This window comes from Euprymna scolopes, chromosome 43, assembly GCF_053919585.1.
Source record: "Euprymna scolopes isolate OS-2025 chromosome 43, ASM5391958v1, whole genome shotgun sequence".
Classification (NCBI taxonomy): Eukaryota; Metazoa; Mollusca; class Cephalopoda; order Sepiida; family Sepiolidae; genus Euprymna; species Euprymna scolopes.
In genome coordinates, this window is record NC_136524.1 from 50,531,860 (window position 1) to 50,603,948 (window position 72,089).

Sequence of the window (72,089 nt, forward strand, 5' to 3'; positions counted from 1 at the left end):
ATAAATTGATCAAGCACTTTTAATATAAGAAAATCATTTTTAAGTGATTAATGCCAATTTGTACAAATTAATATTAAGTGATTAATACAAATTTGTAGCCATTACAACAAAAATCTTGCAAGTTTGAACTATTGTTGAGTTATCTCTTTGTTTCTTGTCATTTTTTTTTTTCAAAATAGCAGGTGAGTCATTCCTCAGATACTGATAGAATTTTCTTTTCTTGTATGAAAATAAAATTATTTGATCAATTTACTTTAATTGAATTGTTGTTGTTTTATCACTGGTACGTACATCATACAGAATTTTCTTTCTTTTTTAAAGAGGGGGGGGGTATATAGTCTGGACAAGAACCAAAATTTGATGGTCATAATGATATCGATCAAGTGAAAGTAACAAAACAAATTTTGAAATAACAAAACTTAGTTTCAGAAGTTTAAAACTATACAGATCGATAAAAAAAAAAAATCAATTCTTTTTTCTATCGTTTGAGAAGTTATTTTGGTGCTTAGTTGTTTGCTTGTTTGTTTGTTTGCTTCCATTCTTTTTTGTTTTTAACTGTAGTACACTTTTGCTGCATTTTTTTTTTTTTAAGAGAAAAAAAAGATAAAGGTTTGGTCATATATAGTAAGGTATGGTGTCCAGCAAATTTGTCTACAACAACTCATCTAGAAATACAATTCATGTACCTATAAAATTATATAAAAAGGTAGATTTTTGAATAATTATGGTGGCTGTTTGGATTAATGCACAAGTGAAATATGGTGGTTTAAAATAAAATAACAGGAAAACTATTTGTATGCACTAAAAACTATAGGAAGTTATCAAATATAATTTTAACAAAAACTAAAAGTATTTCTCTGTTCATAGGCAACAAACTCCTTCATATTAGAAAAAGGTAGGTAAATCTATGACCCGCTGCCTTAAAGATGCTGAATAATGGAAATATAAGAAATGAACTTTATTACTAAAATTCTACTCTATAATTTTTTGTAAATATGTGGGTATATAAAACTTTTTGACCCCCACCCCATAAGAAAAAAAAGAAAAGAAAAAAAGGAAATAAATTTATCAGCAGAACAAAGGTATAGGAAGTTGTTCACCAAGGAACACAAGAGAAAACTAAAATAGGATTGTTAATCAAGGTGTGGTAGATAACTGGAATAAAGGACCGGAGATAGAGGTTAATGGGGTTTGCGACAGTTTACGGATAACGTCTAGTTGAGGAGTGGCAAGTTGCCCCACCTCTCCAACTATAAGGAAATACAAAAGAGGAAAATAAGTTGATCAGCAGAGCAAAGCTATAGAAATTTGTTCACCAAGGAGCACAAAAGAGAACTAAAATAGGATTGTTAATCAAGGTCCAGTGGCCAAAAGACTGGATAGAAAAGGTAAATATATTTAGAGTTTACAAACAGTTTTAGGAGTGGCAATGAGTTTTTGGATAGTTTACGGAGAGTCTTGGATTTTGAGACGGTTGAGGACAATTTTCCAGTTTTAGACGGTCAAATGCAAGTTGTAGCCTAGAGCAGAGTGAGACAAGCTGACATTAATTGACGAACACGGCCTCGATAGAATCTGTAGATGTGGAGGATTGTTTCGTGCAATGGTGCCACATATGCACCAACTGATACAAAATGTGTTTTCTATGTTTTCTTTTCAGTTGTTTCCCTTTTTCTATATACTTGTGGAGTTACTGTGCACCCTTCGGCAGCTGTCAATGCGAGAGACGGCAACATGGCAAGAAGAGAAGACCATGGAAACAGCGTTGGGGGTTGATGCACGTTGTCGAGTGAGGGAGGAGTACGTGTGGTCTCACAGGTGTACACAAATAGTTTTTTGTCTGATACGTAAGTATATCAAATAGTTTTTTGTCTGATACGTAAGTATATCAAATAGTTTTTTGTCTGATACGTAAGTATATCAAATAGTTTTTTGTCTGATACGTAAGTATATCAAATAGTTTTTTGTCTGATACGTAAGTATATCAAATAGTTTTTTGTCTGATACGTAAGTATATCAAATAGTTTTTTGTCTGATACGTAAGTATATCAAATAGTTTTTGTCTGATACGTAAGTATATCAAATAGTTTTTGTCTGATACGTAAGTATATCAAATAGTTTTTGTCTGATACGTAAGTATATCAAATAGTTTTTGTCTGATACGTAAGTATATCAAATAGTTTTTGTCTGATACGTAAGTATATCAAATAGTTTTTGTCTGATACGTAAGTATATCAAATAGTTTTTGTCTGATACGTAAGTATATCAAATAGTTTTTGTCTGATACGTAAGTATATCAAATAGTTTTTGTCTGATACGTAAGTATATCAAATAGTTTTTGCCTGATACGTAAGTATATCAAATAGTTTTTGCCTGATACGTAAGTATATCAAATAGTTTTTGTCTGATACGTAAGTATATCAAATAGTTTTTGTCTGATACGTAAGTATATCAAATAGTTTGTCTGATACGTAAGTATATCAAATAGTTTTCTTGTTGATTTATTTTAAATGAGCAAATTACACTTGTATATCAATCGAAACAACCACCAAAATTATATTTCCGAAACATAAACTACAAGTCTACTTTGACAAAAAAAATGCTGACGGTCATGAAGTCAGAATGAAAAGGATCAAACAAATTCTTACAAGAAGAGTGGGAACTCTCTCGATTGAAAAGTAGGTAAATATTTAGAATTACACTCATTACAAAAAAAAAAAAAAATACAGGAAGAATTTTTATAATGTACATACTCGTCATGAAACAAAGATGTTATATTCCAAAAATCACAAACTGATCAAGTAGCATTTAATTTTTTTCAGAAAATCAAATTTTACGATTTTTAGCAATTAATAATAAATTTGTAAATCTCAGTAGTCGAATGGAGTTGTTGGCTTTTGAATTTTAACACATTCTAAAAAGAAAGAAAAAAGAATTTTTCTTTTAAAATGACATCTTCCAGGCCCCTCTTGCTTCCTCATTAAAATTTAATTCTCTTAGTGAAAAAAAGAAAACAAAGAAAACTACTTTAACTATTGAAGTGATTTTTGGAATATGACATCTTCATTTCATGACGAGTACAAACACAATAAAGACTTTTTTATCTTTTTTGTTTTGTAAAATAGGCATAATTCTAAATAAGAACCAGAAAGTACAATTTATATTTACTCAGACGACTAATCTTAGTCATTATATTTATGACGCCTTATCTCATGTAATCTCCAATCTTCTCCATGTGCATCTTTTTTAAAGTTGAAACCTTTTGACGACTAGAACCGATATTGAACTGTCCTCCTTGTGCTAGCCATGACCAGGCCGTACATTGAACAAAAGGTTCAGTTCAAAACTCTGTACAAGTTACCCAGAGTTCAACATATAGATTTCTAAGTTTGGAAAGATGTATACGTGGATTGCCAAAGCTGATATTGGTCAAAGTATTGTGAACCCGACAACCAAGATGGGAACTGTAATCTGGAGTAATCCAAATGATTAATCCCAATCTTGACATTACTGGAACAAAACAGTTTTTGTAAAAAAAAAAAAAAAAAAAAAGTTTTCCAGAATTCCCCCAATATTAAAAATCAAAAATACTGAAAAATCTTTATGATGTATGTACCCATTGATGGAAAGAAAATATCATATTCCAAAAAGTCGCGTATATTGATCAAGTAGTTGTTTTGTTGCTATACGCCCGTCACCCTAGGTGGGTTGAACCGGCTTCCTCCAGAGGGGGGAGTGTCAAGGGAATATAAATTCACAGATGGTTTCCCATCGCTTGTAAAGTTTGGTGTGTTTTTGGTCAGGAAGCTAATATCTTCAGAAAGCCTGGTCTGGTAGCACCAGATGCCCTAACATGTATTACCACTCTGGGCCAAAGGGTGGACCTGGGAGCAATGGTACCTAAGGGGTAATACCACATTCACCGTAACCCCCAAATTTGGCCTCACCATTGGATGTCTTTTAAACGTCATAACCGGGGTCCAAGCATTTTTTTTTTTTTAATAAAGACAATAATTTTTATTAAAGTAATTTATGCCAAACCATAGGCATTATAAGACTGATCTTGCAAGTTTTAATTATTGAGTTATCTCTCTTTGTTTCCTTCAAGATACCGATGCAAGAGTCTCTCTTTGATTATTTATAAAATTTGATTTTCTTAGTTAAAAATAAAACTTGTTAATCAATTTAAGTGATTTTTGGAGTGTAACTTTTTTTCAGTCATGGTTATATAAATGAAACAGATTAAAAAAAAAAATTTGTTTTTTTTATATAAAGAGAATTCTGGACAAGAATTAATTTTTTTTTTTTTTAAATAAATTCTATGCAAAAAAAAAAAAAAGAAGTTTTCTATAAATTATTTTAGATATACTGACATAGTTGAATTGTATTTGTAGACAATTTCTTATAGATGAATTTACCAAAGTATGGTTATCAAGAAGAAACAAGTGACTCATATATAAAAATTAAACTAAATCATGAGACAATATTTTCTTTTCTTTGTTTGAAAGCCACAACCAATATTCTAATCATCCCAATCATACGTAACTTGTATCAAGTCAGAATTTAGATCCGTGCGGGACGGATATACAACGCGCAGTGAACTGTCCTGGTTTATTACTTTTATTTGTTGAATTGTGAGTTTATATTTGGCGTCTTCATTCAGTTCCTCAGCATCACTTTTAGGTATTTTCTCATCAATAATTCTTTCCCCGACTTTCAAATTCAACATCTCAAGAAGCAAAGAATCCATGACCTCTTTGCAGATATGCAAACTCCGTGAACTCGTAATTTCAATCAGCAGTGAAGTAGTATCTTTAGAAATCTAAAATAAAACAGAAACGAAAAATTAAAGATTTTTAAAAAATTTTTTTATGGCAATTATTATTTCCAGGGGGTTACGTAAAAAGGGACAGACCCCAGTAATTAAATAGATAAGTTTGAAAATAATATTTGAAAAAGGTTAGAATCGAACCCAGTAAAAAAAGTTAAAAGAAGAATACATATTGAAATTCTAGGAATGTAAAAAAGATTGTGATTGTTCTTGCAAATAACTAAATATTAGTCATGTCAGAGATAGATATTTAATCTTAGGAATGCAGTTGATTGTTCATTCTTTTATAAACAACTGGATATTAAATATGTCAGTTAAAAGAATGGACAATACGAGTTTAGAAATAATGATTAACGAAATAGGTTAAAAACGATACAATTCAATTTAGGAATTTCTTTGTTTACCAGAGGCGTGTAGATGTATGTGCAAGCGCACGTGTATTTGAAACGTGAGGGTGTCACATTGTTCACCACACCTCTGACGTCATCAAGAAAGGAGATTCTCAATATACTGAGACAGGGTTCAAAGTTAGAAGATAGTCGGTCACAGACAGTCATAGTCAAATTGCCCACACTGGAAGCTGACACCCTCTTGGAGGCGAGAGAGGTGGAAGAGGAGACAATGTAATCGTAAAAGCTTGAATCCCTGACAATCATCAATCATCCAGCTGGTATGAATAAACGTGTAATTTGAAATGTGAGGGAGTCACATTGTTTCACCACGCCTCTGGCATCATCAAGAAAGGAGATTTCCAATATATTGAGACAGGGTTTGAAGTTAGTGACCGTCACAGTCAGAGAGAGAGAGAGAGAGAGAGAGAGTTGAACGGGGGTGGGGGGGGAGATACAACAATGTAATCATAAACGCTTGAATCTCTGACCATCACCAGCTGGTATGAATAAAGAATCGTCTATATTTGTAAACTGTTGTTTTTGTTTGTCGTCATTCCACCAAAAAGAAAAAATAAATGTGTTTTGTCTATTATTTTGTGAACAAACTTTGTATAACCACTTTCCAAGTAATCTGTCCCGTCCACCATCATTAAGCAATGACTCTCCCCTCCTCTGAGGAGTTAAAAGTCCTGTATAAATGCCTCTCTCAGCTCTGTATTATAATATGATAAAAGAATTATCATCGCAGTCGTCATGATGTAAATAGTATATAAATGTCATTATCATCTTCTGTATTATGTGTCTCTCCGATATGAATCTTCTGTATTATGTGTCTCTCCGATATGAATCCCCAACTACGTAACACAGGTTTCCTACATATTTTCAATGTTTATTTTCAAGAACTTGTCAAGGACTCCAGACAAAATTAAAGTTTTCAAAACAAAATTTGACATATAAAGAATGATATAATAAACTAATATTGTAATTGATATTTAAAAATATTTAAATAGTATTTATTTTGATTTTGAATTTCACTTTGGCTACGTCCGTAAAGTTTTATGGATAACATCGGGTAGTTTCGTGATAAAGGGACGTAACTCTTGTATTGACGATGCCGGAAATAATATGATGCAATTTCAGAAGAATGTATTTATTTTGATTTCATTTTTAATATTTAAAAAAATATTTTAATATTTCAATGTTATTTTTAATATTTACAAAATGTTTTAATAGTATTTATTTCAATTTTATTTTTAAATAAATGACAAATTTTTACTAAAGATAAAGAATACAACCCAAGCTTTTTTCAAGATATTCCCCATATTTTCAAGACCTTTTCAAGGTAATAGAAATAAGGCCTTTTCAAAGTCATAAAACTAAGGCCTTTTCAAAGCTAAGTTCAAAATTCAAGGCCTTTTCAAGCCTATGTGCAAACCCGGATTTCAAGAGTTTTAAAAATCGAAAAAAAAAAAAAAAAAAAAAAAAAAAATTCATCTTTGAAAAATATTTATGAAAACATGCATATAGTAAAACGAAAAATGACAGGAATAGAACATAATAAAAATGGAACAGAAAGAAAGGAAAAGAGAAGAAAAAAAAAAGGAATCATAGAAACAAAAAGGCTTTTTGAAAAAATTTACAAAATAAAAAAAATTAATAAGAATTAAAACAGAATGATAATTAAATTGGAGTGAGAATTGAACCAGAATTAGAAGGGGTACAGAAACAAAATAAAAATTAAAAAAAAACCTTTGTCTTATCACTGTTTGTGATTGGTGGAAAAGAGATCACATGTTCATCATTGTCTAATAAGCAAGGATATTCGGGCTTCTCATGAAGAAGATCCAGATATCTGAAAAAAAACAAAAAAACAAAAAAAAAAACAAACAAATGTTAATATAAAAATCATGAAGAGAATCAAAGTTTTCATTTAATTAAATCAGAAAAAAAAAAATCTTTTTCTATTATATAAAGAGCAAATGTCTGTGTTCGTATGTCCGCTAAAACTTGTCATCCACATCATACAGGCACGAACACAGCATCGTTAGAAAGAGCGATCTCTCTGACAAAAAATCATTGATTATTTGTGTAGTAATGTCATTTTGTTTGAAGGGGAGGGAGGGGGGGGTCAGATAACATTATGCTTTTGACACGGTTTACAGACATCCACCTTTATTTTATATATATATATATATATATATATATATATATATATATATATATATATTAAGTAATGTGATTTATAATTTAAAAGTTTTAAAATTTTTTAAATTTAACAATCAAAATTTAATTAAATTAAAAATCAGTTTCATAAGAAGGAACAACAACAAAGTCAATTATCTGTACGATCGTTTCGGAAATCCGTGCTTTTTATTTGTGGTATACATGAAGTCACGTAGAATAATTATACATAGTTTTTTTGGTAAGCACGGTCTCCTCATCAGCAAATTTAGCCATGACAATTATCTCCCCTTAAAAACTTGCAAAAAAAAAAAAAAAAAAAAAAAAAACTCTCTCTCTATAGATATTAACTGTAGCGTCTCTAAATCTAAATACGCTAACGGAAACAATTTACTGCACGAGCGTCGCCCTTTTAAAATTCATCATTCAATAAAATAAAAAGCTATAGCAAACATCTAAATGACTACTTTAAATACAGTTCCTGATTTCAAAAAAAGAAAAACCAAAAGGTAATTATATATCTATATATTTTTAAATCAAATTTATTATGTAAATTCAAAAATATATATATTGTTTCTACTCATTTCTATCTCTAACCTATACAAATTTTCTTATTAATTTTCTTATAAATTTTATATCCAAACCTTTTACTTCAATTTTTCAGATTCATCTGCCTTACTTTTAATGCTAGGTTTATTTTTGGTGTCTTTTCAATTCAATAGAAATCCTCCTAAATTTGCTGATGAGGAGACCGTGCTTACCAAAAAAACTATGTATAATTATTCTACGTGACTTCATGTATACCACAAATAAAAAGCACGGATTTCCGAAACGATCGTACAGATAATTGACTTTGTTGTTGTTCCTTCTTATGAAACTGATTTTTAATTTAATTAAATTTTGATTGTTAAATTTAAAAAATTTTAAAACTTTAAAATTATAAATCACATTACTTAATATTGAATTAGCTCTAGGACATTTAACTATCGAGCTTATTATATATCTAAATTACAACGAGCATTTCCTGTATTTTAATTAAACTAGTAATTTCACTATTACATTAAAATACACTTAGCTCTTTAGACTATTATTCTAATCTCCTTTAAATTATATATATATATATATATATTACTAGCAAACATACCCGGGCTTCGTGTGTGCACCATCCCTAGGTGGAGGAGTTTATGCAAAACTATATCAAATATGACCTTAATTTTGAAAAATGGTGTGCACCATCCCTAAATCGAAGACCATGATCAAGTAAGGTTTGGACATGATCGGTCCAGTGGTGTGGCTATAGGAGAGTATATATACATAGGCTATGACCTTGATCTTTGACTTTTACTTTGTAAAAAGGTGTGCACCATCTCTACGTGACCATCATGCCAGGTTTGGTCATGATCGGTCCAGTGGTGTGTAGGCTGTAGAAGAGTGGTACACACAGACACACAAACTAACGCTAGTATTTATTTTATATATAGATGCCTCTTGTGTGTACAAAAATAACTTGTCTCTATAATGCTTTCTGTGATTGTTCTCTTTAAATAAACCTTTCATTCTTGTTTTGAATTCCCACATAAAAAAAAAAATCTGTATGATGTACATACCCAAGCCAAAACAATATCATATTCCAAAAATCATGTAAATTGACCAGATAGTTTTATTTTTATAACAAAAATTATTTTTAAGTGATCAATGGGAATTCATCTCTAAAAAAATGTGAATTATTGTTGAGTTATCTCCCTGCGTTTCTTGAATTTTTTTTTTTTTTTCCAAAGTGGTGGGTCAGATAGTTACACCTCAGATACTCATAAAATTTGATTTTTGTATGTAAAAATAAAACTACTAAATCAATTTATATGAGTTTTGGAATATGAAGTTTTTATTTTGTCATAGGTAACTTTTATCCTGGGCTGGTCTCCGGGTATTGATAAGTGGTGAAACTATAATATATATATATGTATAAAGAAAAAAAATCAGATTTTTGCTTCATTTTTTTTTTTTTTATGGGGAAATTCTGTACAGGAACGAAATCAACATTGGCATCCAAATGGTTTTTATATCAACAGACAAGCAGAATACTTGGTTAGCCGACACGGGTATATAAGTGTCTATCTACACATCGGTTAGCCAAATAACATTTGGTGTTCTGCCGATAAGAGAAAGTATAACAATGTTATTCTCAGTGTTTCGGCTGGTGTAACCTCAGACCTTCTCTAGGTGCATCTTATCAGAATTCGAAATCTGTATGGAATTTCGTATTAAACTGTTTATTTAATTCATGGGTTTAGTATTGCTCGGGTAGAAGTTTTAATTCATAATTCTAAATGATAGTTCTCTGGAGGTTGAGGTTCAAACGTCAGTGTGGGCGATATTAAAACTACAATTACGAATTAATTAAAACTTCTGTCTAGTTATGGCCGCTGGAATGGGAGCAAGGTACCCTGATACATATAGGTGTATATTTATTTGATACATCTCTGGTTTTCCTTTCAACTTTATTCTTAATGACACCAAATCATGTCCAAAATATTGCTATATTTATCAAATAAATGACAAATTCTTTTTACTATAAAAAAACAGTCGCGATTTCTTTGGCACATGGATGATTCCCGAGTTCAACAACATACACCTGAAGGTCAGAGGTTGCATCAACTGAAACATTGTGAGAATAACACAAGATGAGACTAGTAGTCCAAAGAATCCGACTAGTACAGAACATTGTTAGAGATATTAATTTTCTTTTTTTTTTTTTAAATATTAAGCGTGATACTTACTTGTGAATGCCACTTGGTTTATTTCTCTTCTTTTCTTTACGGATTTCATCAGCTTCTTTCCTTAGATTAGAAACTAGTGTTTGGGCAGTCAGTTCTTCTCTTCCAAACAATGGGATAATCTGAACAGGCAAAGCAAATACAGAAATTATAATTCTACAGGGTGTTGTTTTTAGAGGTGGCAAACATTGAATTTAAATAAATCACAGATAAATATTTTTATTTATACAAATATATAATTTATTCCAAAGATCAATTTTTGGGGCATTTATAATTTAGATACAATTTTGGCCATGTCCCCCCCCCCACCTCCTCTCAACTTGCACATATATGGCGTAAGCTAGAAGTTAAAGAATAATAATAATAAAAAAAAAAAATTAAAAAAAAAAAAAAAAACAAGCCACATATGCATGGTCCCTATCTGGTGCTGCATGTGAGATGATGCCACAAAAAATAGTGAAGAAGTGATGAATGTGAGAAGTGTGAAGGGCCAACGTTCGAGTTAGTGGTAAAGTAAGTGTACATATTCAGGGATGTGAAGCAGAATTTTTCCAGGGTCAGCGATACTGAATTTATATGAAAAACAATTGCCTTCACATTTTTGCCAAGTTTCAAAAAAATCTAATGGATGGAGCAAAAGTTATGAGGTAAGAAGTGTTTTTTTTGCAATTTTGGGGTATTTGTGACCCGTTTTGAGCTCATGAGAATGCCAAATCCCAGTGAAAATGGACAAACGGTTCAGTTTCACGCCTTAAGACATGTATATTTGAATTCAGCAGCATGGAAAACCACTATATAGAAATACATATCTTTTGAGTAATATGAAAAAAGAGCTCCAAAAATGTATGTTTTTGTTAGCCCTAAAAGTCCCAGAAGAATGCAAACCAGAATTTTGCCAGAATCACCCATACTGGATTTATATTAAGAACAATGGGCGCCACATTTTGGCCAAGTTTCAGAAAAATCTAATGGATGTATCAAAAGCTATGGCGCAAAAATGTGTAATTTTTGGCCATTTTTGATCTCTTGAGCCCCTGGGGACGCAACGGGAATTTTTGCAAAAATATTTTCTTTTTACTGTGCACATTTATTTAATGAAATACAATTTGTGGCTAAATTTCAGAAAAAACTAATGGGCGATTATCTGGCAATCATCTGGAATAATGGATGCACGGACGCCACTGAAAACATAGTTCCCTCTCCGATAAATCAGGGGACCAATATATATATATATATATATATATATATATATATATATATATATATATACACATACACACACACACATATATACACACACTACGTTGTATTAGTTAAAATAACAGTGAACCATTTTGATGTGAGTGATGATATTTATATTCCTCCCACATTGGGAAGATTAGACACAAGGGTCAGAAAAGTGGGATTGAAAAGCCAGCACCCCCAAGGAGGAGCACTCAGATCTACAAAAAAGAATGCCTGGACAGCCCTGTCAGCATTCCCTGATAGCAATAAACTACTCCCTTCTCAAGGAGAGAAAGTAAAATCTGGGAGGATGGATCTCCTAGAAATGCACAGGACCAGCATCATACCTCAATTAACAGGGAAGAAGTCATTACAAGAATGATTTAGACTGTAGATTTTGATGCCGAGGTAAAAATCTCGGCAGCACAGAGGTGCAAAGTTCACATTTATTTATCTAGATTTAAATTTTATCCTACACAGAAGAGTGTGGAAAGAGTAGCTATGAGACCCATCACTCCACAAAATTATCCCAGCCTAACTTGGTTTATCAAATTAAAATAGAAAATATGTCAGACTTACTTTAAAAGTTGAAGGAACTTTTGCATTATAAACCAGAGGAAATTTGACGAGCTTCATATCATGGGTTGCTATCGTTGCAGCCTGTCTTTTATCACAAATAGTATCATGAAGTTTGGTCTACAAAATAAGAAAAATGATCATGAAGTTAGGTTTGATTAGAGAAAAACAAACAAAAATCATTTGAGTTTAAAAACAAAACACAAAAACAAACAAACAACATTTTATGGCTCTAAATTTTGGAGACAAAGATCGATAATTCGTATTATTTGGACTTTTTGGACTACTGTTCTCATCATGTGTTATTTTCACAACATTTTGCTTGATATTAATTTTTTTTTTTTTTTCTTCGGGGCCCGTGGCGCAGTTGATAGAGACGTTGAATCTCTACGGTTCCAGATGAACATTGTCTGAAGATAGCGGTTTCAATCCCACCCAAAGCATGCCAGAGGTTAATTGGTCAAAATGTGGTGAGACGACAACAACTACGGATGGCAGTGATGGCTGAGAATGCAGTTAGGAGATTCGAAATTCCTATCCGTCGCGGTTACCACCTGACGAAGGCCAAAGGAAGTTGGCCGAAACGTTGTGAACCAATAAAAAGATCCAAAAACAATAACTAATAAAGATGAGACTAATAGTCCGAAATAAAAATAAAAATTAATATATAATGCTATGAATTCCAATTAAGGAATAATATATATACATTTTGCTTGATGTCTGCAAGAATTCATGGCATACTAGATATAGTACTTGGTAAAATTCAGTTTGTAAAATTTACACTTTTGAAAGTTGAATGTTCACGCTTCAGTGCGGGCATTACTCCAAATACAATTGTGAATTTATCTTGGACTTCTATCCAGTCATGGCTGACGGAACGAGAGCGTGCTACCCTGTAGATTAAATAAAGGGTTCCGTTCGTAATTCTGTGCAAATTTCAGAGTTTGACAGGATACACCTAAAGAAGGTCAGAGGTTACATTGACCAAAATATTGTGAAAATAACACTCCAGATCAGAACAGTAGTTGGAAGAAGTCATATAATACGAAAGATGTAGTTTGCTTGAAGCATTATGCATACACAATATGTAAGGAGTTGTGTTTTGAAGGCTATGACAATGCAGTTTTGGTATCAAAACGCTGTTGGATATGAGAAGAGGTAAACAGAATAAATGACAATATTGAAAGATTTAATTAATTTTTAATTATAAATTATTTAACAACATAATGTGTCAAACCAGGATAGTATCATGGTGCTACGTTCTTTGAATTTTCAAGGTAAATCTCATCATCAGAAAGACTAAAAAATATATTCACAACCACTTAGTGAAGGTGTGTTTATGCTAGGAGCCGAAAGTTAAGGCCAACACAGTCTTTTATCTTGATATATAAAGCATTTGTGACGTATGTGTATCTATAAACAGTTTAAAAATGCATTAATGGAGATGCCATTCAGAGAGCTCTTCCTTGTTCTCAAAATATAAAACTGACTTTGCAAACCAATGGGCGATCTTTCTTTGCTACAGCCTCTTCCTCACAGAAAAGATGTTGCCAGTTCGCATCTATTCTTATTTACATGTAAGGTGCTCAATGTGCTTAACTACTGAGCTACAATCTTGGGTACCTCCTTATTCACAGCAAGTGTGGCAATATTACAGATCCCAGTCAAAGTCGACCGACCCTGCTGGTGAATTCTTACAGATTATTATGGAAACAGGCAATGGTCTGGTTCCCAGCACTGGCGTGAAAAGATCAGTTAATAAGGAGGGGGGGGGGATGAAGCTCACTTAAGGTAGAGCTTTTCAACCTTTTTGCTGGAACGGAACCCCATGGAAACATTCCACTGGCTCATGGAACTCCTATGCAATAATGTAGTTGTCTTATGCAACAAAAAAACAGCATTTAAAAAATAAAATGAAGCAAAAATACTTTTATGATTTTTAGTGCGATTTTGGCGTTGACTGTATAAGAATATATAAAAAACGAACCTAATAATAGCAAGACAAATTAATTTTTTAAAATGTAGTGAGTTTAATTATGTCAAATTTAGTAGATTTAAACAACAATTTTTTTCAAATGCACATATAATAATGAAATAGATTTTCAAAATCGAATTTAACATTCTGTTTACTTGTTTCTTGTTCTAATTCAGAAATTGTGGAACCCCTGGATTGTACTGGCAGAAGCCTAAGGTTCAGCGGAACTTTGGTCGAAAACCACTGACCTAAGGTGTTTCTGACGGATTAATAACAAATAGGTTTCACAAGTAAACCTGGCATTCTTTATTACATGGGAGATGTTGATTTGGCAGAGAGAAAAGAGAGAGAAATGAAACTGGTAAACAACTCTTTCTGTTTTGGAGAGGAGAAAGGAAAGTTATCAAATTAGATATATTAATGTCAATGAGAAAGGGGAGCGAATGATGGCTTAATAAAAGAAAAGGTTTTTTTTTTTTGATAAATGAGGAATCCTTGTTACTGACGGAGGAATCCACAATAGTTTTGGGATGCAAGCGGCCAAAATTGTGCCCCCCCCAAAAAAAAAATCACCAACTCCAGTGCACTCAGACGAACTCAGCAAAAAAAAAAAAAAAAAAAAAAAAAAAAATATGTTAAATTGTAGACAGACACTATAGCCACCCAAAATGCATTTCTTAAATCAGAAAGAATTACCCATTTTAATTTTCTTTGTACATGGACTATATATGATGATTGCGACGTCTTGTCAGACGAGTGCCATTCCCTCAGACACTGAGAGTTCATGAGCCCGAAAATGACATTTAGTCTTGCCGGCGAATTCACATCCTCAAGCAGACATGACACTAAAGATGGTCATTGGTATACATACATATATATACACACGCACACACACATACATACACATACATATCACACAAACACACAGTTGTGCAAACATATACAAGACAGTCATTGGCATACATACATATAAATATATACACGCATACATACATAGATATCTATAAACATACGCTCATATATACCTATATACATACACAATGCATAATACATATACATACCCACATGCATACATATACATCCACATATACAAATACATACACACATACTTACACATACGTACACATATGCACATACATACACTTACCTACATATGCATTCATACACAAACACATATGCATGCAAACATAAATGTATATATATACACACAAACATATACACACATATACATATACACAGATATAAATACATATACACACACATATACATATAATATACATACACATATATATATAGATACTTATAATGATGGCAGATCAATTGTTACATGCATCCAGCATTTCAGTCCTACACACGTCACAGCTTTTTTATTGCCACATGACTATTTTTTTTATAGACAAATGCCTGAGGGAGTATCTATACAAAGATGATGTTACAGAGTTTTAGCTTTGTACAACAGCTAAATCTCTGTCTCTGTTCAAAATGTTGACATCCAGCAACAAGCAAGAGCAAGATAGCCAGCAACAAGTCAAACTGTAGACCAGCTTAATGCAGGTACTGGTCTCCCGCTTTGTGTTTTTTTTTTAAATCAGAGATTTGCTTTTCCTAGAGGGGTTGCCTTCACCACGGCTTACGGGAGCCTTCTCCACCCCACACACACATGGAAATAAACACATGCATACATACAGATATATGCCAACATACATATGCATTTGCACACACATGCAAACATACACACGTAGAAGCACACATATACGCATATACATACGTACACATAATACACATGAAGGAACATTCCAAAAGTCCTAAATACCCAATGATCAGGATGATGATGATGGTGATGGGCACAATTAAATGAGATTGACAAAAAAAAAAAAAAAGGCACGAATTTACATCTTGTTATTTTTACAAAAAAAGTTTGTCTATAAGACTAACACTTCTGCAGTAGACAATGATGATGTGCACAATTTCACACATTATTTCACAAATAAAATCGACGACCGAATCAAACGTAAACACAATCCAACTGTCATGTATTAAAGATGCGTAGACTTTTTTTTTTTTTTTTAAATAAAAAGTTTGGTTGAGACTATATATACATACATACTATTTTAATATTTAATCAAATAATGTTTGTTTTTTTATAAAAAAAAGCAATTACCAATGAGCTGTTAATCATTTTTTTGCCTTTTTCGTGTTTTGAAAGTGATTTTTTTTCCTTTTCTCAGACATCAACAAATTTAGTTGAAAATTACATTCTTCTGGAGGTTGACGTTCAATCCTTGGTGTGGACAACACTCAAAATATAATTGGGAATTAATTAGGACTTCTACCCAGTCATGGCTGATGGAAAAAGAGCATGCAACACTTGTAGATTAAATAAAGGGTTCCTATATAAAATTCTGTGCATATTCCAGAGTTCAACAAGATACATTTGAGGAAGGTCAGCAATTACATCAACCGAAACGTTGTGTGAAAAGAAAAGTTTAGTTCCAACTAAAACAGGCAATCACAAACAAAACAAAGATAGTTGTAATTTCATATAAGGGAGATAACACATTTTTTTTACATGAATGTCGAAATAAGAATTACCTCCCCTCACATGATCGTTTTTTCTTTTTTCTATCTCATAGGATTAGCAAATCTCTCGACGGAGGCAACCTTTCTAGGGCAATTGCTCTTGACATATCTAAGGCCTTTGATAGGATATGGCATAAAGGTTTACTTCATAAGATCTCTAGCTATGGTATAGCTGGAAATGTCTTCTCAATTATTAAATCATTTCTTTCTGATAGGTTCATAAGAGTAGTAGTTGAGGGGTAAAAATCAGAAGCTCACAGTATTAATGCTGGAGTCCCTCAGGGGTCTATCCTGGGCCCAACTCTTTTGCTGATCTACATTAATGATCTTCCAAATCACATTCTTATATCATTTGTAGACATCTATGCTGATGACATTACTATCTATGGTAGCACATCTAAGACCGTAAACGACCAAGTTCTCTCTGATTCTCCCTCCTCTGATCTTGAGCAAGTGGTACAATGGGGAAAGAGATGCATTTAAAACCAAGCTTTTATCTTTACATCATGAACTCTCTGATCCACATCTGGCATCAATTGAAATGAATGGCTCTTGTCTTGAGGCTTCAAGTTTTGACAAGCTTCTGGGCTGGACCTTTACTCCGGATCTTAAATGGAACACGTACATCAAATCTGTTGCCAAGGCCGCTGGAAAAATGGTGGGATCTTTCTATCGATCCAGTAGATATCTCACTGCTGATGCAATTCTCTATCTATATAAGAGCCAGGTACGTCCAAGGATGGAATACTGTTGCCACATTTGGGCAGGAGCTGCTAGAAAGGACTTGTCCTGCATTGATAGAGTTCAAAATAGACTTCGTAGCCTTGTAGGAGATTGCCTTTTCTCTTCCTTGCAACCTCTATCTCACAGAAGAGATGTTGCGAGTTTGTCTCTGCTGTATTGTTATTTTCATGGAAAGTGTTCGACTGAGCTTCAGTCTATGGTCACCCCTCGCCAAACTTTCACAAGAAACACTCGTTTAGCTGAAAACACTATTAATAATTCCCCCCACTCTTTATCTGTGCCTAAACCTAGATTCCATGAACAAAGCTTCTTTCTTAGAACTGCTTTACAATATGGTTGAAGACAACCATATTGTAGTCAGCTTTCCAGCTGACTACAATATGGTTGTCCTCAAGTTTAACATAAACAAGTTCTTGATGAGCCATTCCACTTGTTAACAAATTTACCGAATTTCCATTACTAACGATTACTATATTGTCCAATTTCTACTGTACACTCTTTTACCCTTATCCTCGAGTGGCCTTTTGGCCTTGATAATGTGGTGATGCCTATGTAAAAAAAAAAATCTGGATAAGTTTTTGTGTATGTGTATAAACTTATTTTAAAGCATTTATGTAATTCAAAACACAAACAGTGCCGAGTTGCTAAATTAGAATGACAATCAGATGATGGTCATTTTTGGAGTTTCAATAACACTGGTCAACACATTTTTTGGTGACCAAGACTTCTAAGTTGATTTAGACTAATTTGGGAGTAATCATTCTGAAATAATTTTTTTTCTAATTAGGTTAAATTGTTGAGATATTTGCTATTTCATACCCTTTTTTACCTTAAAATTAGGTGTCCTGCCTCCCTTTTTTTGAACCCATTATCTCCCTTTTAAGTTACTCTTTGTTAAAAAGTTACTTTCTTCCTGATTTCCTCTTCCGATTAGTCTTTACTTCTTTTTTGCAACCACTGGCGACACAGCAGACTTTTTTTTCATTTATCCGTTCCCCGGCATCAACGGTATGTTTTACTCATTTCATTTTCTGAACAATGTGTTTGTTTACTTTGTCATGCAACGTGATATTTCATATTCCATTTCTTTACAAACGTATTCAGTTTTTCGATTTCTTTAACTCCTTCATTTTTATACCCTCATTTTTTACTGTTTTTACTTTCTCATATCCGTCATTTTTTTTCTTTCAGTTTTTACTTTATTCTTTAAATAAATATACCTATACTATATTATGTACTAGTCTTCAAAGTCGTTATGTTTTAGAATAGTTTATCTGACTGAAGTGTAGGTACGTGTGACGACAGTACATTAGGCGTGTTTCTATATACACTCTAGCTTCATAATTTCAAATGTAGGTTGTTATTGTAATGTATGTTAATTGATTATGACTACGGCTATGACAAGAGAATATTCTTATCATTATTTTGACTCTCAAGTATATATCATAATATCTTATGTTTTTATATAGAGTGATGTGATTCTCGATTAACTATGTCTGCGTCGGATATATACTCGAGTCAAAACAATGATAAGAATTTTCTCTTGTCATAACCCTAGTGATGATATCACGAACCTTAAAGTAAACGTCAAATTTGCTATACAAAAAGGTATGTAGTGGGTAAGAAGTGGACACTGAGTAGTAAATAGGCCTACCGATTGTAGTATGTTTTTGTTGATTTCTGGGTCAAAGTAAAGTTTATTCTCTTAATGTTAAGAATCCATTTATAAGTCAGACAGGAAATAATTAAACTTCATTAATTTACCTTCATTGCAGATTTTTGGAGCAAAAACTAAACATGGCTACGTCATCTCCTAGGCGGCATTGTTTAAAACAATGCAAATGTGTTTTTCTATATTTGTGGGGAATATACGTTGCAATCAAACAGGAAAAGGATCAATGGATTTGTGAAGTGTTTATCTTATTTAATTCAAAATAATGCTGGGTGATCAAGATAAGACATTGGTCTTCCATATTGCATGCAAGCAATAAGCTGATCATCTTCGACTGTGAACAAAAAAGGATAGAAAATCACTGCTTTGATATTCCAATGGCCTGGCATGAATCAAAAAAACATTTCGATGACTGCTATATCTGTGTGGTTAAAACAAAGGGAATCAACAGGAAGAACAGCAATTCATTGGTTTATCCAAACCTCAAGTCTACAATTAGGCCAATTCCACACTGCAATGAAATTCCTGTTCCAGTGGTTAAAGGCTTGCTCAAATTAGAATTGAATGGTTCTGAAGAAGAGCGAGCCTCTGTTTTGTCAACTGATAATAGTGAAGCCATTGTTTCAGATGTCGGTTTTCCTCCTTCTTCACTGCCACAACTTTTTTCTCAAGAACAATTCAATGATCTGACTAGAGATCTCAACCGTTCCAAAGAATCTTCTGAACTCTTAGCTTCAAGACTCAAAGAAAAAAATCTACTTTAGTTTGGAACTCTCATAACCTATACAAAATGCCATATTGAATTCACGCAGGAAAACAACAGCATATTGCAACAATGTTGCTGGCCTGCTGCGGCAACTGGATGTCAAACAGTATTATTCTCAAAATTAGTGTTTTTTTATAGACAGAAAAGAAGTTTAAAATTTTTTTCTTCTTCACAATATTAACTTATATGAATTAATTCCTCTAGGCCATTCAACGACCCTCAGAGAAAAATATGAAATCAAATTTGTTCTGGAAAAGATTTCATACAGACAACACCGATGGAGCCTATGTGTCAATTTAAAAATGGTTGGGTTTCTCTTCGGGCTTCTTGTGTTTGTCAGATAACAGGGCAAGAACAGAGCACTACATAAAAAAGATTGGCTTGTGTGTAGTGAACTGATTCCTGGCTCTCTCAATGTTCTGGCTACTCCCTGGAGAGAGTGTTAAAAAATTGTGTTTCCTCCTTTTCGCAAAGCTTGGAATCATAAAATAGTTTGTGAAGGCTCTTGAGAAAGATGGCGACTGTTTCAAATATGTAATTTCCAGGCCTAACTATAGAAAAATTAAAAGCTGGAATTTTTGATGGACCCCAGATTTGAGATTTAATGAAGGACACAAATTTCTGTAATTTTATGAATCCTGCAAACTTGAGTGCCTGGACAGCGTTTACGAATGCAGTAAAATTCTTCTTGGGGAAAAACAAAGGTGCCCAACTACAAAAAGTTTATTGAAACATTATTCGTAAGTCTTCATCAACTAGGTGCAAATATGAGCATTAAGTTACATTTTTTGCACAACTATCTTGCCCGTTCTTCAGAAAATGTGATGTGAGCGACGAGAAAGGAGAACACTTCCATCAAGACATCAGCAACATGGAAGTTTGCTATCTAAGTCATTGAGATGCCACCATGCTTGCTATTTGTCTATCAAGCGCGATGTCGGAGCTCCCATTCTAGAAAATCAATAAAACGTCAATTTATGGATGATGTTCATGCTTAGCATTTTTTACAACTTCAAACTTCAATTGGAAAAATTTTGGTGTGATTTCATGAATATGTGTCTTAAAATTACACAAAAATATTATTTCTTCAATTTGCCCATCTTTATTGTAGCTATCGGCTTCCTACACAGTTGGGTGTGGAGATACCATAGCAGAAAAACTAGACCTGATAGAAAAAAAAAAGTGACAGCATTTCTGAAATCAGTACCCCCAAATTAGGTAAAAACAGTTGTAACATCTTGACAATTTTTTTTGTTGGCTAGTGTAATAGGTGCTTATTCAGATTGGCACTTATGATGGCAATTAAAAGTAAAGAAAAAAATGGAAAAGTTTATGATGTATGCTAGGGATTTTCATGTAAAATCACCAACATTTTACGCACTATCAGCCACGTCAACATTTTGTGTTTATCATATAATTGTGCATACTTTTTATTGAAGCCGATAGACACTTTAATTGAATCGGGGAATCAACATTCTTTTTTTTTTTTGCTATAGCTTATGTTAATTTTATTATTTAGAGACCTCCGTGCATTTTTTTTTAACATGAGCTTTAAAATAAAGTTGACCCCCCCCTAGAAATAAACATCTTTGAACAATAAAAAATAATTTCAAGTTGTAACTGAATTTGCTATTTTATAATTGCCAATATTCTTTATATTATAGGAAAATATATTTTTTTTTAAATTGGAAAACCTTACTCAAAAATCTATGTTTAAAACTTTATATCGTGGAATATCAGAATTTTATTCCATTTAAATCTTTTAAAAATTAATCATTTTTTTTTTAAGAGTTGCTTTTGTTGTAATTTAACTAATTATAATCTATATTATTGAGAAAAAAAAAAAAACGTTGACTGTTTTAAAACAATTTTGATTTTATGTCCATTTTTCATTAACAGCTTCACTTATTTACCGCTTACAAGGTAAGTGCAATAAATGAGTTTTTATATAACTATCTTTAAATTATTTAAACTTCTCAGCTTTAAAATATGTTGCAAGTTTTATGAACCTAAATTTATTTTGTTTAGTTTTCGTAAAATGAAATATGGGGGTGTGGACTGAGGGTTAGAACACCTAAAAAAAAAAAAAAAAAAAATCCCCCCCTCCTCACATATTTAACGAAAACTGCTTTTAAAATAGAAGTTAATTTAAAATTGAATACGCATTGAAAATTTCACAAAAATCTGACCATAAGTTGATTTTTGCTAGATTTTTTAAACATGGGTGTGTTTACGACTTCAAAATGATCACTATATTGAAACATTGTTTGCTAATGTAAACATGATTTTGGTCTCATATTTTCATATGCTGTAAATTTTTTTTTTTTAATATTCGTTTATTTGAAGCTTCTTTTAAATGGTACAAAAGTTATATTAAATTACAGTTACATCGTGTTATGTATAGAAGTAAATCTGTGTCTAGTGTCGGAGGTACCTAATGTACATATCAGTCACAGAACAAAGATGAAATATTCCAAAAATCATAATTTGATCAGGTAGGTTTTTTTTTTATTCAAGAAAAAGTTTTACGCCTAAACGAGTCATAGTGTTTTTGCCAGCCATGATTAAAGCGAATGAAATAAAGGGGAGACAACTTGAATCGAAAGTGAGAGGTGAAAGCTCAGCCTTACATCAAATGAAGTTTAGTAGTAAAAAATCACTAAAAAAAAAAAATAAATAAATAAATAAAAAATACTTGATCGATGCATGTGATTTTTTGGAATATGGCATCTTCGTTCTACAATGATCATACAGACTTTTCTGTATTTTCTTTATTTTTAATTGTCGTCATAAGTGCCGATCTGAATAAGCACCCAGTAATTGCTCACAAACAAAACACTGACAGAAATCAACCTATCACCCTGACATTTGTTGGCTTGATTTCTAATCAATATTTTATTTCATCACTTTTTATTTTAGAAAAAAATAAATTATTTTTCTACTCTATTGCCAGCACATTTTAGGTTGCTTACGTGTTCTGTCGAGAGTAGTATAAATTTAAAAAACAAAATAATCCCGTAGAAAAACAATTACTAGTAAAAATAGAATTTATCAAATTATCGAGTCTTATTGTATGTTACATAATGTGGAAGAGTTGTGCAACCAATCCAGTATGATAAACTTACTTACTCCAACTTAAGTAAGGGTCCACAATTTTTGAACGGAAAATAATGGAACATAATTGCGGATGATTTTTTTTGTGAAAAATACATCTAATACATCTGCTGGATCATTTTGTATACTTGTGAAATGTAAGTATGTAATGTTTTCACCTGAAATGTGTTGGTTTCAAAATGCATTATTCTACACAAGCACCCTGCTCAGTCCTAGGAGATATATCCTTAGTTCGTTTTCGCCTGTGTCCACAACCAGTGTGCCCCACCTTCTTTCACCATTTTCCAGGTTTTTGTCAAATCTTGCTGCTACGGAAGCAAGTAAATATCACCGACCTTGATTTAATGTATTAGTCTTTGGCAATCCTAACTTTTTTTAAAAAACTAATTTTTATTTATTGATTTTTACAAACTTTGGTCCTTTTCATACGAAAAAAAGAACAAAAAAAAAAATTATATATATATATATATATATATATATATATATATTTTTTTTTTTTATTACCGTTTTATCTGCTTAGTTACACAGGTTTCCGTTACCGAATCATATCAATGATCCAGTAACTTCAGACTTTACAGAAATGGTTATCATGATTAGAAAAACGATATTAGGGGCGGCACTCCCAAAAGCGGGGGTGGGGATGGGGGGAATTTCAATTAGAATTCGACAACATTTAAGTTTTAAGATTTAATAAACATTGGAAGGGGCGAAATATTCAACCAGGCACGGATAGGAATAGAAGATAGTGGGGGGGAGAGAGAGAGAGAGAGAGAGAAATGGTGGAAAAGAAGGCTGTAACAAATAAATATTACCAAAGGCAAGATAAGTTATTCTTCTACCTATATGAAAAAGTTTTCGGCGCTTAAACTTATTTTAAAGCATTTATCAAATTTGAAACAAGTAGTGTTGTTGAGTTGCTTAAGTTAAAACAACAAGATGGCGAAGATGAGGCTGTTAGCTTTATAGTCTCGAGAATAGCTCACAACTCGAAAATAAAACAAAACAAAATACTGAAAGAATCCATCCAATAAATATCACTGATTTATTTATTAGGTGAATTTCTATCAGTATCACTTTGTTACAAACAAAGAAAAAAAAGTCCGAAATTGACCTTCCCCCCCCCTCTCTAAATTCGACAATTTAAATTTTTTTATTTTCCTTTTTCACGTTAATCTCATCGATTACAAACTTAACTTTCAGATTTAAAAAAAAAAATTGAAAAAAATAAATAAGTAAAAAATTTTATGACTTGTCGGGAATCAGTTTTCAATTATAACGTACTACTAAATTGAACAAGTACTTTTGTGACCATCATCGTGCGACTGACACGTGATCGGTGTTTATTCCCGTTTAAAAACAAACGGGTTAGAGTAAACTTATTTTCTTTCCAACTCGATGACGACTTTTAAAGGTTTTCGAGTATGATGTAAGTGAATATCTCAATAATGTCATATTTTAGTGTCGGAAAAAAAATTCCAAAAATATTCAATTCAAACGAGATTGAATACAAAGTTTAATTGTATTAAAAAAAAATTCAAATTAAAAAAATAATAATAAAACACGTTTTAGAGTTATAAGTAACAATTTAGACAGCAGTGGGTCATGTTTCTATGACCAAACCGAGAAAATCGGGTATTTGCAACGTATCCCCGACCGGTCGGCTAGAACCTTAGAAATGGCCATTATGGAATGCGTAGACCCGGAGTGAAGTTACGGACGGCTTGCACAATTGGGCTATCAGCATGGGGCCGTAACTTACAAAATTTTGTGGACCCAGTGACTGGGGTCTGTCTGTAAAAACAATATATAAGCCTACTGGTCTCGAATCAAACCAATAAAATATGTTTCGGGATCAGTTAGGTAACATGAAATGGTCCCACGTTGATGGAGGAATTTAGGAAAACTCGTCCCTTTTGGCTAGGTAGGAAAACTGGTTCCTTATTGAATAAAAATATCGATTGAAAACACATTTTATGACCGTTCTTGGAGATGGTGTTTTTTTTAAAAAGAGACTATACCCCCCATAATATATATATTTTTTTTATTATTATCAAATATTTTTACTTATTTACTGTTGCTTTTAAAAAATAAAATCGATTTTTTAAGTGTCCGTTTTCTACCTAACTGGCTAAGTTGTTAGTGGTTTCACTTATTTTAAAGCGTTTATTCTGTTTAAAAACGATACTACAGACCGCATAAACGGACCAGTTTTCCTACCTAGCCAAAAGAGACGGGGTTTCCGGATACGAGTTTTCCGAGCAGAGCACCTAATGGAACCATAAACGGTAAATTTTCAGATTAGGTCCACCTCAAAAATTTTCTTTTAAATGACAACTTTTCTCGGTTTTCGCCTATGCTGAATACGAAAATGGCATTGAAATTTTGCAGAAATAAGTAGTCATCGAGATATAAAAAGTTGTATTATGCATTGTATTCTTTGGCGGCCATTTTTACGCGCGTGCGCGCGCCATAAACAAATCTACTCATATGACTGATACTGCACGCCGCACGCGCGTAAAAAAGATGGCCGCCAAAAATACAATGCATAATCTAACTTTTTATATCTCGATAACTAATTATTTCTACAAAATTTCAATGCAATTTTCGTATTCAGCATAGTCGAAAACCTATAAAGTTGTTATTTAAAAGAAAATTGTTGAGGTGGACCTAATCTAAAAAAAATACATTATTATATTATTTATTCTTGAAAAAGGCTTATTTCACATATTATTTACATATTGCTTGCATAGTAACATTACGGTGATTAGGGGAATTTGGTTCCTTTTATGCGTCTTCAAGGAATATGCTGGATTGCTGTAATGCCAATAAGTTCCTACTCGATGAATTTTCTTAATTTTGGGATATTACTATTTTCGACATGACAATTAAGTACTGTTGCTTAAAAACACAAAAAAAAAAAAAAAATCGATCCGTAACAAACATAAAAAAAATTAAATAAAACGCATAAGTGAAGAAAAAAAATATCTTACTTGCAGAGCAATGAACTTCTTTAAGGCATTATTGTCATTGAAATTCAGTTTTTTCACTAAGCAGCAGACGATATAAGGCCTTATATTAAGGACAGCTGGCGTGACAACGACTGACAAGGAGTTATCTTCATCAAAGCGTGACACACTGATTTTACACTTAAGTAATTCATCGACGAGTTCGTCATTTTCCGGTACGGGTCGAGATTTCTTCTTGTTCTTCCCGGACCGATTTCCACGTGAGGATCCCTCGGACTTTCGTTTCTTTTCCAAGATGTTAGCAAGAAAGTCGAAGATGCTCTTCTTTGACGACTGCTCCAATAGCTTATGAAGTTTTCTCTCCGGGACGCGATTCCCTTTCAGATTCAATTCTTTGAGTCGGGAACATTGGCAGAGTTCGGGCGGTATATCGACCATTCGGTTCTCAGACATGTCTAACACGTTCAAATGGGGCAGGTTAAACATTTCTGCCGGCATCTCTTCGATGCAGTTATTGTTAGCAAGAATATGACTCAGGTGGACTAATTTGGGGCTGCATATTCCATCGGGCAACCGTTTTAACCTGTTGTAAGATAGGTTGAACTTGTGTAGCTTCACAAGCCCTGAAATGTCAGGAATATGTTCTAGCGCATTTTTGTTGATGTTAAAAACTTCTAGACTCACAAGTGAGCAGATTTCTTCTGGTAGGGCAACAAGGGCGTTATTAGAAAGGTCTAAAACTTTAAGTTTGGTTAATTTGCCCAGAGATTTTGGCATGGATTCTAGCTTATTACTACACAGTATGAGACTAGTGAGATTCTCGAGATTACCTAGGTTGCCAACGTTGATGTTATTTAAACAGGTAGAGGAAATCTCCAGATGGTTTAAACCGGTAAGTGAGAATATCTCAGGAGGTAGCCCATCTTTTAACCTAGAACTTATCTCAGCACCTTGTAAAGAAAGTTCATGTCGATTTTCTTTCTTAACCATTTCAATCTCAGGCCATGAGGACTCCATTTTCGTTCGATCTGGAAGGCAAGGGAGAGACAAAATTCTAAGCCTTAGTTTCGTATCTCAACACATACATATATCTAATTTAATTTTTATACATATACACACACACACACACACACACATATATATATATATATATATATATATATATATATATATATATATATATACAATTATAAGAAAATATATACTATTGGATTTAGAATTGTAACAAATATCTATCAAGCTCAATGAACGTGAATTTTTACTTTATACACACACACACACACGATATGTATATTTGTGTGTGTATGTGTGTGATACAACAACAAAAATAAAATAAATAAAAACTAATGGATGTGAATTAAATGCTTATTTTGGTTTAGCAATTCCAAACAGCGAAAAAATTTGGAAGATATATATATATATATATATATATATATATATATATATATATATATATATATATATATATATATATCAGAGAGAGAGAGAGAGAGAGAGAGATGGGGGAGGGAGAACGTCCGAATAAAAAAATGAGCAAACCAGATTATTACAAAGCAAACAAACAAACAAAACAAAAAGACTGAGACAGCCAAGCAAGAAATTAATTTTCCTTAAATGTCCTATCCATTAATATTCATTAAACTATTTAAGCAAAATTAGTAAATACGAAACTATCCCCGTTGTGTAATAAGATTAAATGTTATATAATATTATTTAATAAATAATATTTATTTAATAAATATGAATAAATTTGTGCAAGGGGCACCGATAAAAATTGACGAAGGAATAATGCATGTAATTACGAAAAAAAAAAAAATAATAATATATATATATATATATATATATATCTTGGATAGTTTTATATGTAAAAATTGTTGAATTAAAAAGAAAAGGTCTATATAATGACGGCGAATGAGGTGAGGCCGGTTGGATAACAACAACAATAACAACCGACCAACATGGAACGATTCTCGATAAGAAGAAGGTCGCCAGCAAAAGAGGTAAGAATGTAGTTATTTAATTGTAAATTATTTTAAGCAAATTATTTATCTGTGATTTTTTTTTTGTGTTTGAATATATATATATTGTTTAAATAGCACGGAGTTGAGAATATAACTTTTGTCTAATTTTATAATGCCTGTTTGAACTCCCAAAGTTTTTCGCTGTTTGAAATTACGCGCGTAAAAGCATAAAAATGTATTAGTAAAAATATGTAAAAAATTACAAATATCTATATATATATATATATATATATATATATAATATATATATATATATATATATTTAATAAGTTCAATTAAATTTAGTTGTGAAGAAAGTTGGCAAAATCACTAAACTAAGGCGTGAGTTGATTAAGAGAGAAGAAAATGTAGGCAATAAAAAATTTTTTTATATTTAATTATTACATGGGGAATCATTTCGAGTTAAAATCTATTGAAAATTACACATTTTGTATTAAACAAAAAAACACACGCTTTGAATATGTAAACATTAGGTAAAGAATAACAAGTTATCCAATATGGCCATCTCATTTGGATAATTTGTAATTCTTCAACTAATGTTTTACATATTTAAAGTTTATTATATCTCAATTTTAATTCGAAATGATTCCTCAGCATTTGCTTGTTAAGATAGTCGACAGATCGATTTTTTCTAAATATGTCGTTTTAACCAAAAACAATATTACGTACTGGGTACTTGTACAGTTTAGTCAAGACGGGTTTGTATTACTGTACACATAGATTCGAAAAAGTTGTAAAAAAAAACAAATATATAACAAATAAATGTTATCAAAGGCAAGATAAGTTACTTTTCTACCAAACTGGATATATTTTTCGTGTTTTTATTCAATGTAACATATTTATTCAGCTCGAAAAACATACAGTGTTTATCGATGTATTCGAAAATTTAAGATGGCGTCTCACACCCTCTTTAACACCGTAAGTATGGAAAAAAGTGTTATAAATAAAAAACTATACAAAATACTATTAAAAACCCGCCGAATATATGTCAACCTATGTCACGGTAACATATATTGAGCGAGTTTTTAACAGTATTTTATCCGGTTTTTTATTTATAACATCTTTTCCCACACTTACCGTGTTAAAGAGAGAATAAGACGCCATCTTGAATGTTCCAATACATCGTTAACCACTGTATGGTTTTCGAGCTGAATAAACATATTACATTGAATAAAAAAACACGAAAAATATATCCAGTTTGGTAGAAAAGTAACTTATCTTGCCTTTGATAACATTTATTTTTCATATATTTGTTTTTTGACAACTTTTTCGAATCTATGTGTGTACAGCAATACAAACCCAAAAATTCACTTAATTTCATCAAGTAGTTTTTTTTGTTTTTTTTACAGCGGAAAAACACGTTTTTATGAGAGCGCGTTGAAGGCAGCCATCTTGGATTAAAAAAAATTGTTTGAATTTTAGAAATGCCAAAGGGAGATAACTCCAGTTAAAGCGCTGACATCCCTTCCCTTCCCATCTCTAATACTAACTTTTCTTCCTAAAAGTCGAACATTTTGCTCGGTATCATAACAAATTGTTTTTTCGCTGTAAAAAAAAAAAAAAAAAAAAAAAAAAAAAAAAAAACTACTTGATGAAATAAAGTGAAATTTTTTTTCCGGAGAACTTCGTTCCATAACGGATACATACAATTGAAACTTTTTTCAATATTTTCATTTTTTAATGTCTTGACTAAACTGTACAAGTACCACGTACTTAATTGTCATGTCGAAAATAGTAATATATCCAAGAATTACGAAAATAAATCTAGTAGAACAACTGCTATTGTGTTTTTAATAATAATAATGATGATGCCTATCAAGGCTAAAATTAGGTATGACACTAATTTTCGGCACCCACAACAAAAAGTACAAGTAAAATGAAATTAATTCATCTTAATTTTTACTCTATATTTTAGAAGGATCAGGGTTTAAATCTGTTACGGACCAGGATATAATAATACCCTAACTCGCTACAAGAAAATCATGAAACGAATGGAATTAAAGGAAAAAAAGAACTCAATTGATGGATAAGATAAATGTCATTTATTTACTGTTGAAAGAATGAATGTTTTAGATATAACATGTGTTCATGTCCGCGCGGGTGTACCATCGTTTGTTGCGGGACTGGTGGTGTAGAAAGAAAAGGTAAATGTGTGTTCATCTCGCGTTTGGGTCACTATCGTTTGTTCGCGCGTGGGAAGAGAAGTGAATGATGTAATGGAATGAGAAATGGCAGTCCATCGTGTAAACAAAGAAAAGGATAGAGGGTTGACATCAGTTAGCAGTCAGCTACGCGAAGGTATTCACAGGGACCAGTTGTATATATATATATAGATAGAGAAAGAGTGAGAAGTGTACGTACTGTCTGTTGGCTTTTTGTCCCACATAGTAGCAAATGGCGTGAGGTACGCGCATGCGCACGCCTGCCGAATCGGCGGCGGCTAGTGCGGCGACCAATCACCTCGGGAGGCTAGTCTGAAAAAGGCTTGGAAACAGTTTGTCTCTTCCTTTTATAGGTGTTTCCGGTGGTCTTTTGCGCATGTGTGGATTTCCATTGAAAGGAAGTGACATCGTCCATCTGTGTGTGTACGTGAATGTGAGTGTATGTACGCGAACGTGAATATATGTACGTGTGTGGACGTGGGCGCGTATGTTTGTGTGCGCTTATGTATGCGACAAGTAATATAGCTTGAAATGTGAATGCATGTTTTTGTGAGACTAGGAAAGGCTCGCGCAAATCGCATAAACATTGTTTATTTAACACTACATAAAACCGGCGATATTTGATTTTAACATCGCAAAATGACAAAACCTTAAAAGTGACAAAATATAACAATGGCGGCAAGTTTTTCCAGAAACAGCCAAATTAAACATAAAAAATATAGGGGGGGGGGAAGTCAGTACAAATATACGTTATACCTTGTTAAAGTTTTGGTTTAATCATTAGTCAAGTGACATATAACAGTAAAAGTCTTACCTTTAGCTTGAAATATTATGAAAAGGACATATAGTTGTGTGAGCAGACAACATCTAAAACAATTAATTTCCGGTATCTATGGACACCGGTAAGGTACAAATTTTGGGTTTGTATTACTGTACACATAGATTCGAAAAAGTTGTCAAAAAACAAATATATAACAAATAAATGTTATCAAAGGCAAGATAAATTACTTTTCTACCAAACTGGATATATTTTTCGTGTTTTTATTCAATGTAACATGTTTATTCAGCTCGAAAACCATACAGTGTTTTACCGATTGTATTGGAAAATTCAAGATGGCGCCTGACTCTCTTTAACACGGTAAGTTGTGGAAAAGGTATTATAAATAAAAAACTAGACAAAATACTATTAAAAACCCGCTCAATATATGTTACCGTGATATAGGTTGACATATATTCGGTGTGTTTTTAATAATATTTTGTCTAGTTTTTTATTTATAACACCTTTTCCACAACTTACCGTGTTAAAGAGTCAGGCGCCATCTTGAATTTTCCAATACATCGGTAAACACTGTATGGTTTTCGAGTTGAATAAAAACACGAAAAATATATCCAATTAGGTAGAAAAGTAACTTATCTTGCCTTTGATAACATTTATTTGTTATATACTTAGATTTGAAAAAGTTGTCAAAAAATATGTGTACAGTAATACAAACCCCAAATTTTCCTTGTTATCAGATAAAAAGTTAATAATTTTCAATATGGTCATTTTTAGCCCAAAATAATATTTAGATTATTTTTATTAAATTCCTCTTTATTCTAGAAAATATTAATTTTTAATTTCTAAAACTAAGCATTTTTTAAATTTTAACAAAATCTGAAACTTATTTTCTATTACAAAATTTTTGTGTGGAATTATAAAGTAAGTCTTTTTTTCTTTTTTCAAATTTCATAACATTTTTTTAAATTATTTTTGTTAACAATGTTAGAAATTTGACAATTACATCATGCCTTACATTGTATTTGTATTGGACTAATCAGAATGGTCGGTTTTATTTACTGCGTAGCGTTTCGCTTTCGCAGGTTTTTTGTATTTGCATGTTTCTTTTTTCAGTTTGAACCAGCAGCTCGTGCAAGAAGGATGTTCAAACTCACCCTTCATGTGAAGCAAAATGAAGCCTCCAACTTTTGTTACTTTTTTTTTTATTCAAGCCTAAACAATTAGGCGCATAATTATTTAAGTCTGCTAGGTCTGGTCTGGATTGCTGCCCTGACATGAACATTTCTCATGAACTTCTGCACTATCCTCACTGTACGAGGACTGAATCTTTTTACATCAGATGGCATCAGATTGACCCCTTTGACAGCTACCAACTCTTATCTTCAAAGACCGATGAACCAGCAACTAGTTCATGTTGAAGAATCAAAGACTATTACCTTTTGAGGTTGTTACCAGCTCTGTTTACAGAGGAAAAAAAAAAGTAGGCATTTCTTTTTGGCAACCGAGGATCTAATAAAATTTGTTGAATTTTAAAAGTAAGCTTTTGTTGTGTTTGTCTTATTTTGCCACTGTCTTTGGAGCAAAAAGCAGTTAGATATAAAATAACCAATAACAATGGAGTAACTAGTAATATAGGTTATGCAATGATTTTTATTAATGAGATGCAAATATGAATAAATTGGTCTTCCATAGAAAAAAATATTCACGTTTGATTTCTTAACATTCTTTATTTGCTCACTGACAAAAAAACAGCATCGATTTAAAAAAAAAAAAAAAAAAATTATTAGCAAGTTTTGAGAATCAATCTTACACATTTTTTTTATTTATTTTTTATTTATTTATTTTTTATTTTTTTTTTTCAGAGTCTGAAACCTTCAATCATTAAAAAATAAAATATTATTTGGGAAATATTTTGAAATTTCGCAGGCATAATAAAAAAAATTATTTTTAATAATTTTATTACATTTTCGAACTTCTTTTTCCGAAAAATCATAAATCATTTAATATCTTAAAAAACTATGATGTCAATCCCCCTAAAAAAAATAAGATCACGTTGGGCAGTAGGGGGGGCAAAATATGAGTTGTTTTATTTATTTATTTATTTATTTTTTTTTTTTGTATAATATTTTATTTCAGTTTATATATAGTTAAGCTTCTTTTCTTTTTTTTTTTTTAATAAATTTGTAAAAAAAAATTAACAAAATTAATCAATGATTTGATTTTTGGGAAAATTTTAAAAATTGTGTTTTGATTTTTAAGATCAAAATATACAAATATTTTTCCTGTTTTTTTAGCTTTTTGTGGAATATTTTGAAAATTCACCAGTTTTTTTATAATCTTTCTGCTTGAGAATACAGTAAAAATTATGATGAATCAATTTTATTTTACAAGTTTTTATTGTTATTATTTGCTATGAGGGTAGAAAATTTTGCCTTTATTATGGTCATAACTAAACTAAAACGTTAGTCCCCATTAAAATGTAATCTAAATTTTGTATTTTGAAGTTATGTCCCCTGTGTGTGAACTTTTCATCGTGAAGTCCTACTCTTCCCAACACAAGTCTGATCAGACCAGACAGAAAGAACAATCGAAAGACAATTGACTAAAGTATTAGCCAAAATCTTTAACCTTGTATTTGGCATTAATAAGGATGGAAAATTCTTGATCCTACTCTCACTATCTTTGCCCTAGCATAAGTTTCATAATCCACTTGGTAAAATATTGAGAAAAAAAGAGACTCGTTTCTAAAGTAAAAGTTATTTATAACTATCAGCAAGGGTACAAAAAATGTTCAACAGTCTCAAATACACATCGTAGGACAAGAAATCAATTTCCGTAAACTTGTTTAGGGCTTCTAAAAATTCTCCGTAATGCAACCTTTAAAACAAAGGAGACTTTCTTGGTTCAATCACCTTGCGTACCGCAAAACAAGAGAGTTCATTCACAAAGCAATAGTTCCAGAACCACTCCAATATTTGCAAAACTCCCTGGAGGTCAGCTGAAACTGCTTACACACCTCAAAGCTCCCCATTGAACCTATCCCTGGTCCAAGGGTTTATCGTGCTCGCCACAGATCCCAGAAATAACATTGTTTAATATCCATATAAACGCAACCTCGAGAAACTACATGCGCACTCGCATGTACCAACATGACCACCAGCAATAATATAAGAAATAACATTACTTAGTATCTGGAAAACTACTTATTTGTGGAAAATTTAAATGCTATATTTGTTTTCAGCATTCGTCTTTTTAAAGGAAATATATATATATATATATTTGTAATGATATAGGTAGAGAGGGGAAAAGAAACAAAAGAAAGGAATGATATAAATAAATGAATATCTGCGAGTAGCGACCCCTCCCTCTCCTCATTCTCCAAATCAAATGTAGACCCCTACCAAACCCCCTCCTTCACATGACATCGCTAACAAGTTCTACCAAGCCCGTTCCCTCACACGCAACAGCACTAACAAGAACTCCACGACCACCTTTAACACCCTGCCTTTTTCTTCCCCTTCGTTCACCCCTCTCTCTCACTGTGTAAAACTCGATGCGACAGGAAGTAGTAGCAGCGCTATATAAAAAGGAAGAAAGAGGAGAAAAATCTCTAAGCAGGAGAAACAAAAAAAACCCTGTCTTTTTGGGTCGAGACCACAAGGGGAGCAGATGGAGGAACCAGTGACCAGATATGATAGACGAATCATCTCCGTACTGTTCCGAGGATAAAATGAAGGACTTTCTTTTGCTGGCTAACTCAAACACCCATAAAAAGAAACTTCATATTCAATTAACAGAAAAAAAAAAAAATTTGTTGGAACGATTACATCGCGTACAAGTTTTGAGTCGACGAATTGGAAAAAGACCACAGAAGGCAATATATCTGTGTTTACAGACTTTTAAAAAATAATTAAAAAAAAGCAATATATATATTTTATCGGCAGTTAAGTACCCCATTTCTAATACCCTATCTCTCAGACTTAGCCCCTGCCTCCATCCATGTTTATTTCTTTCTCTGGACTGTTATTCCAGAGCGACATTCATGACAATTTTTTTTTTTTTTTTTTTTTTTTTTTTTTTTTATTTCATTATTTTCGTTAATGCTTGTTTTCTCGTTTGCTCGACCTCACCCCGACCCATTGAGGTGTTACATTAAATTTCAATCATGTTTAATAAAGCCCTTATAATATTTTATCCACATGTGTCATTCTTGCTTTGCGCTCAAATCATTCAAGGTTAAATCTTAGACAACGTGTCATTCCATGGTATAAATCTGCACCTGACGCACTTTAAACCTTTTTCTTTTATTTTTGTTCTGTGTTACAAGAAACGTAGGGTGAAGCGCTATTTCAGAGTCGAAGATTCTAGCCAGGGGTGATCGCCTTGATTTAGCTTCTCCCAGCCCGTAACAATATATATATATATATATATATATGTGTATATAATAATGTAATTTAATATAGTGTTTATTTTATTGCTTAATTCAAAATGTCAGTCTATAATATTCTTCAAGTTCTATTAATATAAAGTTTCTTAAAGTAGATACATTTAAACCCCTATGCCAGTAAGTAATTATGTCAATTAGTATAAAGTTTTGGTGAAGTTCACATTAGTACATGTCTGGCAAATCGAAATAGACTCAATTGTAGGTGGCATGATTGGAGCTGCTTCTTATATAAATGCATTAAATTTTGGGGCCTGCATTAGAATCTAATCAACTTCTCTGAATTAAATGTACATAATTCATATTAATTCTAGCTTCCCTTTTTTTGTTCTTTAGTTCTCACATGCTATGATTTTTTTTTTTTTTTCTGAAAAATGAGTGGAAAAAAATTGCCGTTTTTTTATAGATTAGAATATATCCATCTAACACTTATCATTGTGAATTTATTTTTATTTGTAGTAGTATTATTTAGTTCCTTACATTAAATAGCTTTATTCCTTATCTGGAGTGATTTCCATAAATATATGTAAAATGGAAACGTTTTTATTTAATTTTTTTTTTTTTTTTTTTTTTGTTAATTACAGTTTACTTCTAATGTCCGGAAACTTTTGCATTTGACGTCAGATAAAACAATGAGTAAGTGACTTTGCAGGTTTATACATTTTTGTTTGAAAACTTTTGGTAATTACGTATTTTTGGTACTGCACTGAAATAATGTTAGTTTTTGGAAAGCCATTCTTAGTATAGGGTGTTTTGTAACTATTCTGTGCTTCCCACCTAACAATTTAAAAAAGAAGAAAAAAAAAATCATGAAACTTGAATTTAACCTGAAAAAACTATCTAAAAATACATAAGTACCAGATTTTTTTTTTGTCTGTTTTATTTAATTTTTATTTGATATTTTTTACTCATCTGCTATTAGGTTATTGTATACACGGCATAATCACGGTGACACATTGGTTCTCATCAGATTATCACAGTTAAGCAACGGTTCATAAAATAAATTCTATTCAAATGTATTATATTATGGATAACAGTGTTACAACAACAATTGGAAACAAAGTTTGATTTGGTAACTTAAAGCCTGTTTGTGTTTCACTTTGGAAATTCGACAACATAACTTTGTTAGATGATTACTATTTATTTTTATTTTTTCAGCTAAGACATCAGGAATCTTAATACAAAATTTAATGACAGTTTATTTGAAAGGTAAGTTATAAAGTTACGTGTGTGTGTGTGTGCGTTTGTTTCTGAATTTTTGAGATAAGAATTAATTGTTCATATTATTTGCATTATCTGGACTACTGTTCTCATCTTGAGTGTTAATTTCACCACATTTCGGTTGATGTAAGCTGTATTTTGTTGATCTCGGAAATCCTGCTGTTAAACTCAATAATTTGCACGGAATTTCAAATGGATGCATGCTCTCCTTTCTGGGTAGAAGTAAATCCTAAATAATTCTGCTATTGTATTTTTTGAATGTCGCTTGCACTGAGGATTGAACCTTCAACCTCCAGCAGAATGTAAATTTAAAACTGAATTTAACAAAGTATTTTCTCCACTACACCTACAGGTTCACACTTGCAAATTATTTAAAGTCATAGCTGATGCAACAAGAGCGTGCTATCACTATGGATTAAATAAAGGGTTCTGTTTGAAATCCTGTGCAAGTTTCCGAGTTTGACACAAAGATTCCTGCGTTTTATAAGATACTCCTGAAAAATGTTGGAAGTTACATCAACCGAAATGTTATGCAAAAAAAACACTTAAGATTAGAACAGTAGCCCGAAGAATCTAAATAATACAAATTTGTGTGCTTCTTTATTTCTTTGTTATTAACTTTAATAGACTTCCATAGAATACATGATTCTCTTGAGTATATAATCTGCTTGGATTAGATCTGCTGTCTACTTGCTGGAATGTAACAGTTGCTTCTGTTGCTTACAGATTATTTCATGGTTCTTGCCCCACCACAATGCTTAAATACCACCCTGTGCTGCGGCTGAACAGACCAAATCTACAATATACATTTACATTAAACCTTCTGCATAATCAAACCGGTGTTGGTTCAAAAATGTACCGGCAATCTCCTTTCGTATTGTGTTCTGCAGTCCTGAACGTGCTGTCTCAGAATTGTGTGAATGAACATGTATCACTGTTACATTTTCAGAGTTCTGTATTGTCTAACCGTCGTGATGTTACTAAGTTTTATTCATTCCCTAATTAGTTTAATAACTTCTTCAGCAGAAGAATATAACTGGAATTTCCATAGGTCTCGCTAGTAAATTATTAGAGTAAGATTTCTTTCATCTAAAGTTTGACCTTTTGTGATATAAAGATGTTGGGTGGAACGAAGATGCTTTAGGCAGAGTGTATGCTCATCTAGTCACACTGAGTCATATTAAAACCAAACATATACAGAGTAGAATAAGTGTCGCCCTAAAGAAAACAACACTGCAGTTTTATTCCAAAACTTTTATTGAAAAAATCAATTGATTATGTAGTAGAGCTGACATCTATTCAATGTAGCTGCCTTCAGCCTCAATCACTGCCTAAATACAGGTCCGGAATTGGGAATATACCTTTTCTACAAGCAAAGACGTGCTGGCAGCTGCTCCTTGTTCCAGACACTCAAGATACGACAATCGCGCTGGCTTGGATACCTGTGCAGAATGCCCGATGGCCATCTCTCTAAGGATATCCTCTGCAGCGAACTGGCAAGAAGAGAAGGATACAAAATTGTAACACTCCTTCTGGGTTTCTTTGGATTTGTGAACCGGCACCAAGTCCTGCTGCCACACCCAGGGTCTGGCAGCGGCCACCTGATTGCACCAGGGAATCACTACACTCTTCAGCACATCCAGGTACATTTTGGTGTTGACTTTGAAGCCAACTTCGAAAATGTGAGGTGGCATGATGTGGACCTCACTTGAAACCACACCAAAGACCAAAACTGTGGCCGGAAACTTTGAGCTGTGCCCTCAAGCGTTGAACTGTCTGGATTAGCATTGTGAGGGTGCTGGCAATGTTCCTGTTGTCATAACTTGGATCAGTAGAGAGCATGAGTTGTACAGTGGCGCATCTCCGATCTCGCTTGTTTTGCATTGTCACTTTCAGACATGATAGAAGACTCCTATTGCTCTTGAAGTTTGTACACAACTGGCCGATTAATAGATGGTCTATAACAAAAAAGAAAACCAGTTTTCATCAAACGGAAATGAAATCATGTCTTTTCTTGGGCGACAACTTTATCATTCCACCATGTGCGCAGATAAAATGATACAAATAGTTATTACAGTGAGTATGTATATATGTATATATATGTATATATATATATATTATATATATATATATATTAATTAATTAATTGCTTGCGACATATCATGGGCATCAATTGGTGGGATAGAATCACCAATGAAGAGGGGCTAAGACGTGCCGGCAGCAGCTCCTTGTTCCAGACACTCAAGATACGACGATCGCGCTGGCTTGAATACCTGCGCAGAATGCCCGATGGCCGTCTCTCTAAGGATATCCTCTACAGCGAACTGGCAAATGGATCAAGAAGCCGCTGTCGCCCGGTGCTGCACTTTAAAGACATGGCCAAACGGGATTTGATCACTCTTGGCATCGATGTGAATGTGTGAGAGGAGCTAGCCAAAGATAGACCAGCATGGAGGTATGCCTTGAGTAAAGGTGGCGAAGGACTTGAGAACCTTTGGTTCGAGAGGCTGGCGCAGAGAAGACAAAACTAGTGACTACGTTAACTGTTGCTTGCATTAATCTTTTGTAGATTGCTTGCCATTATTAATTATTTGAGGGTAAACAGTTACATATGGTCGCTGCAAATAGCCGTCTGTTTCAGTCAATGAAACTTCCTCAGGCGACCCGGAATCCCTAGACATGTAACTGTTTACCTTCAAATAATTTAAAAAAAAAAAATATATATATATATATATATTTTGCTCTTTTTATTGAGCACTATCTAACAACCTCGTCTTCATTAGTCCCGACTTTCGAACATCTCAAACTTGAGTAAATATGTGTGTGTGTGTGTGTGTTTTAAATATCAGTGCACTTGTGATGTTTTGATCACAATCAGATTGTTCCTTCTGTAATTAATTTTTTTTTACTATCGATTTTCAATACTTATCAGAGGCATTCCTCAGATGTATGTTGATGTTTAATTAAAAATGTTTAAAAATAAGCATATTTTAAAAAATTTGTTTCTTATGAAGAATTTTATCTTTTTAAAAAAATACAGGAATATCTATCGCATCATGGAACGAAAAATGTCATATTCCAAACATCATATTAAATTATCAAGAATTTTTATATATATATATATATATATATATATATATATATATATATATATTAGTCATGGACGATTCCAATATTTTTCTTGAATCTGTACTAAATCCCTGATTCCAATATAATTACTAATTCTGATTGTTTATAAATCTCTAAATGTTTAACTATAAACTGGTTATTTTGTTCCGGTCACTGTAAAACCACATCTTAAATATGCATATATTTTCTCAAACATAAAAACCCACTTGTGTGTGCGTGAGCTTTGGATTTTAGTTTTACTGGAAGTTTAAGTCAATGAATATTTATTTTATTATTACTTCCAGCAATAGATTTTTTTAAACAAAATCAAACAAAAGATAATTAAAGGAATCAGAAAATAAGCAATATTTTCCCTGATTCAGGTATCCTAAAAAGTTTCACTTTTTCTGATTTCCAATTCTGATTCCGATTAATTGCGCCAACAATAATATATATAGAAAATAATTTTTGTACGATTTTTTTTAAAGCCGTTAATAATCTATTGTAGCCATTACAAGACTTATTTTAAAATCATGTTAGTTTGAATTGAGTTGTCTCCCTTTATTAAAGATGGTGGATCAAAGCACAATGTGTTGATTCATCAAAATTTAATTTTCTCGTTTAAAAATAAATTACTTGATTAATTTATGATTTTTGGAATATGACTTTTTTTTTTTGTTCTATGATGGTATGTACAGTATAGAGATTTTTCTGTAGTTTTATTTTTTAAATAAGATTGAATTCTGAACTTGCACCAAATATTTTTATGTGTATATAAATAATAATAGTTATTCAAATATATATGAGGGGCGTTCCAAAAGCATTATCTTCTATTTTTATTCTGCCTGATTAGTTTCATCTCTCTGTTGCAGATATTGACATATATTAATGAGACTAAGAAAACAACCCCTTTCATGTGTAAGAAGCAGAGATGTGTCATTGAATTCCTAACACAAATGCATTGAGAATGGTAGTGACTATGCAGGAAAATAAATTCTGGAATACAAAAGGCCACTATCTTCGTAGCTCTTCAATTTTTTTCAGTTAAAAAAAATAGGAGGCTTTACTTTTGGAATGACCCTAATACATATATTTAAAACTAGCAAGGAGACCCAATGTTGTCTGGGATTGAATAAGGATCAATGAATGTTTCACACTTCCAATATTTTTATTATCATTTTTCAGTCAAATCAATTGATTTCCTATTCTAGTCAAGGATCCACCGCGGTGCACCGAGAGGAAACTTTGTATGCCTCCCAGCAATGCCTTAGTTCGTTATACATGGGACTGTAGAGAACCTATTGTTGATTTTATGCAATTTTTATATAATGGCTTGAATTAAAGATTAAAATGCAAAAATCAAGTGTCATGGTTCAATTGTGCTCTAAACGGAAACATTCATTTCGAACACACCCATCTTATAAAAAAAAATAATAAAACTCCTGTTGATTTTATATGCTGGGTACTTCTGCTTGTACAGTGATAAAGCTTCTCAAATGCATTTGTGATGTTTTGGTTAAAATCAGACTGTTCTTTCTTTAATCATATTTTTCCAATTATCCATTTTCAATACTTATCGGAAGCTTTCTGATACAAAACATATCTAAGAACACTCCCAGACACATAAAGTACATTTGTGTGCAATTTAAAAAAAAAAAAAAAAAAAAAGAGCTCATAGGGAATGAACTGACACATACACAAAGTGCCTTTTATATATGAGTAAAAATAGATGTGAATAAATAAAAGTAGCTCCCTATCTTGGGGTTGAGCATATTGGGAAGTGATATACAAACTACCATTAACGTATTAAGCGATGCTGTTTGGGTAAACAAATCGATCGGAGGCATTTGGACGATGTCAAAACATTAATTCATTACCCACATAGCAGCAGCCATATAGCGTAATGGTGAGAAGCCTTGACTGTCATTTGGGCAGTCAGGTTTCGATCCTGGCTTGAGGCAGTTGCCTGTCTAGCCACACTGATGAGCTGTGAAACAGCGAAACAATATGTGGACGACATATATATATATAGGCTTGCCTTTTTTCTGTTGTTCTTTGCCTTCGGGCTGGGATCAAAGTGTAGTATCTGTTCCGGCAGATACTGCAAGCTATGACTAGCAAAGACCAGATGTGGGGGCAGCCCCACATGCCTGACCTTTAACCAGCTCCCATTTCCCACCTCTCGGGAGCTGGTCCCCTTTTTCCCTTCCCCCTCCCTTCACTCCTCACATTAAAAATCGGCCTTGTGCCTAATTTGCTCGGTGGGGGAGCAAATAAATACCATCTGTTCCGGCAGATACTGCAAGCTATGACTAGCAAAGACCAGATGTGGGGGAAACCCCACATGCCTGACCTTTAACCAGCTCCCATTTCCCACCTCTCGGGAGCTGGTCCCCTTTTTCCCTTCCCCCTCCCTTCACTCCTCACATTAAAAATCGGCCTTGTGCCTAATTTGCTCGGTGGGGGAGCAAATAAATATCATCTGTTCTGCAGATGTTGCACTTAAGATAATGTGTACCAGTCAATGGAGGAGAAACCCTCTATACTGGGACAATTATTATTTTTGGTAATCAGAGTGCCCCCTTTTTGCCTACTCTTAGGGGAGCTGGTTTTTACCCCACATTAAAAACGGCCTTGTGCCTAATTTGCTTTGGTGGGGAAGCAAATAAATACAATATATATATATATATATATGTGGAAATGTTTTTTTGTTTGTTTCAATTATATTTCACCTTTTATTTATACCAATTCTTTAATTTATGAAGCTCAATGTAATTACAGAGCATATAATAAACAAATAACAAGTCTATATTCCAACCTCAAGATGCTGACCATCCTACAATTCTTTTTTTATTTTATTTTTTTCTTTTATTTTTTTATTTTTGTTTTTATTTTTTTACATTAACTAGACGTTAATAATTTTATTTTGGAATTATATGTTAAAATAAATTAAACTATCAAATTAACATACAGAATTGACGGCGTGGAGCTTGAAATATTCTAACTATTGGTCTGATTGCAATGTTTACACATGTAAAATATTAGTTTATATTAAAATTTCAAAATATAAATAAGCAAAAGGTTAATGAAAAGGTGAAAAAATATAAAATGTTACGTTAAAATAACGTTAAAAATCCTAATAAAATAAAAGCATAATTAGAATCAAATCCTTTTCTTTTTTTTTTTTTTTTTTTTTTTTTTTTTTTTTTTTTTTTTACTCATGTTCACCCCTAACAAGCAGGGTTGTAGAGTCGGATGGTAAAAGTCCGACTTCGACTCTGACTTTTAGGATGCCAACTCGGATTTCTCTTATATCTCCAGACCCCGATGTGGAAATCTATTCTACAGGTCCATATACCAGCCTCCCACACCTATTCAGCAAGCATTTTATAATTACTTTTCATGTATATTATATTTTACGTTTAACATTCACGTCTATAATAAATATACTCACCTATACACTCAACCAGCTTTATAGAATAAGTTAAGATAGCAAATGGATAAAAAAAAATGTACAATGGAAATTTTAATTTTAGTGACTTTACTTGAAAATTGAAACGTAGCATAAAAGAAAAAATAAAAGGTATTTGCAACTTCTCTTCTAATTTTCAGATTCTGTAATCATGCCCAAATGCATTTTATTCTCATTTGATGGATTGATAATTTCTTTTTCTCCAGAAGAGTTAAGGGCAGATGAGGTTCATTGATTGATATAATTAAATGAATTATTTTGCGCTACGAAACAGGTGCTGTCAAGAATTGTGCATGTCAACGTATTTAAAGGAATAAATTTTAAGATGGTCAACATCATGAAATTTGGAATATATATTTGTCTTTCATTTATTATATGCTCTGTAATTACATTGAGCTTTAAATATAAGGTGAAATATAATTAAATAAAAACATATCACATATATTGATAGATAGATAAATAGATAGATAGTAGTCCAGGTCAAGAATGTAAAAAATGAATGATTTTTCGCTACGAAACAGGTGCTGTCAAGAACTGTGCATGTCAACGTGCTTGGGGGAATGAATTGTAGGATGATTAGCATCTTGAGGTTTGGAATATAGACTTTTGTCATTTGTTATATATATATAAGTTTGGTGGTTAAATTTTAAATTCTGAAAAAACAACATATAGACACAGTCGATTTAAGAATTTGTTTGACAGAAGGAATATATAGAAGGGGTTTTAACATAACCCCTTCTATATATTCCTTCTGTCAAACAATAAATTTTTAAATCGAATATATGTGTCTATATGTTGTTTTTTCAGAATTTAAAATTTAACCACCAAACTTATCTATTGCTCTATTCTTAAATATTGAGCTTTTCCTTTTTGGCTAGGATCACCTTGAAAGTATTACTTCAAGTAATATCTATTAGGATTTTTCATCTGAATTCTATCAGTGTCTTATCTAGCTTATAAAACTTTTTATTTATTTATCCATGTACGTATGTTTCATCTTAATAAGATTCATCAATGTGGCTAGATAAAGCGCTACCACCTATCCATGGGTTTGAACACCTGACTAAAGTAATCTTTGATTTCCATCCAATGTCTTTATATCTCATAAGTTCAAAAGAAATCTTATGTGCTTCAGCAGTATAATTCAATTTCAAATAAATGCATTTTAGGTAAAAAAAAAAAAAAACAAAGAAAAACACTATTACATACTTACGTGTCATGTGGAAATTAGTAAAACTTATAAAAATCATGAAGAATGATCAAACAGAAAAATAATTACGGGGTAGTACGATAAAAATGTCGCTTTAAAGAAAACAACACTACAACTTTATTTTAAAACTTGAAAAATATCAATTCAGGTAACTTGATTATGCAGTAGAGCTGACATCTATTCAGTAGCCGTCTTCAGTTTCAATCACCACCTCGATATGGGTCCGGAACTGGGAGCATGCCTTTTCTCACAAGCGCCAACAGGAGCTTGGCAGATAGCAGGGATCAGACTTGCTTTGATGTTGTGGGAGGTCATGTTGGTGATGTTCTTGACGTATGACCAAATGTAGTAGTTCAACAGGGTGAGGTCGAAGGAGGGGAGAAGGGGAAGTGAGAGAAGGGTACAAAGTCGTAGCACTCATTCTGAAGCCAAGCCTGGGTCTCTTTGGACTTGTGGGCCAACGCTGAGTCCTGCTGCCACATCTAGAGTCTGCCAGCAGCCACCTGATTGTACCAGATCACTACACTATTCAGCACATCTAGGTACACTTTGGTGTTTATTTTCAAACCAACTTTGAAGATGTGACGTGGCATGATGTGACCCTCACTAGACCAAAGACCAAAACTGTGGCAGAAACTTTTTTATCCGCATGGGCAAGCCCCTGTTATTCGTGACAATCCAGCGATGCATGTTGAGGGTGCTGGCAATGATCTTTTTGTCATAACTTTGATCGGTAGAGAGCATGAGTTGTTCAGCGGTGCCATTTGTAGACATGATAGAAGGTTCCTGTTGCTCTTGGGATTTGTACACAACTGAATAACTAGTAGATGGTTTGCAACAAAAAAAAGAAAAGAAAAACGGTTTTCATCAAACGGAAATGGAATCCTGTTGTCTTTTCTAGGGCAACAATTTTATCGTTCTACCCCGTACAAGTAAAAATAGAATTTATCAAATTAGACATTTTTATTGTATTTAAGTTTTTAAAATCCAGGGGAAGTAACTGCAACTTATGATTTCTTTTATCTCCTTTGCTTTTCATTAAAATCCACCATTTCAAATAGAAAATGGCAGATTGCTATTACATATATATATATATATATATATATATATATATATATATATACTGAAGTCACAGCTATGGGCAATGGCGGATCGTCTGCCCAAGATAGTTCTATATAACAAACTCTCTACTGGCCATCGTGACAGAGAGGCACCAAAAAAAAGATATAAAAGCCTCTCTGAAGAAGTTGCTCGGTGACTGCCACATTGATCACCTCCAGTGGTCTACTCTCACTGCTGACTGTGATACCTGGCAACATACTGTCCACCAGGCTGTTGCCTCCTTTGAGATCTCCCGCACAAAGCACTCAGGAGTAAGATTCGGGTAGCCTCAGCAGCTACACCTGACGTGACTTTTGACTGCAACCGCTGTGGCCAAACCTGCTTGTCCCGCATGGGGCTCATCAGCCACAAGTGTGCCTGCAGTCGATGTGGACAACCCCCTTAATAGAATCTTTGTTTGCGAAGTACAGCCAAGATATATATATATATATATATATACAAGCAAACAGTTAATAAAGCATGTTAAAAAAACACTTTGAAATGGTGAAGAAAAAGGTGATTGCACATGAATGGATAGTTTGGTGGAAGATAAATAATCCAGTGACGGTAAAATCCAAATGTAAAACTTCAAGAAAGTTAAAAGAATTTCCATTTGCACAAGTAAAATCCAAGGAAATCCTGTAATTGGAAGAAGATGGTCCATAATAATCCAAAGGCAGAAATCCATGGAATAATTCACAAAAATGTGTACAAGGAAAAAAGGAAAAGATTTATATTTATGTCTTGGAAGTAGAGTGAAAAGCATATCTTATTTTTCTTTTATTAATATTATTGGAATCTTTTCCGTCACTGGATTATTTATCTTCCACTAGACTATCCATTCACGTGTAATCACCTTTTTCTTCGCCATATTCCTCTGCTTCACTTTTTTGTTTTCAAGTAAGATCTTTGACTTACTTGTTTCATCAAATACTTTTGTATGCAAAATCTGATCCCACATTTTGCTAATTCCTACCCTCTGATGAGAAGGAAAGTATTTCTTCGAAACTCCGCGGATTAAGGACTATCCACTTATCTAGTGTTTCCTTTTAAGATTAAATATGTTTTTAACTCATTTCAAATTGTTTTTTAACATGTTTTATTAACTGTTTGCTCGTATTATAAGCTCTATTTTCTATTTGGCTTTATTGAGCTTTTACATCTGGCTAAGATAACTTTATAAATATTAGTTCTTTAATATTTATAATATACTTTAATTTTACCATCTTGGATCATTTTGGTAAATTTAATTGTAATTTTTATTTTTTATATATATATATATATATATATGATGGGATGATTCCATTATTTTTCCCGATTCCAATGCAATTACCAATTCCGATACCTTATAAATTTCTAAATCTTTAACTATATAGTTGTATTTGTTCTCTGATTACCATAAAAACGCATATGTTAAATGTGCGCATATTTTCCTAAAAGTAAAAATATACTTGAGGGATAATCTATCGATTTTAGCTTCACTGGTGGTTTTAAATCGATAAACATTTATTTTATCATTATTACTAGCAATGGAAGATTTATCTTTAAACAAAATCAAAGATAATTAGCAGAACTGTTTTGGCGTCGGAAAATTGGTGCAAATTTTCCGATTCCGAGACCCTCAAATATTATGATTTTTCAGATTAATCGTCCCCATATTAATAAATATTGGGACAATTTGTGTTATATATATATATATATATGTTTTTTTTTTTTTTTTTGTAAAGCAGAGTCTCTATTCGATAATTTTTCATAACTTTTGTAATTTTTACAAGCAAAATATGGGTGAAAATCCTTGATTTTTACTAATGTTGAAACCAGTTCATTAAAAATTGGGGTCCACAGATAAAATAGATTTCAGGGAGTCCACAAGCATGTTAGGTTGGGAATCATGTACAGATCATATTGAAGTATCTTATGATTATTTTTTTTTTTCTTTTAAGATAATATTTAATCGCCAATAAATTCAATAAAAATTATTTTTTTTATTTTTTTAGAAGCAATGCAAAGCAGTACCATCTATGCTGATAAGGTGAGTGGTTGTTTTAAAATCAACAATTTTGAATCCTTGGTTACAGCACTTGTTTCGTAACACAGAAACAGATTATTATGTTGATTCAGAATTTTTTTTCTCTCTGACTCCTCAGAAAGAATTTGGAACTTTTAACTTTAAAAAGAAAATTAAATGGGTATGATCACATAAATTCGGAAAAAAAGTCATAAGAATAGTTACATCATTAGTTGTTAATTCCTGAAGGAAAAAGTGACCAGTACAGATGTTATTTATTTTTTTTTTACTCTTTTTTTTTAACCCAAACAAGCATTTTGTCACATAACATTTAAGTGGCTATTATTTTGGATAAAGTCTAACAAGGAATGGGGGGGGGGGTGAGCTACAAGATGTCAGTTCACATTACATTTAAACTTCTGCAGGTTAGTGCAGTTTGAGAAGCTGGAAACTGGGAGGGAATTCCAAAGTCTACCAGCCTGAGGGGATAAACTATAACAGTAGAAGGCTTTCTGATATCTAAGGACGTCAACAGTGAAGAGGTGGAATTTTGGTACTTGCCAAGTTAGAGATAATTGAGAGAAAGGGATGAACATTTAAGATTTCTGGTCCAAAGTAGAAAATAGATTGAGATGGGAGTTAGTTGTTCAAGTAGCAGAGATCAGTTTGAGCAGAGAGTAACTGGTCTGAGCAGACAGATAATCTCAGTTAGGTCTTAGTTGATATCCTAGACTTGGGAGATGGGAGGTCGTGCTCTAGGTGTATCAGAATTTTGGGGGAATTTTTGACACCTAACACGAAACTGTGAATAAAATATAAGACTCGTAATTTCTCTTTTAAAAGTGGGCTGTTTATTTTCTTTATGGATTATATTTTCAAAATAAACTATTAAAGTTGTATAAAAAGTAATAGAAATATTATTTTTTTAAAAACGGTGTTTACAAAGTGCCAGCGCGCTTCCATGCAATCATTTTTTTTTTTTTTTTTTTTTTTTTTTTTTTTTTTTTTTTTTTTTTACGTAATGAAATCAATTGAATTTTACGAATTAAATATTTTTCAATTTTTAAACTTTAAAAATCTATCAAAATTTTTCTATTGATTCAATTTTTATATTTTCAGGGTCAATGTGAAATTTTATGCTCTTTCCAATAAATCGAATATAATATTTTAGACAAACCTTTTTTTTTTTTTTTTTAATTACCGCCCCCCCCCCCATTTTAAAATATCTATTTAAATTTAAATAATTAATTAATGTACCAAAGTTTTATATATCACAAATTGAAGATAAAAGATCAATAAATAATATATTGTAAATTAAAACAAAAAAAATGTGTTTTTTGTAAATTTACCTGTAAAGTCCAAAGTGTAAAACCTTTTTTTTTTTTTTTTAAACCACGTTGATTTTTTTTTTATTAATTGAAAGCCTATGTTCTGCTTATATTGTCCAGTAAGTTATGGACGATAACAATTTTTTTCTATTTCATTCAATATTTTCTTTTTTTTTTTAGATATTTAAAAAAAAAAAAAAATTTTGTTGACAAAAAAGAATGAAAATATAATAAATCAAAAATTTATGTATTTCTTTGAGAAAAGAAAAAAAAAATTCCCTGAGTTTTTTTTTTTTTTTTTTTTTTTTTTTTAAGGAATAATCTTATGAGTAAAATTTGACTATTTTTAAACTATGGGAACACATATTTCTCCAGGTCAAGGCTACATGTTTAACACGAACATGTGGTTTTTATGTCCTTTTGTTCATCTGTAGTTCAAAACAAGGAGAAAGATTACTTCCGGTTTTTCGAAAAATGCTTCTATGATAGCGCGTTTTTCAAATAGTCGTTTAAAAAATTCTTTTATTTAAAAAATAAATGGAATTTAAAATATAAATATGGATAAATTCTTAATAATGAAGAATTGAACTACACATTGAATTGTTTTTTTGTTTTTTTTTTAATTAAGTGATTTTTTGGAATTTGTATCAATTTTTTTATACTCAAAGGAAGAAAAATTTCATTGATTTTCTTCAAATCTTTTTTAAAGAAAGCCGATTTAAAAAAACAAATATTGCATAATTTTCTATTAAACCTGTTATTTTAAAATTTGGTCTTTGCTCCTTTAATTGAAAAAAAATTAGGGTTTGAATTACATTTTTCAAGTAAGCTTGTAAAAATAGGAGGTCGAATTATTACTTTTTTTTTTTTTTTTTTTTTTTTTTCACGCATTCTTAAAATCGGTTTCTGACACTGCTAGCCATGCTCTGATGTAGGCTCTAGCAATGGGGCTCGAATTGTGTACACACATACCCATGTTGAAAATATCACGATTATCAAGTGTATTTGTCTGCTTATATATATATATATATATATATATATATATATACACACACATAAAATAAGAATTACAGTTAAGTTTACCAAAATGATCCAAGATGGCAAAACTAAAGTGAATTATAAATATTAAAGAATTAATATTTATAAAGTAATCTCAACCAAATGTAAAAGCTCAATAAAGCCAAATAGGAGATGGAGCTTATATATATATGTAATATATATATATATATATACACACATTGTTGGTGACTACTCCCTTATTTAAATATATATATATATATATAGTAACAAATAGTGATATTTACATCTAGAAACAATAGTTTTAATGCTCTTAAAATTCGTACTAGAATCGTTCGCAATGGATTAGAGTACCTGGTAAATTTCAGTGATAAAAATTACTCTATCAGTTAAAGGTTCAATCCTCAGTATAGGTGACACTCAAAAATACAATTGCGAATTACTTTGAAGTTCTACTCAGTTATGGCTGACGAAATAGCAGTATGCTACCCCCGTGGATTAAATAAATGATTCTGTTTAAAATTCTGTGCTGGACAGAAAGATTCCCGAGTTCAAACAAGATACACCTGAAGAAGGTTAAAGGTTACATTGACCGAAACATTGTGCAAGTAACACTCAAGATGAGAGCAGTAGTCTGAATAATCAATTCTTATCTCAAAAAATTCAAAACCGTACGTGTCTACATTGCTGTTATTTGTATGGAATACAAATTGTAAACTAGTGTTTGCATTCTTGGCTGTTGCACATGCTAGAGTTGACATGGTTAGACGAAGAGGGAGAAGTTCACACTACATGTGTTTTGAAATCAAGAGCCTCACATAGTGATGTACATGAATGTAAACTCGAGTAACCACTGCCTCTGAGGAGCACTCGAGCTTGGGCACCCTCTTCAGCATTCCTCAGATGATTAGAAATTAACTAGAACTCTTATCAAAGAGAAAAGACAAAGCCTGGATGGGTAGATCTCTTAGAACTGCACAAGACCAGCATCATACCACAGCTAATGGGGCAATGGTCATTACAAGAAAACTGGTGCGTTAAGTATTTATTGTGGCCAGTCATTCAAAATGCACTTTCCATTCTATATAATTGTTAAATCTACTTTTGTCACTGGTCTACAATACATACACACTGACAGTGCGAGTAAAGCACAACACAACTGATCTATAAAATAATTTTTTTTTTTTTTTTTTTTTTTTTTTTTTTTCACACTGACAAACAGTTTGGAATTTAAAGTTATAACTGGTGTTTTGAAACCTCTGAAGGCACGTCGGGTTGATGGTGATGTTGGCGATAAAGAAATCTGTCAGCTTGTTCTCTCTCTGACCGACTGCTCCGTTTTCTGTTTGTGACGATTTATACAAACATTTTTTCGCCTGGAATGTTTAATATTTCCCATTGCCTATTATCTCATCTTGATTTTGATGTCAAGATAAAAATTCCAGCAAGTCGAGGTGCAAAACTGTATTTACCAGACAGAAACAGCCAGCAACATCCTCTCCCTAAGATTTTCACACATTTTTTTTTTTTTTTTTCTTACAGTATGTAATCTTTATTATTTTTTCTTTCTTTTCCTTTTTAGCAAGGCAAGGATATCATTGATGGGGAATGTTTTTCTGCAACTGAAGAAATGCTGGTCAGTAAATTGATGTCATTTTTAATTTCTTGATCAAAATATAAATTTTATTTAAATATTTTCTCATGGGGTTCTTCATTTTATTATGTTTCACATAATTATTTGCTTACATATTTTCTAGGAGTAATTCTACATGATATTTAGAACTACAATATCAACATATAGTTATCACTTTTTGACAAGGCATGAAGCCACTTAATATTCATTCATTCATTTAATCAGCAAAGAGTAAACATGCAAGTGATTACCATTTACAAAGGAGAAAAGTCTGTGAGAATTTAGGGGGCTATGTACAAAGAGAAACTATATGGGGGGGGGTCCACAGACGTCCGACCAGAATCTGTCCAAGGCCATCTTGAAGCCCCATAGTGTGGGCTGGTTTACGACCTCATCGGTTAGATGGTTCCACGAAGATGCCACTCAAACCGAGAATGCTGCTTGGTGTTGAAACCTCCGGAACCGTTAAAGATAGACCTTTTTCCCATGCCCACGAGGCCCCCAATCCGGGACAGATGAAGCACAGGTCCCGGTCCAGACCACATTGTCCATGAAAGATGTTGCACTCAAGGGGGGAAAAAAGATTTAGAGCCCTTAAACGTTGCTCATAGGATAGACCTCTGAGGCCAGCCACCATTCCCGTTGCCAGGCACTGAACCCGGTTGAGACGCTGGACGTCCTTCATGTAATAGAGGAATGTGGCCTGAATACTGTATTCAAGAATTAGGCGCATCAGGGAGGTGTTGAGCGGAAGTAAGATGGAGGAAGTGAGCTGACCAAAGAAGCGGCACATGATAAACAGGAAACCTCTGGTGTTGGTAGCACCGGTGATGCAGTGTTCAGAGGGTTAATATGTGCAATGTACAATCACTCCAAGATCCTTGGCCTGACTGATGGACTCCAGCAGCCAATATAAGGAGATAAAACAAAAATACTACAAGGTCTAAAATCAGCTAATAATAAGTGTGAGATGAATAGATTCTTACCCAGAAAACAATTTTTTCTCCTTTGTCAGAAATATTGCTCCTGGAATGTAAGAACTAAAGGACATAAGAAAAACAAAAGCTACAAGGCTGCTGAAAATAAACCCAGTGTTCACTTTTTACTTTCCTTTTCATCATCATCATCATCATCATCATCATCATCATCGTAAGAGCAATTTTACATACTGGCATGTGTTGGACGGCTTTACGAAATTGACTTCCAAATTATGAACCGTGCTGCATCCAACCGAAGAATTTGCATCCATTTTTTTTTTTTTTTTTTTTTTTTTTTTCAACATGAACATACCATCAAATTCTTCTGCCTCTTTGACAGGGTCCAAAAATGTCTCCAACCTGATAGGGTCGGCACTATCAACTAAACTCCAACCCCTGTCTCATCACTGAAATGTTGCATCTCTGTGTCTGTTTTACAAATATTTTAACGGAATGTGCTCTGACTAACTCAAAGCACTTGTACCCTCTTGACGTAAAAACCTTGACTAATCCGACAAGCAGCAAAATCTCACCCCTTCACTGTAGAAATTCCTAGATGCCGGAAAACCTACTACTTCTATTAGTTTCTTGCCTTAAACTGCTAGACTTTGGAATTCCCCTTCTGGATCTGTGCTTCCCTGACTGTACTGACATGCAGAAGTTTAAGTGTAATGTGAACGAACATTTCCTGGCTCAACTCCCTACATAGTGTCTGTGTAGATTTGATCCCAAATAGTAGTTCCTTACATCAAAATGGCTCTGTGCCTTCTTTAGGGTAGAATAACAGTAAAAATATCTAAACTCTGAGGCCATCAGAACTAAGTCTATCTTTAACGTTCGTATTACACATAACTCATGTAATTCTCATATCATTTCTCTCCATGCAACACATATCTTCAACCATCACCGGTTTGCAGGCATGCATTTCAAAGAAATGATATAAAAATAACAAGGTGGATTTATAATATTATGAATGTGTGTTCACTGCAGAGGCCGTAATCGTCCACTTGTTGGCCTTGTCTGAAGTCGGTGCTCGATTCATAAACTAGTAATCAACTAGAAAATGATTGAATTTAATAAAATAATGTAATAACTATGTGGTTCCTTGCTTGATGACAATTGCCGACCCCAATATTATGTTGTGGTCATCTTCTCCTTTGTCTTCTCTTCTGGCCATGTTGTCTCTTACATTGGCGGCTGCTGAGAAGGTGTGTGAAGGCAGGTGGAGGAAGGCATAGTTTCACAAGTGTAAATAAACCAAAACATAAATTCTGCAAATATCACGTGTGTGTGTGTGTGTGTGTGTGTGTGTGTGTGTGTGTGTGTGTCTCTTTCTCTCTCTCTCTCTTTCTCTCTCTCTTTTTTTCTCTCTTTCTCTCTCTCTCTCTCTTTCTCTCTCTCTCTTTCTCTCTCTCTCTCTCTTTCTCTCTCTTTCTCTCTCTTTCTCTCTCTCTTTCTCTCTCTTCTCTCTCTCTCTCTCTCTCTCTCTCTCTCTCTCTCTCTCTCTCTCTCTCTCTCTCTCTCTCTCTCTCTCTCTCTCTCTCTCTCTCACCATTGACCCTCTACATGCTAAGGTCCACAGCTACATAGTCGTTTGCTCAGGCTGTGTTCATCAGTCAATTGATCAATTCATTTGCTCTGAACCACAACCTGCTTCTGACTGTGACTAACTTGTAACTCTCCTGAATTATTTTGAATTGTCACAATAAACTCCTTGAAACACCTAAAATTGTTCATAAAATATATATATAATAGAAAAATCTTATTGAAAATTAATTCAAATTTTCAAAAAACTTGTAAAAAAGGTATACAAAATTTGTAATTATCTGACAAGGAGTAAAGATAAGCTTGAAAGACCTTATTCCATGGAGTTTCAAAAAAGGCAATTCTTCTCAGCAGAGGTTTTCAAAATATATAATAAATTTTAAAGATTAATCCATTAAAAGAAACTACAAATATGAATTGAATCATAGTTGCATAAAAAAGTTTTAACAGTTATTGAAAGTTTATAAAGTTTCATAATGATAATGAAAGCAGAAATAAGAAAAAAAGTTGAAGTATAAAAGGATATGGTAAAAATCCTTTGAATAAGGAAGTAAAATCCAGGAAGAACAGGATCCAGTCTTCATGTTCCTGTTAACCGCGACACTTTGATTAACAATCCTATTTTAGCTCTCCAGTGGAGAGGAAGTTGTATACACCATGGTGAAAAACTTCCTCTTCATTGTCTTTGTACCAACCCCACTTCCTATACCTTTGTTCTGCTGATAAACTTATTTTGTCTTTTTTTTTTTTTTTCTTGCATTTTTTCCTTTTTTTTTTTTTTTTTTTTTTTTTTTTTTTCAAATTCCTAACACTTAGCCGGGAGCGTTAATAGTATTACAATAATTGATTAATATTATTATTATATCTTATAAAATTTGCTTTGATACTTTGTCATTTTTGTTTGATTTTCTTTTTTTATCTTTTTTCTTTACCTTTTTTTCTTCAACCTTTTTGATTTTTAAAAATTTTTTCTTTATATATTTCCTTTATATTTTTTCTTTGTTTTTATCATTTTTTTCATTTATCTTTTTTTTTTTCATCTTTTATCTTTTATAATTTCTTTTTCTTTGGTCTCTTTTCTCTTTTCATTTAAATTTTTTTCTTTATCTTGGTGGTATGATCTTTTAAAGATATTATTAATATTCATTATAAATCTTTAACTATCTATCACACTTATCTAAATAAAACTTTTGTAGAACCCTATTTTTAAAAAAAAATTTTTTTTGATGATTTTAACTTTATATCAATGTAATGAAGATAGTTTTAAAAATTAACTTTTTCTTTTTTTTTTTTTTTCTTTTTTTCAGATTCAGAATTTCAGCTGAATTTTGATGAATAATTCCTGGAAGTGTTAATTTATTTCTTTTTGTACAAATCTTTTATCAATAAACTGGGAATACTCTTTATAATGTTCTCTATATTGCAAATGTTCTTGAAATACGAGATGCCTTCAGTAAGTTTCCAGACTTTTCGTACGGGCACTGTTATTGGTTGTATAGTCCCCTTTGAAGTAATCTCTTCCGGCTGCAATGCACTTGTACTGTTCTGGAAGTCCTCTTATGTGAGCATGTCAATGACTCTCATTAGAGCCTCTTTCATTTCTTCAATTGTCTCAAATGACAGCCTTTAAGATTTTTCATGAGCTTTAGGAATAACTGAAAGTCACAAGGAGCAAAGACTCGACTATAGGGAGGGTGAGGAACTATCTTGATGCCAATCTTGGTTAAATGGTCTGTGATCTTCACTGAGCACTCTTGGGACAAATCTTCTCGCCAAACTTTCACAAACACTCGTCTAGCTGAAAACACTATCAATAATTCCCCCCCCTCTTTATCTGTGCCTAAACCTAAATGTAGATTCCATGAACAAAACTTCTTTCTTAGAACTGCACGCCTGTGGAATTGTCTTCCGTTTTCCTGCTTTCCAGCTGACTACAATATGGTTGTCTTCAAGTCTAACGTAAACAAGTTCTTGATTAGCCGTTCCACTTGTTAACAAATTTACCGAATTTCCATTACCCAACGATTACTATATTGTTCAATTTCTAGTGTACACTCTTTAACCCTTATCCTCGAGTGGCCTCTTGGCCTTGATAAGTGGTGATGCCTATGTAAAAAAAAAAAATAAAAAATAACAATGGATATCCTTTGGATATTGTAAAATGTACTAAAAAAAATTTCCCAATTTTAAAAGTACAGAAATTTCAATAGATAGATGTCCAGTTTACCTTCACTCACCTTGGCTACATTTGTGACCGATTTGCCAAACAAATTTCACTGTTCAATAGTATTATTTTGCATCGAGTCTTCATGATTTTTCCATAAGATCTATGCTGTTTTCTATCCAAAAAGATGCCCCCCCCTCATCACAATAATTCTATTGTTTATTTATTTAAATATAGTTATGGAATACACTACGTTGGGCAGACATCACAAACTTTGGATTTCCGTATTAGACAACATGTCCCATCCGAGATTTGATATGCAAATTATGCACCATCAAATGTTTGCATAATACCTACCCTTCAGCCATCTGTGAGCACTTAATAAATAACCATGTCTGTGCCTTGAACTTCAGTGTTGACTTGATTTCTATTTTGACCAGCTAACACTGTCCCTTTCATTTGAAAATTTTAGAAACTATCTATATTAAGGCTTTGAGACCTTCTCTTTGCAAACAAAGAGAAAATCTTTTAGGACTTAATGTAGTTTTTATCTGATTCTTTCCCTGTTTTTCCCCCTACTTGTCCCTCGCCATATTTATATCTCATATATTTTTTCCTAATCATATTAACCTCAATTTTAGGTCTGAGTGAGGTTTGAAAATGGTCAGTTTTTTTTTTCATTTTTTAATTTTTAATTCATTATGATTAATAAATTGAGTCTGTATTATTTACTTTTGTACCCCTGATAAATCCGTATCCCTGTCTATTTGTTCACAATGACATTTTAGCATATATGTGTATAATATCTGTCTATCTATTATTATTTAAAATGTACTTTATGTGTATACGAGTTTGTGCCCTATGGACTTGGAAATGGCCAGGCCGTTTTTTGTTTTTTAATTTTCGCACGAAGGTACTTGATGTGTCTGGCAGCGTTCTTACATATATTTTGTATCGGAATACATGTAATAAGTATCAATTATCGAAAAAAAATCTGATTAAAGAAAACAGTTTGATTTTGACTAAAGTTTTATACATTTAATCATCTTTCGTTCTGTTTAGAGGACTTGATTCTGGCATACAAAATCATCAATAGGAACGGGTAAAATCCAAAACATTTGTGGTTGCATTTATGTAGCAGACGTGTTCCATCCCCTACATATGACCTTAGCACGACCTATTAATTTTTATACCTTGTTATAAAGCAGCTTCCTATTGCTTGGTCTTTTCAAGACTAAAGTCAATAGGTATCTCCTGTTTTTTTTTTTGTTTTTTTTGTGGCAATCATCTTTTGTTCTTGTTAGGAGACTTGATTCTGGCATACATAATCATCAACAGGAAATGTAAATCTATCTTGTGCATAAAATCACCTTTTATGGAGAAATCTGCTAAAGTAGTTTTGCACAAGAACATGAGATTAGGTTTGCTCTCTCATAATTGGATTTCAAGCTCTGAAAGGTTGGAACATAGACCCTTCATGTTGCAGCAGACATTGTAGTGGGGGGGGGTGTACGTTGGAAGTTAGTGTTTTGGGTTTTGTCTTATTTTGTTTGTTGGAATTTAAATTGTTTTTTTTTTTTATGTAGCAGATGTTTTCAGTCTCCTACACATGACTTTGGTACGACCCATTCTTGAGTAGGCTTTCCAATCAACAAATCCCTATCTTAATAAACAATCACATACTCCTGGAATGTGGGATTCTCCATGCTTACCTACCAAGAACGGCTTCAAAAACTAAATCTGTCCTCACTTCACGATGAGAAGAGAACCTGATTCTGGCGTACATCATCATCTAGAAAGAAACGTTGGCTTCCATGTTTGGAGACATTATTTATATTCAAAGAATTTTTTTTTAAATATTTCTTACTTGTTGATCAGAAGGATGTGTACTTGAAACATAGATCTTTTATGTTGCAGGAGACTTTGTAGTTGGGGTCTATATTGGAAGTTGGTGTTTTGGGTTTTGTCTTATTTTGTTTGTTAGAATTTAAAGATTTTTATGTAGCATACATACATACTCCCAACTAACTTGCCAAGCAGCAAAATCCTACTCCTTCACTGTTAAGGTACCCCAGATGCTGGAAGGCTTTCTACTCTAACAGCTTCCTTGCTTAGACTGCTAGAGTTTGGAATTCCCTCCCTGGTTCCCTTACTATACTGATGATTGTACTGACATACAAAAGTTGAAATATAATGTGAACTGATATTTCACTCATTTCCTTACATAGTCTACTGTAAACATGGCCCCAAATAGTAACCCTTTATGTCCATGTGGTGATATGACTTGTTTCTGGTGATCAAGAGTAAAAACAAAAAAATTATAAAAAAAAAAAAACTTGCTTAACTGTATTTAAGTTAATGATATCGGATCCTTGTCTTATGAGGATCTGTGACTTATTCCCGTCTTCAGACTGAACTCACAAGCAAACTCGGCTTCTTACTAATGGCATTTTACAACCCCAGAAGTTATCTAACTCCTGAAACAATCCTTTACCTGTAAAAGAGCCAAATGTTACCATATAGGAGCTGCTTGGAGCACCCTAGCTGCCTTAACAGATGCCTGAAAGTATCCTGTACTTCTACAAAGCCACCATTCACCCATGTATGGAGTACTGCTGTCACATTTGGGCTGGTGCATCTGCTACTAGTTTCTCACTCCTGGACAGGGTCCAAAAGAGAGTTGCCAACCTGATAGGTTCTGAACTGTCATCTAAGCTTCAGCCGCTGTCTCATCGACATAATGTTGCATCCCTCTGCCTGTTTTACAAGTATTTTAATGGTGGTGCTCTGCCGAACTACAATTCTTTGTGTCCCCTTGACGAAAATACTCCTGACAAACAACAAAATCCCACCCCTACACAGTAGAGATCCCTAGATGTGGGAAGACCTTCTACTCTAATAGCTTCTTCCCCAGAACTGCTAGACTTTGGCATTCTCTTCCAGTTTCCTGCTTCCCAAACCGTACTGACATGCAGAAGTTCAAGTGTAATGTGAACAGACATCTTGCTGTTAAACTCTCTGCAACTTAGGTCCCTGATAGTAGCCTCTTACATCAAAGTGGCAATGTGCCTTGTTTGAGGTGAAAATGTAATTTTAAAAAAATAAAAAAAGCAAAAGGAAGACTTTGTAGCCTCGTAGATGATGTCCTTTTCTCTTCCCTGCAACGTCTTTTCCTTTTTACTACTCTATCGTTATTTCGATGTTTTCATGGCAAGTTCTCGTCCAGCTTCAATCTATGGTCCCCCCTCCCTCTGCCAAACTTTCACAAAAAGCACTTGTCTACTTACAACCACAGTCAACAATTTCCCCAACTCTCTATCTGTGCCTAAATCAAAATGCAAATTCCATGAAAAAGGCTTCTTTCCAAGAACTGTCCGCCTGTTGGACTCTATTCTACTGGCCAGCTGACTACAACATGGTTGTCTTCAAGTCCAATGTAAACAAGTTCTTGCTGAGCCGTCACTTAAATAATCAAATGATACCCAATTTCCATCTCTAACAATCAAAATATTCAGCACTTTAATAGTGAGTCACTGTTTAAGGCTAAAAGGTTATTTAAGGATAAAGATTAATAAGTTTGTGTCAGGTGGACTGCAAAATAGCTATGTTGAAAATTGCAGACAATGGTTGCATCTGGGGAGAATTTGATTACTTAAGAGAACAGATCAACAAGAATTTGTTTACATTGAACTTGAAAATGATCATGCTCTAGTCAGTTTGTATTATGTTTCACAAATCGGCAGTTCTTGGAAAGAAACTTTGTTCATGGAAGTTGTGTTTAGCTGCAGACATACAGAGGAAGAAAAGAAAAATTATTTTTTTTTACAGTGGTTGTAGCTAAACAAATTTTCGCTGTGAATGCTTTATGGATGCGGAAAGGAAAGCATATAGATTGGAGCTCAGTCATGAAAATAATGATAGGGTAGAGGAAGGTTAGCAACGTTTCTTCTGTGAGAAAGTGACTATATGGATAAGAAGACATCCTCCCACTAGATTTCGAAGTTGGTACATGCCAAAATAGGGTTGGCCTTGTGGCATAATGATAAAGAGCCCTTTTCTAAAGGAGCTTCTCACATTTAAAAGCGTTATAACTGTATACTCTTCTTGTCTTTTGGGGGTGAGACACAGTCTGTGCTGTTTTCAGCTCGAAAGGTCAGCACACACCAGTGGTTCAGATTGACAGATGTTTATAAAATCTCAGCTGAGTCAAAGCAATCAGGATACACAGGTGCAAAAAAGGTCAAAGTTGCTTGACCGATAGCAGAATTTGAAAAACAAAATAGCATTTCAGTTTCTTTTGTTCTTAACATCTCTCTCTCTCTCTCTCTCTCACGTGCACTTTTTATCATGCTCTCTCTCCCTCTCCCTCACTCTCTCTCTCTCTCTCTTTCTCACGTACACTTTTTATCATGCTCTCTCTACACCTCCCCCTCTCTCTCTCTCTCTTTCTTTCGCTTGTTCAATGAATGAACGATTGTAATTCAGTTGGAAGATTGGACTCCATCCACAGCAGATCTACAAACTGTTCGTAGTGGATGCTCAATGTTTCTTTAATTGTTGACATAAAAATATTAAGACATTTTTTCCAATATATTACTTTATGAACGTCACTGACGATCGCTATTTTTAACATGAGGAGGAGAGCCGTGTTTTGTAGTATACGTGTACACTAGTACTTGTTTAGTTATAAAACATGGCCGCTAGTGAAAACATAAAGGATTACATTGGATAATAAAAGTCTTAATATCCAGAAAACTACTTGTCTGCCCTAAATTTAAATGTGATATTCGTTTTCAGCATACCCGAAAACTTTAATGTCGTCAATTTAATGGTGAATGCTGAGTTGTAAAAAAACATACATAATTTTAGTATTAGTTGTTAGCATCTTCCTTATTTCATCTGACTTTAGTGTATTGTCCGAGATATGTTGTTGAATGGCACTGTGAGACGTCTGCAGAAAGTTATGTTTGTGTAGCCAATACGGGTACCATTTGTATCTTCAGTTTGGCTATGAGGAAAAACATTCTTTAAATGGGCATGTGAATTTATATATGTTGGTTTGGCTCAGGTTTAGGTTAATGGTATTATTTTTAATTATTTTTATTATATTTTAGTTACGAGGGTTGTTCCAAAAGTTATGCATCCTATGTTGTTAACTAAAGAAAAAAACATTTTTTTTTTTAATGAAGAACTACAAAGACAGGAGTGGTACCATTAAAACGAGCAAACCCATCTTTTAACTCTGTTGACATCAACTGCACCGACTTCGTAATCATTTAGCAAGCACCGGTGAATATTGATCAATTTAATTTTTTTCTGCATGAAGGAATTAAATGATGCACCTCTGCTTCTGATACATATCCATGACAGGGTTTGTTTTCTCAAAGTCTCAGAGGGATGAAACTTTCAGGTTATGAATGCATAAGTTCAGTCATCATAACAATGCAATTTGCAATCCTCTCTGATCCTTTCAGGCGGAGTTAAAAGATAGGAGGCATTACTATTGGAATGTCTATCATATTAAGAAATCTTACATTTTGAATAATATATTATTAATTTAATTTTTCTTATGTTGTTCGACGTTCGATATAAGTTATGAATTTTATCAAAAAATATTATCTCACAGTTGCTATTATTACAATTTAGTAGGCTTTTCTGAATGAGCCATTTTCCCATTTCCTTATCTCTTATGTTTTATTAGTAAAACCTGCCAAGCAAATGTAAAAGTCGAGCACACACCTGACGAAGGGAAGACATGCCGAAATATAACATTATAGCCACACCATCTGACACAAGTAAGAACATCCTACATGTAAAATATGGTATAAAAAATAGCATATGTGTGTATCTATATATATATATATATATATAATGTTAATGAAACATGTTAAAAAACACTTTGAAATGAGTTAAAACATATTTAATCTGAAAAGGAAACACTAGATAAATTGATAGTCCTTAATCCGCAGAGTTTCGAAGAAATACTTTCCTTCTCATCAGAGGGTAGGAATTAGCAAAATGCGGCATCGGATTTTGCATGCAGAAGTATTTGATGAAACAAATAAGTCAAAGATCTTACTTGAAAACAAAATAAGTTAATCAGAGGGAATATAGTAAAGAAAAAGGTGATTACACATGAATGGATAGTCTGGTGGAAAATAAAAAATCCAGTGACGCTAAAATCCAAATGTAAAACTTCAAGAAAGTTAAAAGAATTTCCATTTGTACAAATAAAATCCAAGGAAATCCCGTAATTGGAAGAAGATGGTCCATAATAATCCAAAGGCAGAAATCCATGGAATAATTCACAAACATGTGTACAAAGAAAAAAAATAATATTAATAAAAGAAAAATAAGATATGCTTTTCATTCTACTGCCGAGATATAAATATAAATAAGAAAGATCAACGAAGAAAAAGAGGAGAAAAAAAATGGTGATGGAGTTAAATATAAATAGAGAAACAAATGTCAAAATGACCCAGACATGAAATGTTTTTTTTGTTTTTTTTACACAGTGATCACCACTTATCAAGGCCTGGAAGCCACTCAGGGATAAGGGTTATTGCAAGTACATTACGTTAGTGTGGAGATTTGATGAAGTGTTACTTAAGGAGGCGGTTCATTAGGAATTTGTTAACATTGGACTTAAAGATATCCAAGTTGTAGTCCGATGGGAAGCAGGCAGACAGAACAGAGTTCCACAGGCGTGCAGTTCTAAGAAAGAAGCTTTGTTCATGGAATCCGCGTTTTGATTTAGGCACAGATATAGAGTGGGGGAAATTTTTCACAGTGGATTCAGTTAAAGGCGCAAAAAAATATATAGGGCAAAATAATATAGGTCAACTGAAATGTACAGGTCATCACTTAAAAAAAAAGGTCAGCAAGAGTTGTTAGAAGACGCTAAATGGAAAATAAATAAATAAATAGAAAATAAATAATAAATAAACAATAAATAAAGAAAAATAAAATATAAAATAAAAAAATAAAAATTATTTAAGGGGAGATGATGGCCGGTATATGCAAATTCAGGAAAAAGCAAGAAGAAAAGAAAAGAAGTAAAAGCATATAGTAAAATATAAGTAAATATACATACAAGATATGAAAGTGTGGGTAGATTGATATATTAGATAGATAGGAAAGTTTAAAGAATAAAGCAGAAAATGCAGATAAAGAAACCGGTCATGCAAAGAAGAGATAAAGAATTAAAATAAAGGAATATTAAATCATAAAGCATTAAGAAGTAAGTAGAAAAACGATAAAGTTTAAGAAAAAAAAAAAATTTTTTTATATCTATATAAAAGGTAAAAGTAATGACTGTAATTTCAAAATTGCCATAATTAAATTTGGACTTATGTTTACAGAAAGAGATCAGTTCATTTTTAGAATTTATTATATTGTTACTTTGAGGGGAAGTAATTATAGTTAAAGCTTCGGTTGTGCAGAGGCGACATGACTTAGAGCCTGGAGTATAAGACTTAACTTTTTTATGATAGTCCATTTGATTGAGAAGGGGATATTGTTAAAGTTAAGTGTTTTAATTAAAGTGGTTAGAGAAGTTCCTTGGTTATTATTAGAATTATGGTTGTTAAAAGAAGAAATGTGGTTTGATATTCTTTTCTTAATTAATGTTGAGGTAGCGCCGATATATGTATGTACTTCATTAAAAGCTCGAGGTCTGGTATTAATATTAATTTGCTGATTTGTATTAGTTAAATGGTTTGAATTTTGTTCAGAGTGTTCAACAAATAGTGGGACAATGTCTGTATGAGGACTATTTTGGAGGGGATAATGAGTGTTGTTAGTATTAGGATGCCTGTTAGGAGAAATATTATTCTCATTATTATTATTATTATTATTATTATTATTATCATCATCATTACTAGTTGTATGATTGTAGATGGAGAGGCTGCTCGAGTGGTGTATTGGATTAGTAACTATATCAGATGGAGGATGGGAAGAAGAATAACTTGAAGACGAAATATTAGTGTCTGTTATGGGAGGATCGCGTGGGAGCTCAGTAATAGTGCAAGAATATATAACATCTTTATGGATGCAATCATTATTAAGTGGGCAAAGATGTTTGTTATTGCAATTACAGTTAGTTTTGGGTTTAATTGGGAAAGGGATTTTTTGGGCTGATTTAAATTTTTTGTTATTAGATGTTAAGATTCTTTGTGCTAAATTAGGCATTGTTGAATAAGAAATCCTAATTGAATTTTTATTGAAAATAGAACTATATCTGTGTGGGTATTTGAAAGAGTTTTGTACAATGTTGAAGAATTCCTTAGGTATATTAGTTTTGACATTTAGGCTAAATGGAGGATTAAACCAAATATTTTTCTTTCTCCTGATGTGACTGGGTGGGTTAGAGGTATTGCGATTAGTATTTTGGTTTGGATTATAAATGTAGACTGGTTCATTATTATTGATAGCGGCAGATCTTGTTATTTGAACTGGCTTCTTACGAGTCATATTGTGTGTGATTACAGATTTAAGGCGGCCTACAGGAGGAACATAATTGTTGTATTTAATCTTTTCCTTGTGTCCTGAGTTCCATAAGGCATTATTGAAGAAAGTAGCATTTTGATTAAAAGTTTTTTTTATCAGCAGAAAGAGCAGAAATTCTTCTAGAGACGGATGGTACTATAGATTTTATAATTGGGTTGGGGTGGTTAGAAGATTTATGGACCTATAAAAGCGTAAGATTATGTTTATGATAGGAGCTATGAGTTTCGGTGTTAAGATTAAGTGTAACATCTAGAAAATTTGAATTTTTTTTTGTTTGTTGTTTGTTTTATTTTATATATATATATATATACTGTTCACTAGACAAAACAGGGGAGGGTAGAGTGGTAGCCCTTGATATATCTAAGGCTTTTGACAGGGTATGGCACGATGGTCTTCTAAGGAAAATTAGATCATATGGAATCACTGGAAGAATACATAATGTAATTAAATCCTTCTTAAGTAAGAGAAAAATACAAGTTGTCCTCGACAGTTGTACATCTAAACAATATAACATAAATGCGGGAGTACCTCAGGGGTCTATCCTTGGACCTCTATTATTCCTGATATTCATAAATGACCTCCCTGATAAGATTGTTTCGGAGATGGGTAGATTTGCCAATGACACCACTCTCTATAACAAATATGAGGGGAAAACAAATGAACACATATCCAAGGAAATGGCAGAAACACTAGAGGATGCCCTACAATCTGTAGTGGAATGGGGACAAAAATGGATGGTCACATTCAATGCTGCTAAGACTAAGCTTGTTTCCTTCAATAACTACAAGAAACCTTTTCTACCACCAATAGCAATGCCCAAGAACACATTGCCTGAAAGTACTTCTTTTAAACTCCTCAGGGAATATGAACTGGAATAGATACATTGAGAGCATTGCCAAGGCTGCTGCAAAGAAGGTGGTCTCCCTCTATCGTGCTAGAAAACTACTGCCGCCTGAAAGTATCCTGTACCTTTATAAGGCCACCATTCGCCCATGTATGGAGTACTGTTGTCACATCTGGGCTGGTGCATCTGCTGCTTGTCTCTCGCTCCTGGACAGGGTTCAAAAAAGAGTCGCCAACCTGATAGGTCCTGAACTATCATCTAGGCTTCAGCCTCTGTCCTATCGTCGAGATATTGCATCCCTCTTCCTGTTCTACAAATACTTTAATGGTGAATGCTCTGATGAACTGCAAACACTTGTACCTCTCCGACGTAACTACCCCCGACAAACCCGACAAGCCACTAAGTCTCACCCCTTTACAGTAGAGATCCCTAGGTGCAAGAAAGCCTTTTACTCCAATAGTTTCTTCCCCAGAACTGCAGGTCTTTGGAACTCCCTTCTGGGATTCTGCTTTTCCAACTGTACTGATATGCAGAAGTTCAAGTGTAATGTGAACAGACATCTTGCTACTCAACTCCTTACATTATATCCCTCATAGTAGCCCCCTTCTTCAAAGTGGCACTGTGCCTTGTTTGGGGTAAAAATTGAATAAAATTTTTTTTTTTTAAATTAAAAATATATATATATATACACATGAATTGGATCAATAAAAGTGAAGGCTGCATAGCTTATTCCATCATTATATATTTTAAGTTGTGTCAGTTTGAGTCTATTCAACACACCTTTGCATTGTCCTGCCTTCTATAAACTTAAATTTGTTTTATTTTATATTTTAACCACTTTTTTTCATGAGAGAGAAAGCGTCAACCCCTCATACCTAAAGAGCGCATTATTTTAGAATTCCAGCTTCACACACAAAGATATTCTTTCAACTCCAACTCCTTTTGACAATCGTATCAAACCAAACTAATGAACATCTCCCTTTTTGACTGAAGAAATATTTATTTCTGCAATGACGTACAGTCATTTCTATAAAAGATAAGTACATTTTTACATCCATCTCCCCAAGGATTTATTTGTTTCACACCAGAATATTTTCCGTTTTTCACATCATTACCATCTTTTATGTATTTTTTTTTTTTTTTTTTTTTAACAGAAATTGCTCCAGAAAAGTTATGAAGCCACTTTATGTAGTGAGTTAGAAAAAAAAATAGTACGTCAAGGTCAAAAACCATCCAATGATAAGTGTTAGATGGAATAGATTCTGACCCAGAAAACAGCAATTCTTCCTCATTTATTAGAAACATCGCTCATGGAATGTAGGAACTCGAGGGAAAAAATAAGGAAAGTGAGAATTACAAAGCTGCCAACAGTAAACTCAAGATCACATTTTCTACTTTCCTGTTTTCCATTGCTTTTTGGAGATTTGATTATTCAATCTTCTCTGTTAATAAATATACATTATATACAATCTTCTGTGTCATTGTTACTACTTCAGCATATTGTGTTTATTGATTTTTTTTTTCTGAAATCCAAAACAAATGATCTTATATTGTTACGTGCCCAGAGCACACGTGTTTAAATAAATCTCTTATTTTTAATTGGCTTTGTCTGTTTCTTTCTAAGTTAGATTAAGGTTACTTTTAGGAGTCTCAATGAGTTTTATGATGTTAGGATCAGTTGCGAATAGTCTTGGGTGTGATGGTTGACAACAGTTACGGGTTGAGGTTGGTCTGCAGTTGGGTACGGTTTGCAGCTCAGAGGTCCCCCAAGAGAGATTGGAGAGATTAAAGTTGAAGGCAGGTGATGGTTTGGAGGAGATGAGGAAATGAAATGATCAACTGACTAACAAACAAAGCATCAACAGTAGATGTAGCTGTGAACCTCTGCATGTAGAGGGTCGATGGTGTCACACACACACACCCAGTGTGCAATTGATATTTTCAGAATCTGTTAGAGTTTGTGTTTTTGTTTTATTTTATTTTTTATATACTTATAAACCTGTATGCATCCCCAATGTGAGAGATGACAACATGACCAGAAGAGAAGATGACGAAGAAGACCATGAAAAAGGAAGTGTGAAAAAAAGATGAGAGGAAATGGGTTTATCAACAGAACAATAAAGAGGAAGTTGTTCACCAAGGTAGACAAAGAATCTAAATGGGATTGTTAGTCAGCGTGTGATAAACAAAAGACCAGACATAAACGGTAGATATAATTAGATTTAGTGAGAAATGGCAACGTAATCAGGAGAGAAGATGAAAGAGAAGAAAACCATGGTACACAATGTTGGGATTAGTGATTGTCAAGCGAGCAACGGTATACATGGTATCACATAGTCAATAATTATGAAACCCATTGTAACCAAAAACAAAAATGACAATGGTATTTCTAGGTGTTTTATGCACAGAACACAGATTGAAAATTTGCATATATGATTGACTAGTTAGAATCAAATAGCAATTTTTCATGTGCATTGTTATTTAGGGCTGACTGACCTAATTTATATATTAAATTACAAATGGCAGTTGCATATCACATAAGTGATATGTTTTCACCAGATATCAACAATAACAACAGGAAGATGTAACACAAGGGTTGGAAAAATTGAATTCGAAAAGCTAGCAGTTTAGAGGAAGAGCACTTTGGCCTGCAAAAAAATGCCTGGATATCCCCGTCAGCATTGTCCTGGTAGAGGTGCTTCAGGTTATTAGCAATAAATGAACCCTTTCTTAAAGCCTGGTAGGGTGAACTTCATAGAACTGTACAGGACTATACCTCAGCCAATAAACAACAGGCCCCATCAACAATACCAATAACTACTCAGAACCAGTACAGTTCATCCTTTCATCCTAAGCCTGTTTAGAATAGAAAACAAAAATAAGCAAGACAGTATTTCTTTTGACTTTACTTAATAAGTCATTTGATTGAGCAGTGTCTTTTTCTTTTTTTTTTTTTTTTTTTTTGAGTAGAGGCGGGCTTGTAAATCATTTTTGAAGAATATGTATCGAGTTTTCGTCACTAAACATAGTTTTCACATGCATTAGTTTGAAAAGCCAGACAAAATCATCATCTTTATAATTTTGATATAAAGTAATGCGTATACTCATCGCAGAATATTCAGGATAATAGCGAATTCTTTAATGCCAGACTCCGTTACATAAGAATAATGACAGATCCATTACTGAATGTCTCATCCCTTTCTTAAGATCTTGTCAAGATCAGGATTGCAAAAGCTTATTAAATGACTGACCATTACTGGAGACATCATGATCTACTTTATTACTTATTTTATTAATCAATATATACACATATCTATCTATCTATCTATCTATCTATCTATCTATCTATTTATCTATCTATCTATCTATCTATTTATATATCTATCTATCTATCTATCTATATCTATCTATTTATATATCTATATCTATCTATCTATCTATCTATCTATCTATTTATCAATCTATCTATCTATCTATTTATATATCTATCTATCTATCTATCTATATCTATCTATTTATATATCTATATCTATCTATCTATCTATCTATTTATCAATCTATCTATCTATTTATCTATCTATCTATCTATCTATTTATCTATCTATTTATATATCTATCTATTTATATATCTATATCTATCTATCTGTATCTATCTCTATCTATCTATCTATCTATCTATCTATTTATCTATCTATCTATCTATCTATTTATCTATTTATCTATCTATCTATTTATTTATCTATCTATCTATCTATTTATCTATCTATCTATTTATCTATCTATCTATCTATCTATCTATCTATCTATCTATATATATATATATATATATATATATATATATATATATATATATATATGTATATATGAACAAATGATTAATAAAACATGTTAAAAGACACCTTGAAAGAGTTAAAAACATATTTAATTTTAAAAAAGGAAGCACAAGATAAGTGGATAGTCCTTAATCCACAGAGTTTCAAAGAAATACTCTCCTTCTCATCAGAGGGCAGGAATTAGCAAAATGCAGGATCGGATTTTGCATATAAAAGTATTTAATGAAACTACAAGTAAGTCACAGATCTTACTTGGTTAAATAAAAAAAAGGGTGAGGTAAGGGGAATAGAATATATATATATATATATATATATATATATATATATATATATATATATATATACGAGATAACAGTTAATAAAACATGTTAAAAAACACTTTGAAAAGAGTTAAAAACATATTTAATCTGAAAAGGAAACACTAGATAAATGGATAGTCCTTAATCCGCGGAGTTTCGAAGAAATACTTTCCTTCTCATCAGAGGGTAGGAATTAGCAAAATGCGGGATCGGATTTTGCATGCAGAAGTATTTGATGAAACAACAAGTAAGTCAAAGATTTATATATATATATTTATTTATCAAAAATTTTAAAATGGCTTTTTTCGTATAAATATTAAAAAAAATTTTTTTTTGTTTTGCTTAACTTAAATTAATTATTTTACTTAACATATTCACCGAATTTCACACTTCAAAACTCAAAAGTGGGATAATTAAACACAATCGAAGTTCTGGTATTCAGACGTCAAAATAAGGTATGCAAACAAGTTTTGTTTTTTGTTTTTTTTTAATCTATAATTCTGTCCCTTACAACAACACAATATGTTTTGTTCAGTTTCAGATGATTATTTTAAGCATATTTGTTCCCACTTCAAAACAAGGGGGGATTTTGTTAGCAACAAAATATATATATATAAATATCGTTTATGAAAAATAAGTACACTGTTATAAAGTTCATTCTTCTCCTAATAATCGCTGAAAATATTGATCGGATAATTACCTGATTTTTGGTAGATTTTTAAAAAGACGGTCCGTCAAAAAGTACTGACCTGCCCCCCCCCCCAGTTTTGGCGGTGCCTAATTTTTTACATTTAACGTTACGAGTTCGTTTTTGTTTTTACTGTGCCACTTTATCTTTTTTTATTTTTATTTACTTTTGAGTGAGCCTTACATAACAAAAAATATGTTTAGAAATAAATGTTACAAAAGTCAAGAATGACTTTATTAAATAAATCACCAAAGTCACCATTCGCAAATACACTGAGTAACACAAAGTTAAAACATATTTTACGTCTTGTTCTGTTTTGTTTTTGTTTTAAGGCATATCAATCCTTTTTCGTGTTATTTAATGCCGAATCGAGTAATTTTGTAATATTTATACAGCTTCACGTTATAGTTATTACTTATGTTTTGTTCGTTTTATTTTGCTTCTTTTACAGGCAGTCATCATCTTCTAATGCCCACAGACAGAGCATACATATTTAAATACTATAAAAAATGGACACAACATTTTTTTTTAATATGAAATAAAACACTTTGTTTCATTACTTACGATTTAATTTATTTAAAGAAATATTTATTTCCTATTCAAAGATTTTTAGTATATCTTTTTTTTTTTTTTTTTTTTTTTTTTTACAAAGGCTTCACCACATTATCAAGGCCCAGAGGCCACTCAAGGATAAGGGTTAAAGAGTGTACAGTAGAAATTGGTCAATATAGTAATCATTAGTAATGAAAATTTGGTAAATTTAATAACTTATATGGAACGGCTCATCAAGAACTTATTTACTTTAGACTTGAACACAACCATATTGTAGTCAGCCGGAAAGCAGGAAAACGGAAGACAATTCCACAGGCGTGCAGTTCTAAGAAAGAAGCTTTGTTCATGGAATCTACGTTTAGGTTTAGGCACAGATAAAGAGTGGGGGAAATTATTGATAGTGTTTACAGCTAGACGAGTGTTTCTTGTGAAAGTTTGGCGAGGGGGGACCATAGATTGAAGCTCAGTTGAACACTTTCCATGAAAATAACGATACATCAGAGACAAACTCGCAACATCTCTTCTGTGAGGTAGAGGTTGCAAGGAGGAGAAAAGGACATCTCCTACGAGGCTACGAAGTCTATTTTGAACTCTATCAAGGCAGGACAAGTCCTTTCTAGCAGCTCCTGCCCAGATGTGGCAACAGTATTCCATCCTTGGACGTACCTGGCTCTTATATAGGTAGAGAATAGCATCAGCAGTGAGATATCTACTGGATCGATAGAAAGATCCACCATTTTTCCAGCGGCCTTGGCAACAGATTTGATATACGTGTTCCATTTAAGATCAGGAGTAATGGTCAAGCCCAGAAGCTTGTCAAAACTTGAGGCCTCCTGAAGACGAGAGCCATTCATTTCAATTGATGACAAATGTGAATTAGAATGTTGATGATGTAAAGAGAGAAGCTTGGTTTTAGATGCATTAAAAGTAACCAGCCACTCCTTTCCCCATTGTACTACGTGCTCAAGATCAGAGGAGAGAGAATTGGAGAGAACTTGGTCGTTTACTGTCTTAGATGTGCTACCATAAATGGTAGTGTCGTCAGCATAAATGTCTACAAATGATGTAAGGATATGATTTGGAAGATCATTAATGTAGATCAGGAAAAGAGTTGGGCCCAGGATGGATCCCTGAGGGACACCGGCATTAATACTGTGAGCTTCTGATTTTTGCCCCTCAACTACTACTCTTATGAACCTATCAGAAAGAAATGATTTAATAATTGAGAAGACTTTTCCAGCTATACCATAGCTAGCGATCTTATGAAGTAAACCTTTATGCCATACCCTATCAAAGGCTTTAGATATGTCAAGAGCAATTGCCCTAGAAAGATTGCCACCGTCGAGAGATTTGCTAATCCTATGCGATATAACTGTAAGGA

At 32.8% G+C, this 72,089-nt stretch overlaps 1 protein-coding gene and 1 long non-coding RNA gene across 2 annotated transcripts; one reads left to right on the forward strand and one right to left on the reverse strand.

The window, feature by feature from the left end:
* Positions 1–3,987: 3,987 nt before the first annotated feature.
* LOC145268342 (leucine-rich repeat-containing protein 47-like) lies at positions 3,988–26,856 on the reverse strand. The gene is made up of 5 exons (XM_080123851.1): positions 25,820–26,856; positions 11,982–12,098; positions 10,182–10,300; positions 6,973–7,075; positions 3,988–4,822 (listed from the first exon to the last, which is right to left on the reverse strand). The coding sequence occupies exons 1-5, from the start codon at positions 26,810–26,812 to the stop codon at positions 4,523–4,525; spliced, it is 1,632 nt and encodes a 543-aa protein (XP_079979977.1). The 5' UTR covers positions 26,813–26,856; the 3' UTR covers positions 3,988–4,522.
* A 771-nt stretch (positions 26,857–27,627) lies between these two features.
* Positions 27,628–56,391, forward strand: LOC145268343 (uncharacterized). The gene is made up of 6 exons (XR_013864878.1): positions 27,628–27,795; positions 35,785–35,836; positions 36,359–36,409; positions 47,310–47,344; positions 51,248–51,301; positions 55,128–56,391. It is a non-coding gene; the product is annotated as an uncharacterized LOC145268343 (long non-coding RNA).
* The last annotated feature ends 15,698 nt before the right edge of the window (positions 56,392–72,089 follow it).

What these genes read in the sequence shown, in the direction of transcription:
- LOC145268342 (XM_080123851.1), bottom strand. Translation starts at nt 26,812, where the DNA reads ATGGAGTCCTCATGGCCTGAGATTGAAATGGTTAAGAAAGAAAATCGA. An exon ending in AAGTTCCTTCAACTTTTAAA is followed by an intron (nt 10,301 to 11,981) that starts GTAAGTCTGACA and finishes TTGCCTGTTCAG; the next exon opens with ATTATCCCATTGTTTGGAAG. An exon ending in AAACCAAGTGGCATTCACAA is followed by an intron (nt 7,076 to 10,181) that starts GTAAGTATCACG and finishes GTTTTTTTTCAG; the next exon opens with ATATCTGGATCTTCTTCATG.